The sequence below is a fragment of the Rana temporaria genome, chromosome 12, assembly GCF_905171775.1.
Source record: "Rana temporaria chromosome 12, aRanTem1.1, whole genome shotgun sequence".
NCBI classification, from domain to species: Eukaryota; Metazoa; Chordata; class Amphibia; order Anura; family Ranidae; genus Rana; species Rana temporaria.
The window spans coordinates 6,261,681-6,333,769 of record NC_053500.1 but is presented as its reverse complement, the minus strand read 5'-3'; positions in this window follow the sequence as shown (position 1 = coordinate 6,333,769).

Sequence of the window (72,089 nt, the reverse complement as noted above, 5' to 3'; positions counted from 1 at the left end):
AAATGTTGAATTAGAAATTTAAATGTAAACATTCTCAACGTCATAATGATGTTCATTATGATTTTCAATAATCATAAAAAATAAATAAAAAATAAACAATATTCATAAATAAATTATCAAAATGTTGAATCAGAAATGTAAATGTAAAAATTCTCAAAAATGGGTACATCGTCATTATAATGATGTTAATTATGATTTTCAATAATCATAAAAAAAAGAAAAGAAACAATATTCATAAAAAAATTATCAAAATGTTGAATTAGAAATTTAAATGTAAACATTCTCAAAAATAGGTACATCATCATCATAATGATGTTAATTATGATTTTTAATAATCATAAAAATCTCAAAATGTTAAATTAGAAATTTAAATTAAAAAAATCTCAAAAATGGGTAGATCATTAGATGGTACTGTACTGTATATGATACTTTTTTAATTTTTTTTGCGCTAAAAGTATAATTTTCGGGACTCCACGTCCTAGGTCCAACCAGTACTAGCGCACAAAGGTTTGCTAAAACAGATCTGCAATTGAAATTAATTTTAACTTTTTAAATTTAACATTTTTTAAATAAACCTGTGTATATGAATATTGCTTGAACCTGTGAGTAGGGGTAGATCCCTCAGAACTTACACTGTAAAAAAAAATAACTGTTAGAGTAAATTTAAAAAAAAATTATAACTTTTGTGAAAAAAATAATTATAACTTAAAAAATTTCTGGATAGTTCCTCACAATTTTGCACTTTAAAAAATATAACATTCCTAGTTTCAGGCCATAAGGACTATTCGCACTTACTCTCTTCTTTAAAAGAAAATATAAGTTTCCAGTTCTCTCTATTTTTCCCCGACCTGTGAGAAGGTTAAAGTATTTAAATTGCTGGAAGCCATTTTTGAGTTGTCAGTAAAGTCTTTTCCTCGAGTTTCAGGCTAACACTTTAAAGACGGCATTGATTGTAATCTATTAGGCTTGGAGAGGATTTAAAAAAAAAAAAATGAATTTAACAAACATGTAAACACAATGGGAGTGCCAACACTATTCCACAGTTCAAACAGAGGCTATGATTTCACACCTTTACTTTTTTTGCTCTAGGATAAGATTTGATCACAAGTGTTTAGAACACTTAGCTCCGATTTTGTCTTGCCTTTAGCTAGCAATAAATATACAAAGCTCTCTGGAAATGCAATCTGACATATAAAAATAAAAAAAATGAATTAAACTTTATTTTTAAATTAAAAATAAAAAGATTAGTTAACATTTTTATTATAACGTTTAGAAAATAAATGGTTATTTCTCTTTGGATCAATTTTTTTTATTTTTGTAATATTTTATTTTAATTATTTTATTGTTAAAACGTAAAGAAAAAAAATATCATAAAAATATCAAGTACGTGTATGACTTTCACCCCATTTTTTTTTTTTTTTCAAATAACAAATTTTATTGTTTTTTTTTTTTCAATAGGCAAGCGAAAAAACGATAAGGAGACAGGCACTGGGGCAGATCCACGTACCTTTGCGCCGGGCGCAGCGTATCTAAGATACACTACGCCAGCGTAACTTATCTTTTTTTTTTTTAATCCACAATGAATTTGCGCCGTAAGTTACGGTGGCGTAGTGTATCTCTGGTGGCGTAAGGGCGCCTAATTCAAATCGATGTAATGGGGGCATGTTTTATGTAAATACATTGTGACCCGACGTAAACAACATTTTTTTTTAACTGCGCATGCGCCGTCCGTGGGGGTATCCCAGTGCGCATGCTCGAAATTAAACCGGAACCAGCCAATGCTTACGACGGTGACGTCATTCTACGCAAATCCCTATTCCCGAACGACTTACGCAAACGACGTAAAAATTTCAAATTTATACACGGGAAGGACGGCCATACTTAACATTGAGTACGCCTCATAACAGCAGCTTTAACTATACGCCGGAAAAAGCCAAACGCAAATGACGTAAAAAAATGCGCCGGGCCGACGTACGTTCGTGGATCGCCGTAACTAGCTAATTTGCATACTTGACGCGGATTTCGACGGGAACGCCACCTAGCGGCCGCCGAAAAATTGCAGCTTAGATCCGACGGCGTACTAAGACGTACGCCTGTCGGATCAAGCCGAGATGCCGTCGTATCTTGTTTTGTGGATACAAAACCAAGATACGACGCGCAAAATTTTTAATTTACGCGGCGTATCAAGAGATACGCCGGCGTAATTCGTTTGTGGATCTGGCCCACTATGTTTATGTCAAACAGAGCACTCATAGTGCAGCAAGGACATTTTGAGAAAGCTATAACAATAATTGCTATAATACAGAAAGATCAGGAATCTCATAGACAACTTAAGCAGCGAGATCACCCCATTTTTTATTTTTTTTATCAAATTATTTGATTTTAATTATAAACTATCTCTATTAGGAAGGAAAATAGTAGCAGAACGGGTAGAAAAAAAAAAGAAAGTAAGAAAGCAGAAGAGAGATCACCCCATTAATTTTTTTTTTATAATTAACAAAAATCAAATGGTTGTATTTTTGTTCACTTTTTTTTTTTAATTAAAACATTTAAACGGTACAAAAATACAAAACATTTCACATGGTCATATTTTTAAACTTCACGACTTTATCACCTACTTTAATAAATATATTTTCCCCATAATAAAAATGTACTTTAAAGAAAAAAAAATAATACATATTCTAATAAGTTAAACATGTTGATTTTTATTTATTTTTTTATAGGTGGTTTAACTGTTAAAATTGAAAATTTGTAGCATATCTTTATAGTTCTACATAAAAAAAAAAAATACTGTATATTAGATCATTATATTCATAAAAAAAATCATAAAATTACCCTAAATTACATAAATACATGACTGTGATTTATCCTTCTAATTTATGAAGCTTTTATCTACAATGATATATACATAAATACATTTGTTGACACAATTATATAATCACATGTAATCATGTACTTCTTTTTCTTTTTTTTTTTTTTTTACAATGTTGGCACACCTTGCTTCATTTTATTATGACTACATTTAATAGTTTTAAGGCTGGGTGGTTCCTTAATGACTATAGATTGGGAAACAGGCCTGTTTGTCAACAGTTCCATCAATGCAGGTAGCCACACGTTGTGAATGTTTGGAGTCGCTTGGATTTTTTTTTTTTTCAAAGCTTTTTTCTATTCAATGTCAGGGCAATGCAGCATTCATTGATTTACTGTAGAGGACAGCAATGGGCAGTAACCACCACGAATGGTTATGTAGCGTAGTTCCACCCAACTTATCCCCGAGCAATACAAAATAAACAAAAACCTTGTGTAGAGACCTATAGGCCTTACTGTTACTCCGTAGTCATAACCTGAGAGGCAATTTTTTTGAGAAACAGTGGTTTCCAAAACAATTAATTATTTCATTTTTTTTTTAATATACATTTTTTCAATTTTATAAAATAAAATTTGCCTAAGAGGCGATTTTCTTCTTGAGAAACCGTGGTTTCCAAAACAATTAATTCTTTAGAATTGTTTTTATTTATTTAATTTTATAAAATAAAATTTGGCTAAGTCCTAACCAAAGAGGCAATTTTTCTTCCTGAGAAACCATGGTTTCCAAAACTTTTAATTTTTTTTTTTTTTTTTATTTTTTATTTTTAATTATTTGATTTAAATTATTATTATATTATTATTTTATTGTTAAAATGTAAATAAAAAAAAAATATCATAAAAATGTCAAGTATGACTTTATCACCCCATTTGTTTTTTGTTTTTTCAAATAACAATTTTTATAGATTTTTTTTATAAGCATGAGAAAAAAAAAGATAAGGATATTATTTAATTTTGTTATTTTAAACAGAGAGCACTCATAGGACATTTTGAGAAAGCTATAACAATAATGGCTACAATACAGAAAGATCAAGAATCTCAAAGACAACTTAAGCAGCGAGATCACCCCATTTTTTTTTAAATCAAATTATTTGATTTTAATTATAAACTATCTCTTTTAAAAAGGAAGTAATAAAGCAGAAGAGAGATCACCCAGTATTTTTTTTAATCTAATTATTTGATTTCAATTATAAGCTATCTCTATTAAAAAGGAAGTAATAAAGCAAAAGAGAGATCACCACATTTTTTTTCTCAAATTATTTGATTTTAATTATAAAATATCTCTAATAAAAAGAAAAATGGTAGCACATAGAGAGGTGCACAAGGAGAGCTAGAAAAAAAAGGAAATTAAGTAAGAAAGGAGAAGAGAGATCACCCATTTTTTTTTTTAAATCTAATTATTTGATTTTAATTATAAACTATCTCTATTAAAAAAAATAATAAAGCAAAATAGAGATCACCCCATTTTTTTTAAACTAATTATTTGATTTTAATTGTAAACTATCTCTATTAAAAAATAAATCATAAAGCAGAAGAGAGATCACCCCATTTTTTTTAAATCGAATTATTTGATTTTAATTATAAACTATCTTTATTAAAAAATAAATAATAAAGCAGAAGAGAGATCACCCCATTTTTTTTTAATCTAATTATTTTAATTATAAAATATCTCTAATAAAAAGGAAAATGGTAGCACATAGAGAGGTGCACAAAGAGAACTAGAGAAAAAGAAAAGGGAGTAAGAAAGATCACCCCCATTTTTTTTTATTTATCAAATTATTTGATTTTAATTATAAACTATCTCTATTAAAAAGCAAAATAGTAGCACATAGAGAGGTGCACACGGAAAGCTAGATTTTTTTCTTATAAAATGAAGTAAGAAAGCAGAAGAGAGATCACCCCATTTTTTTTATATTTATCAAATGATATTTGATTTTAATAATGTTATTGTTAAAAAGTAAAGATAAAAAATATCATAAAACTGTCAAGTACTTGTATCACTTTATCACCCCATTTTTTTTTCTGGTTCTAAATATGCTCATCCTAAAACTGTCATTGTGTCAATAAATATAATTGCACAATTACTTAAAATGTTTAATTAAAAATATTACAATTAAACATACAGAGAGGTAAATGAAATTAAAGCAATTATTCTATAAAGTACCATCATTCTATTTTGTTCTATAATTGTTCTGTGGGTATTACTATATATATAGGACCAGATCCACAGATAATTAGATGGGCGCAGCGTATCAGAGATTTGCTACGCCGCCGTACCTTACCTGGCGGATCTTCGAATCCTCAAAGAATTCGCACCTTAAGGTACCGCGGCGTAGTGTATTTCTGGCGGCGGAATTCAAATCGGCGGGTAGGGGACGTGATTCATTTAAATGAAGCGCGTCCCCGACGGCCATACTTAACATGGCAAGTCTATGGCAAGTCTATCTATATGCCGCAAAATACCAGCTTTAACTATACGCCGGAAAAAGCAGACTACAGACGACGTTAGAAAATGCGCCGGCCGCGCGTACGTTCGTGGATCGTCGTAAAATGCTAATTTGCATACCCGACGCAGAAAACGACGCAAACTCCACCCAGCGGACGCCGAAGTATTGCATCTAAGATCTGAAGGCGTACGATGCCGTCATATCTTGGTTTGAGGATTCAAACTAAAAATACGACGCGGAAATTTGAAAGTACGGTGGCGTATCAGTAGATACGCCGGCGTACTTGCTCTGTGGATCTGCCCCATAGTAATATATAAAAGTTACAAAACAAAATGAAATTCCTGTTATATGTACCCTGGTATTTGTCTGAATGAAAAGTTATTTGACCTAAATTCCAGTAGTTACATAGTCAGGTTGAAAAAAAAAGAAAAAAAAATAATCCCAATAAGTTACATAGTTAGTCTGGCTGAATCACACTTTTATTATTTTGTTTGATCTTATTTTTTATTGCTTGTTACAATGCAATGCTGATTTAATGAGTATACAATTATGGCTGTGTTATACAAATAAGAAATATATTTTGCATCCATTTTTAAAAACTGCTTTATTGTAAGTAAACAAAATATGTATCTTTTTGCTTGTAAAAATAAGAAATCTATTTTATATCCTTTTTTTAAAAACTGCTATCTGTTTGCTTATAAAAATAAGAAATCTATTTTATATCCATTTAAAAAAAAAAAAAGGTTCAATTGCAAGTAAAAATGTTTAATGTATATTTTTGCTTATAAAGATAAGAAATCTATTTTAGATCCATTTTTAAAAAGTGCCCAATTGCGAAGTAAAAACAGTTTATGTATATTTTGGCTTATAAAAATAAGATTTTTTTTATATCCATTTTTAAAAACTGCTTTATTGCAAGTAAATCAATTCATGTATCTTTCTTTTTTACCTTTAGAAATAAGACATTTATTTTATATCCATTTTTAAAAACGACTTAATTGTAAGTAAAAAAAAATTATGTATATTTTTGCTTATAAAAATAAGAAATGTATTTTATATCCATTTAAAAAAAGGCTTAATTGCAATTAAAAATGTTTAATTTATATTTTTTGCTTATAAAAATAAGAAATCAATTTTATATCCTTTTTTTTCCTCGAAAAAAAAACGGCTTTATTGTAAGTAAAAACATTTTATGTATATTTTTTGCTTATACAAATAAGAAATCAATTTTATAGTCATGTTTAAAAAGCAGCTTTATTGCAAGTAAAAATGTTTAATTTATATTTTTTGCCTATAAAAATAAGAAATCAATTTTATATCCTTTTTTTTAAAAAAAACTGCTTTATTGTAAGTAAAAACATTTTATGTATATTTTTTGCTTATACAAATAAGAAATCAATTTTATAGTCATTTTTAAAAACAGCTATTTTTGCTTATTAATATAAGAAATGTATTTTATATCCATTTAAAAAAAAGGCTCAATTGCAAGTACAAATGTTTAATTTATATTCTTTGCTTATAAAAATAAGAAATACATTTTTATATCCTTTTTTTTTTTAAAAAAACTGCTTCATTGCAAGTAAAAACATTTTATGTATATTTTTTGCTTATAAAAATAAGAAATCAATTTTATAGTCATTTTTAAAAACAGCTTTATTGCAAGTAAAAATGTTTAATTTATATTTTTTTGCCTATAAAAATAAGAAATCAATTTTATATCCTTTTTTTAAAAAAAAAAAACAGCTTTATTGTAAGTAAAAACATTTTATGTATATTTTTTGCTTATACAAATAAGACATCAATTTTATAGTCATTTTTAAAAACAGCTATTTTTGCTTATAAAAATAAGAAATGTATTTTATATCCATTTAAAAAAAAGGCTCAATTGCAAGTACAAATGTTTAATTTATATTCTTTGCTTATAAAAATAAGAAAAACATTTTTATATCCTTTTTTTTTTTTTTAAACTGCTTTATTGTAAGTGAAAACATTTTATGTATATTTTTTGCTTATAAAAATAAGAAATCAATTTTATAGTCATTTTTAAAAACAGCTATTTTTGCTTATAAAAATAAGAAATGTATTTTATATCCATTTAAAAAAAAAGGCTTAAAGGCAAGTACAAATGTTTAATTTATATTTTTTGCTTATAAAAATAAGAAATCAATTTTATAGTCATTTTTAAAAACAGCTTTATTGTAAGTAAAAACAAATGTATATTTTTGCTTATAAAAATAAGAAATGTATTTTATATCCATTTTTTAAAAACTACTTAATTGCAAGTAAAAAAAAAAAATGATGTATCTTTTTAAGAATTTATAGCTTAATTTAGAGCAATCTGATTTGGACGCTGTACCTGCTTTTGCCTTCTTAATCCTTTCAAAGCTGCCAAAATATTGAAACTAAAATACCATGAAAGGATTTTTTTTTTTGCGGTGCATTACCTCTGGAAAGCCAGTCTTGCTACTTAGTGTTTTTTTTTTTTTTTTTATTTGAAAAGAACAGGTAGGGGAAAAACAAAACAATACATTTATATGTTAATGAAGGTTCTCTTTGAGGTGGCCCATCATTTACATGCCAATATCCAGGAGTTCTTTTATGTGATTAATCTGCTGATACCTGTCTAAACTAAAATTACTTGTGACAACAAAGCCAAAACCATTGTCTGCTGACAAAGGTGAACCGTGACAGCCCTTCATGATGGCCATCCCAGGTGAATTAGCCCCGAAGATAATTGACGAAATGGAATGCGTGCTTTCAACGCTGAGTGTCCAGGTTTTTTCTTTTTTTTTTTTGTACTGTAAAAAATACAATGCTACCAGCAACCAATAATTTCACACAACAATCCACCCTAATGAGTTTGTGGCTTGTGCTAAACACAAAAAAAAAAGGAACAACGGACACAACAGAAACCATTTGCATGAAATGTTCCAAAACAAAAAAAAAAAAGATTTAAAATAAAAAATAAAATTTGTGTACCATGATATAATAATATGTACATTACATATTATTACATAAAGTACATAAAGTGCTGTGCAAATTGTTGGCGCTATATAAATCCTGTATAATAATAATAATAATAATAATAATAATAATAATACATTGTTTTATAATGATATCCTAAGTTCTATTTTTATGTAATGATTCTATTCTAATGAAAAAACTTAAATCATAAAAATAAAATAAAAAAAAATAGTTTGAAAAATGTTGTTACTTTAAACCACTTCAGCTCCGGAAGGTTTTTATCGCTACTTCGTGACCAGGCTATTTTATTTTTTTATTTTTTAACTTTTTTTTTTTTTTTTTATTCTATATATTTAAACTTTCAACATAGTATTAGCATGACATGTGTCAAGTAACAACACAAAAAAAAGAAAGAAAAAACACAAGACGTAAAAGTCATACACCCAACTGGTCCAAATCATTTGGTGGAGGAGGGGGATTATGGTGTAGGGTAGTTTTTCAGGGGTTGGGTTTGGCCCCTTAGTTCCAGTGAAGGGAACTCTTGAGGCGTGACTGGTCAAGTTCCTCCACCCCAAACTCGCTCATCCATGTCCTTATGTGCACTGGTGGTGGGCAGTCAGGTTGGAACAGGAAGGGGCCGTCCCCAAACTGTTCCCACAAAGTTGGGAGCATGAAATTATCCAAAATGTGTTGGTATGCTGGCACCTTAAGTGTTCCCTTGACTGGAACTAAGGGGCCAAGCCCAACCCCTGAAAAACAACCCCACGCCATAATCTCCCACCAAGGGGTAAGGCTTGGCCCCTTAGTTCTAGTGAAGGGAACTCTTTAGGCATTACCAGTCAGGTTCCTCCACCCCAAACTCGCTCATCCATGTCTTTATGGACCTTGCTTTGTGCACTGGTCCAAATCATTTGGTGGAGGGGGGATTATGGTGTGGGGTTGATTTTCAGGGGTTGGTCCCTTAGTTCCAGTGAAGGGAACTCTTAAGGCGCCAGCATGTCAAGACATTTTGGACAATTTCATGCTCCCAACTTTGTGGGAACAGTTTGGGGACGGCCCCTTCCTGTTCCAACATGACTGCGCACCAATGCACAAAGCAAGGTCCATAAAGACATGGATGCAGGGCCATCTTACTGAGCGGGCATGACTGGGCACAGACCGGGGGCCCCACATTCACCTGGGGCCCCAGAGCCAAGAATGCGGATGAGGGAGCAGGCGGCTCTGCCGCTCTGCGGCGGCTCCGTGGATGAGAGAGCGGGCGGCTCGTGGGTGAGTAGACAGCTGGCCAATCAGGGAGCCGGCAGGTGGGGGAGCAGAGAGATGACATAATCTCTCACCGCTCGGGGCCCGCCCTGCATCCTTGCAGTGCAGTTCTGCCCTTACTGTGCAGGCAGCCATGAAGTAGAGAGATGACATCATCTCTCTGCTCCCTGGCTAGTTATCTGCAGCCTGACTTGCAAGAGACCACCTTAGCAGCAAGTGACAATCCGCAACATGTGGCAAGTGACAATCCACAACGTGTGGCAGGTGACAATCCACAACGTGTGGCAAGTGACAATCCACAACGTGTGGCAAGTGACGTGGCAAGTGACAATCCGCAATGTGTGGCAAGTGACAATCAGCAACATGTGGCAGGTGACTCGGCAAGTGACAATCTGCATCTGGTGACAGGCGACATGGCAAATGACACGCTAAATCTGGTGACAGGACGGGTGGCAAGTGACAGGCTGAATCTGGTGACAGGGGACGGGTGGAAAGTGACACGCTGAATCTGGAGGCAGGGGACAGTAGCAAGTGACACGCTGTAAAGTAGAAATATTGTACTTTCATTCTTGAGAGTAGGTGTGTAAATTGGGGCAGGCTCTGGGCCCCTTAGCATTACTTTGCTGAGGGGCCCATGATGCAATTAAGATAGCCCTGCATGGATGAGCGAGTTTGGGGTGGAGGAACGTGACTGGCCATGCCTTAAGAGTTCCCTTCATTGGAACTAAGGGGCAAAGCCCAACCCCTGTGCAATGCGCTGCGCCCTGAGCCCACCCCTTTTTTGAAGCCTATAAGAGCATCTGGCTCTGATCAGGTGCTTCAAAAAAACACTCCCCCCTATTGGAATTCATAGTCAAGCGCCCTGATATGTAGATCGGGGGGCCGGACACATGGATGGGGAGGCGCCGCCCGTGCGCCCTCTTTGGATGGGCCACCAATGCGTACCTATTCATGACCATAGCAGTCACTGTTCCAGTTGCTATGGTGTAATGACATTATGTCGGGAAATTAGCAAACTGTTGAAAGTTGGCTCCATTGGAGAGATCCACCAACTGGCCAGTAGGATGTAGGAAAAGCTCCCACATCCAGGAGTCTTGGCTTCCATCCATCAATATTTCACCTCCAATGTTCAGGGAAAAGACGATTTGCTCCTCAAACCATAGCAGTTTAAAGATAACTTCAAACAGGGTTATTTTGACGACTGGATTTTGAGGACTTCCAGAAGGTCTGTATGGCCAATACTTCCAATATTTGTTGCATCACCAACTTCTTGTCAAGTTGTGAACAAAATCTTAACTTTTTCCTGCTACAATCTTATAGAGCAAGGCTTGCATCGCTGTTCATTGGTCAAGCAATGCAATCGGATTTACTAAAACTAAAGCACAAAGAATCTGGTGTAGCTGTGCAAAGTAACCAATCAGCTTCTAGGTTTTATTGGTCAATGCTTAATTGAAAAAGCTGAAGTTGGAAGCTTCATACATGCATACATGGATTTAAGTCAATGTTCCCCACACGACATGCATTGATCTTCATCTTACCTATACATGCTAACAATTTCTTAATAAACACAATAAAATATTGCTGCAAAACCATTACTATGGGACCTCCAAATCCATAGTCTGGTAACCTTTCAACTGTTAAAGTATGCGGTCCAAAACTAGGTCCACCGGGGCTTAACCCAGAACATCTAGCCTGGAGGACCATAATTTGTCAAGTTTCTACCTCTGTCTTGGTAAATGAGCTTCTCGAGTCGAAATGGTATGGCCCATTTGAGTAGACTTCCAGTGCCTCAGAATTCATTTTTGGGCCTGAAAGAGAGCTCTGGCAATAGCCTGTCTAGGAATGTCCTCCACTAGGAGGGTTTTTTCTCAACCCTGTCCTCAAGTACCCCCAACAGGCCATGTTTTGGGAATTTCTCATCCAAAATAAAGGCAAAATACCAAGATAAAGGAAAACCATGGGGTTACTTGAGGACAGGGTTGAGAACCACTGAACTAGGATACATAATAGGCAATGTTTAGGGTTCCTCTGGAATCTGAATCTGGAAGACCCGGGTTAAAGTGGTTGTAAACCCATTTTAATAACTTTATGCTACAGGTAAGCCTATAATAAGGCTTGCCTGTAGCTACCCTAGATATCTCCTAAACATGCACGGTTTAAGAAATATCCCCCTGTGTCTGCATGTGCCGAAGTTATCGGCACATGTGCACTGAAGCTGAAGCTCTTTACCAAGTGATTAGCCATGTCCAATCACGGCTGATCACGATGTAAACAGGAAGAGCTGTTGATCGGTTTTTCCTCACTCGCGTCTGACAGACGTGAGAAGAGGAGACGGGGGGTCTGTGCTGATTTTTTATCAGCGCATCCCCCCCTCGGATTCCCGCCAAGGACCACCAGGGATGGCCATCACACTGGACCATCATGTATGACACCCTAGACCACCAGGGAAATGACAATCAGTGCCCAGGCAGCTATCAATCAGTTGCCATCCCCAATGCCTGCCAATGCCAGTGCCATCAGTGATGCCTATCAGTGCCATCTATCAGTGCCGCATACCAGTGCCACGTATCAGTGCCCAGCAGTGCCGCCTATAAGTGCCACTCATAAGTACAAATCAGTGTCACCTTTCTGTACCCATCAGTGTTGCCTATCAGTGCTCACCAGTGCCACCCATAAGTGCCCATCAGTGCCGCCTATGATCGCCTTGAGGCGATTTTGTTTGCGTTTGTAGCGCTATACAAGTTACTCATTCTTTCATCTCCCATCAGTGCTGCATATCGGTGCCACCCATCAGTGCCGCCTATCAGTGCCACCTCATTGGTGCCACCTCATCGGTGCCGCCTTATCAGTGAAGGAGAAAACGTACTTATTTACAACATTTTATAACAGAAACAAAAGAAAAACATATTTTTTTTCTCAAAATTTTCGGTCTTTTTTTATTTGTTTAGCAAAAAATAAAAACCTGCAGAGGTGATCAAATACCACCAAAAGAAAATTCTGTTTAGGTACAGTGTAGCACGACAGCGCAATTGTCATTTAAACCGTGACAGCGCTGAAAGCTGAAAAAATTGGCCTGGGCAGGAAGTGGGTTGTAAGTGCCCCCCCCCCCCCCGGGTATTGAAGTGGTTAAACTGGGGGGGGGGGGTGGAATAACATCATTTTATTAACCTCTTGACGACCGAGGACGTCCCTGGGACATCCTCGGCTTTGTGCAGTGATATCTGAGTGAGGGGGGCAGCTACAGGCATCATTCAGAGGTCGCCTTCTTCAGCCGCCGATTCTGTGCACCATAAGAATGATCAAAGCGGTGGTTCCACCGCTTGATCATTCTTAGAGGCAGCGGGAGGGGACGTCCCCCCCTCCCGCCGCCATCCGTGGCTTCTCCTGGCTCTCCCGTGCCGGGAGCCGGAAAGCGAATTGGTCGGCGTTGCCTGGAAAGCATAGAGATGACTGGTGACCAGATGGTCACCAGTCATCTCTTTGACCGTCAGAGGCCCAGGCGCGACGTTATGACGTCACACCTGTTACCCGGAAGTAAACAAGGCCACAATCGCGGCTGTCGGCACGTGATGGGTGATTTTTTTTTTCACCGATTTCATGCTTGTAAGCCTGGAGGAGAGATGTGGGGTCTTATTGACCCCACATCTCTCCATAAAGAGGACCTGTCATAGTGATTCATATTACAAGGGATGTTTACATTCCTTGTAATCGGAATAAAAGTGATAAAAAAAAAATGTAAAAAAAAGTGTAAAAATAAAAAAAATTAAGTAAAAAAAAAAACAACATTTTTCAAAAAGCCCCTGTCCCTGTTATCTCGCGCAAAGTAGCGAACACGCATGCAGGCCCCGCCCACATATGTAAACGCTGTTAAAACCCCACATGTGAGGTATCGCCGCGTGCGTTAGAGCGTGTGCAACAATTCTAGCACTAGACCTCCTCTGTAACTAGAAAATAGTAACCTGTAAAAAATGTTAAAGCGTCACCTATGGAGATTTTTAAGTACTGAAGTTTGGCGCCATTCCACGAGTGTGTGCAATGTTAAAGCGTGACATGTTTGGTATCTATTTACTCGGCGTAACATCAACTTTCACATTATACAAAAAAATTGGGCTAACTTTACTGTTGTGTTATTTTTTAATTCATGAAACCGTTTTTTTCCCCCAAAAAAAGGCGTTTGAAAAATTATTGCGCAAATACAGTGCGAGAAAAAAAGTTGCAATGACCGCCATTTTATTCCCTAGGGTGTCTGCTAAAAAATATATATATATATATAATGTTTGGGGGTTCTGATTAATTTTCTAGCAAGAATATTGTGATTTTTACATGAAGGAGAGAAGTGCCAAAATTGGCCCGGTGGACAAGTGGTTAAAAACCAAAATGTTCTGATTTCAAAGACCTTTATGTCTTCCATCATCGTACTTTGCAGCTCCTGGAGATTTTTACCTATCAAACCTCAAAGCAGTAGACCCCATAGACCCCATAGACCCCGTAGACCCCATAGACCCCGTAGACCGGTGACGCCCGACGTCGCCCCTTTTGAGAAGTATCACTGTATTAATCAAAGGTGGAAAAGATACAATTTTTTTTGACTATTCCTAAAGCTGTGATTTATGAATAGGTTTAAATTAAGTCTCAAAGTATGCGAAGATTGGTCAGTAGAACTTCACTTGATGTATGGAATCGTTGTCTAAACACGCATGTGAATGGAAAAAAGAAAAAAAAAAAAAAAGATAATGTGATTTATTGCTGCCAGTTAATAGCAGCTGAAAAGTTGCAGAAGGAGCCACCTGAAGTTTTTTTTTATTTTTTTTATATCTGACCTCTGAGAGCCCAGCATTTTCTAAGGGCCCCTGACACTGCAGGGTTAATCTTCTAAATTGAAGAGGTCAGGAGGAAGGTCAGCAGGACAAACCTTTCCCTCAGGGAAAACTCCATTATAACTTATCATATGTATCTTGTCTTTACAGGTGTTGGGACTCCATCAGCTGCCGTTGTAGTAGTAGCTTTTTTTTTTGTTTTGTTTGTTTTTACTTTTTTTTTTAGATTATTAATTTTAAATTGCGCAGCAGATATCTATTTTAGTTTACAATAGAAAAAAAGAAAAGTTACGGGTAAGGTGCCAGAAACAGGGGGGGTGCTTGGTTCACCTAAAAAAAAATAAAGCAGCGAAGCGCTCCCAAATGCCCGAGGCAAGAAAGAGAGTGTAATGAGCCATAAGGCTGGAGACACGCAAGTGCTCAGCGAAGCATTGAAGTCCTGTCCCTGTTTTGCTACATTAGGATACTTTGTAGGCTGCGGCATCTGCCGGAGTTTGAGGTTGTAGGCCCAGTTCATTGGAATTGTTCCCACCAGTTTCCCTTCTCCCCGACTAAGGAGTATACTCAATCCCCAAGAGGAGCCCATGCAGGAGGCACTAGAGCCCTGCTGCACAACCACCAGTCCCTTGGTACTTAAGCCCGCGATGATACATGGGTCGAATTTCGAAAATAATTTCGAAAAGAGGGCCACATATAGGGTTACCACCTTTTCTCCAAGCCATATTGTCTTCTACAGAATTTCCCCGGCCAACAATGAAGCATCTTCACACTCTCTGACCCTCATTTCCTCTATCAGGACTGGTTCACATCTAGGTATAGGTTGTAGTTTGCATATTCCAGGTGCATTTTTCAATACACATTTTGGAACCATTGAAGTCTATGGAACCAAAAACCAGAAAAAAAGTCCCCTGGCCCTTTCCATAAAATGTACAGATGTGAACTACATCCACTAGAACACCTTTGGGAGGAATTAGAGCGGAGACTGTGAGCCAGGCCTTCTTGGCCAACATCAGTACCTGACTTCACAAATGCTCTTCTGGAAGAATGGTCAAACATTCCTATAGACACACTCCTAAACCTTGTGGACGGCCTTCCCAGAAGAGTTGAAGCTGTTATAGCTGCAAAGGGTGAGGCCAACTCAATATTGAACCCTACGGACTAAGACTGGGATGCCATCAAAGTTCATGTGCGTGTAAAGGCAGGCGTCCCAATACTTTTGTTGTTATAGTGTATGTTGAAACTCCCAATTGTAGTCTTCCCGTCCAACATCAGTGCCTGACCTCACATAAGCTCTTCTGGAAGAATGGTCAAACATTCCCATAGACACCCTCCTAAACCTTGTGGACGGCCTTCCCAGAAGAGTTGAAGCTGTTATAGCTGCAAAGGGCGGGGCCAACTCAACATTGAACCCTACGGACTAAGACTGGGATGCCATTAAAGTTCATGTGCGTGTAAAGGCAGGTGTCCCAATACTTTTGGTAGTATAGTTGTCACCCTATACCAGAAAGTTCCAGAACAAGGAGGGATCATCAGGGATTCCTTAAAAAAAATGGTCAAACATTCCCATAGACACACTCCTAAACCTTGTGGATGCCCTTCCCAGAAGAGTTGAAGCTGTTATAGCTGAAAAGGGCGGGGCCAACTCAATATTGAACCCTACGGACTAAGACTGGGATGCCATTAAAGTTCATGTGCGTGTAAAGGCAGGTGTCCCAATACTTTTGGTAGTATAGTTGTCACCCTATACCAGAAAGTTCCAGAACAAGGAGGGATCATCAGGGATTCCTTAAAAAAATGGTCAAACATTCCCATAGACACACTCCTAAACCTTGTGGATGCCCTTCCCAGAAGAGTTGAAGCTGTTATAGCTGAAAAGGGTGTGGCCAACTCAATATTGAACCCTACGGACATAGGGGTAGATTCACGTAGAATGGCATTTCTTTGTGCGGGCGTAACGTATCCTATTTACGTTACGCCTCCGCAACTTTTACAGGCAAGTGCCGGATTCTTAAAAGAAAGTTGCGCCAGCGTAGCGTAAATAGGCCGGCGTAAGCCTGCCTAATTCAAATTGTGAAGAGCTGGGCGTGTGTTATGTAAATCAACCCTGACCTGACGTGATTGATGTTTTTCACGAACGGCGTATGCGCCGTCCGTGGAATTTCCCAGTGTGCATTGATCCAAAGTACGCCGCAAGGACGTATTGGTTTCGATGTGAACGTAAATGACGTCCAGCCCCATTCACGGACGACTTACGCAAACAACGTAAATTTTTCAAATTTCGCCGCGGGAACGACGGCCATAATTAACATTGGTTCGCCGCATATACGCCTCATATAGCAGGGGTAACTTTATGCCGGGAAAAGCCTAACGTAAACAGCGTAACTGTACTGCGTCGGCCGGGCGTACGTTCGTGAATTTGCGTATCTAGCTGATTTACATATTCTAGTCGTAAATCAGCGTACACGCCCCTAGCGGCCAGCGTAAATATGCAGTTAAGATCCGACGGCGTAAGAGACTTACGCCGGTCGGATCTAATAGAAATCTATGTGTAACTGATTCTAATGCCCCGTACACACCATCACTTTATGTGATGAAAAAAAACGATTTTTTTTGTGAAGTAAAAAACGACGTTTTTGAAACTTCAATTTTCAAAGACGAAGTTGCCTACACACCATCGTTTTTCTCACAATGTTCTAGCAAAGCGAGGTTACGTTCCACCACGTTTTTCCATTGAAGCTCGCTTCATAAGTAGCTTCTGGGCATGCGCGGATGAAAAAACGTTGTTTTAAACTACGTTTTTGCTACACACGGTCAATTTCTGTGAAGTAAAAGTTGACGTTTTGAAAAACGACACATAAAATTGAAGCATGCTTCAATTTTTTTTGGTCGTTTTTTAGAAGACATAAAACGACGTTTTCCCCCACACACGGTCAATTAAAGTGACGTTTTTAAAAACGTCATTTTTTTTCATCACATAAAGTGATGGTGTGTACGGGGCATAAGAATCAGGCGCATAGATACGACCGGGCAGACTCAGAGATCCGACGGCGTATCTGGAGATTTTTTGTTCTGGCTGGAGTAGGGAATAGTTAAAACTCCCATCCCGTTTTTTTTATTCTGCTGTCTGTGGCCCTGGAGAGAGTGAGGCCTCGTACACACAACCGAGTTTCTCGGCAAAAACCAGCAAGAAACTTGCTGGGAGATATTTTTTTGCCGAGGAAACCGGTCGTGTGTACATTTTCCTCGAGGAAACGGTTGAGAAACTCGACGAGCCAAAAAGAAAGCATGTTCTCTATTTCCTTGACGGGAATGGAGAAAATTGGCTTGTCGAGTTTCTCGACGGCTTCACAAGGAACTCGACGAGCAAAACGATGTGTTTCGCCCGTCGAGTTTCTCGGTCGTGTGTACGAGGCCTTACTTTCTACTTACCGTCTTATCGACAAAACAGAAAGTAAGCGTTAATCTCAACAAAATAAGAGAAATCTCCTCTTAGACGTTCGTTACTGGTACAAGTGTCCTCATGGAAAGATTTTCCCCTCTATCCTTGTTGCAATCCCAAACCAAAATTTTGGAATTACTCTCACTTGACAATAGTCACCAATGGCCACCAGGACAAAAAAAAAAGGGTTACTTTCCCCAGTGGGGACGTATTATAGACCCAACAGAGTTTCTAAACTTTTCCTGCCACAGGAGGTGGTGAGATCTCCCTACGATCTTCTCCGGCATGCATTCAATTAAACTTCCCTTTCCCTTTTCGCCCCCGTAGAAGAGGTAGTAATTGCAATTCATGTGCCTGCCTGAGAGACAGGATGACCCCATAGTATCTCTACATGAGATCACAAGCACTTCTAATGCTCAGAAGAGCGAGTTTATCCACGATGATCTCTGTAAGACCCAACCGCTCATATGTGTCTCACGGACTTGATTTTATCACGTTGGTACATTAGTTCCCGGAGCCAGGATGACAGCGCTGTAGTTAGAGGAAGACAGAAAACTCTTCCTAATTAGTGAACTATTCCTACCGCAATTTCGTAAAATTGTAGACAAATGTTTGCTTTAATTGTGTCTCTAGTCCTGGAACCGTCCTGCCGATGGGTTTGGAATGTTGCCAAACCCATTTCTGGTCACATGAAGTAAACTTTGTATCCGTCTATATCCCGGTATGTGGGACCCTCAGACCTATTTATTGGAAATTATGGAGGACTGGACCTTTTTTCTCCCTCTTTAGCTCCTTTTTTTTCTCCCCTTTAGCTTGTTGTGTGATCGCATTCTGATTATACAGTGGAACCTCGGATTACGAGCATAATCCGTTCCAGGAGAATTCTCGTAATCCAAAGAACTCGCATATCAAAGAGTTTCCCCATTGAAGTTAATGGAAACGGAAATAATTTGTTCCGCATTGACTTCAATGGCATGCAATACCGCATGCGGCCTGAGGCGGGGGGGCGCATCATACCCCTGATGGTTGGCAGAAGCCATGAAACGTGTCGGGTTGTCAACTAATGATGCTCAACTTAGCCCGTTTCAATCATTAATTTTATTAATACCATTATCCATCTGCTTTGATCATGTGATTTTTTGATTCTTTTCCTATTTATCTGTATTAATGGCATCCCAGTCTTAGCCCGTAGGGTTCAATATTGAGTTGGCCCCCGCCCTTTGCAGCTATAACAGCTTCAACTCTTCTGGGAAGACTGTCCACAAGGTTTAGGAGTGTGTCTAGCCTCATCAAATGTGTTCTATGTTTAATTTTGTCTTCTGCAGCATATCCCCAGCCAACAATAGTCACCAATGGCCACAAGGACAAAAAGAGAGGGTTACTTTCCCCAGTGGGGATGTAATATAAACCAACACTCTCTGACTCTCATTTCCTCTATGAGGTCTGCAGGCCACACATAATTAAATATTATGTGTGGCCCTTCAGTGATGTCAGGGGATGCATTTGAGGCACCTTTAGTGCATACATTGACAACCACTGCATTAACATACACTATGTTTCCACAAGAGTATCGAAACGCCTGCCTTTTCAGGCACATGAACTTTAATGGCATCCCCAGTCTTAGTCCGTAGGGTTCAATATTGAGTTGGCCCTGCCCTTTGCAGCTATAACAGCTTCAACTCTTCTGGGAAGGCTGTCCACAAGGTTTAGGAGTGTATCTATGGGAATATTTGACCATTCTTCCAGAAGCGCATTTGTGAGGTCAGGCACTGATGTTGGCCGAAAAGGCCCGGCTCGCAGTCTCCGCTCTAATTCATCCGAAAGGGGTTCTATCAGGTTGAGGTCAAGACTCTGTGCAGGCCGGTCAAGTTCCTCCACCACAAACTTACTCTTCCATGTCTTTATGGACCTTGCTTTGTCCAAAAATACAAGATTTGAATAATTATGTATTTTCCGGCGTCTCCAGTCCTGTCACATGATCCCGTCTCCAGTGCCGTCACATGATCCCGTCTCCAGTGCCGTCACATGATCCCGTCTCCAGTCCCATCGCATGATCCCGTCTCCAGTCTCATCACATGATCCCGTCTCCAGTCCCATCACATGATCCCGTCTCCAGTCCCGTCACATGATCCCGTCTCCAGCCCCGTCACATGATCCCGTCTCCAGCCCCGTCACATGATCCCCTCTCCAGCCCCGTCACATGATCCTGTCTCCAGTCCCATCACATGATCCCGTCTCCAGCCCTGTCACATGATCCCGTCTCCAGCCCTGTCACATGATCCCGTCTCCAGCCCCGTCACATGATCCCGTCTCCAGCCCCGTCACATGATCCTGTCTCCAGTCCCGTCACATGATCCCTGTCTCCAGCCCCGTCACATGATCTGTCTCCAGTCCCGTCACATGATCCAGTCCCATCACATGATCTCGTCTCCAGCCCCGTCACATGATCCTGTCTCCAGACCCATCACATGATCCCCGTCTCCAGTCCCATCACATGATCCCGTCACATGATCCCGTCTCCAGCCCTGTCACATGATCTCTTTTCCAGCCCCGTCACATGATCCCGTCTCCAGCCCCGTCACATGATCCCGTCTCCAGCCCCGTCACATGATCCTGTCTCCAGTCCGTCCCATGATCCTGTCACATGATCCCGTCTCCAGTCCCGTCACATGATCTCGTCTCCATTCCCATCACATGATCAGACCAGACCAGCCTGGAAAGGAATACATCTTACACAGGTTAGTCTGAATAGGTGTTAGGAGGGGGGGAAGGAGTCTTTTTAAGAGTAGTTGGGGCTTACCAAAATTCTACTTTAATCTTGACCACCAAAACCATGACCCCCCAACAATAAACTAACCTAACCTCTGCCTAATCCCTGACAGTACAGTAATCACTGGATCCAGTTACAACCAGTAGCTTTATGGCCTATGCTGCCACAGGAAGGGTGGATCTCGATGAATGATTCATGCTTCATAAGTAGTCACCGGTTTTACTATATTCATACCCGTGATTGATGTGGGTGAACAATTTCACTTGTACAGTGATTACCACTGTCAGTGTTAGGTAACTGGTTCCAAACTGGTAGCTCCCAGTGTTGGATATTTAAAAGGACACAAGGATGAAGAACCATCATTAATAAATTCCACTACCTGCAGATATTTTGTATCGATGTTGTAAGGAATTTGTGACGTAGAACCGGATTTATTAGTAAACTTTGTTGCGTTTCCAGCAGAGTACACATACGACACAAGAGCTTCTTCCTGAACACCTACAGCACCACGGCTCCTAGAATAGGTTCCTGGGGAGGTGCCGGGTTGTAGGCTCCTATGGGCAGGTTGCGGGCTCCTATGTCCTCTCTGCATCCCGGTGGCTTCTGCCATTCGGCTCCTCCCTCCTCCTAGGTGTCCAGTAGGATCGCCTGTCCTTTCAGCCAATCGGGTGACTGGTGTCAAAACCCGCTTCCTGATTGGCCGGGAGGAGAATCAGTGTTACAACAGCAAATATTGATTCGCTGTTGTAACACACCTGGGTGGGCTCGGAGCGCACTCTCTGCGACCCGGGCCCACCCTATCTTGAAGCCTCGATTAGAGCCTCTGGCTCTAATCGGTGCTTCAATAAAACATCCCCTCCACATTGGAATCGCTGGTGTCCTTATAGGGCCAGAAGCATGGATAGGAGAGCTTCAAGATAGACCGGGGGGGTGCCCTTAATGGATAGCCACCCCCGATGGAAGGAATAGTGCCCCATTGTTGGCATCAATGGAAAATATAGGAAACCAATGATGGTGTCAAAAAGGGGAATGGTGCCCCATCATTAGTGTCTATTGGTGGAATAGTGCCCCAAGGGCCAGATAAAGGCAAGGAAGGGGCCACGTCCGAGCCCCGGGCCACAGTTTGAAGACCACTGTTGTAGTGGATTCTAAAATGTAGTGGTTTGGAAGAATCCAGCCCTGGGCCTGAATATTCATGTGGTCCCAGCCAATCCTTGGGGGGTGGGTGAGCATGTCCAGGCTGAGGAGTGTATAAATATTCTGGGGCCTGGAGCAGCAGGGGTTCTTGTCCAGAAGGAGAAGACCCCAGCATGATAGGCTGCTGCCCTTCTGAGCATTGTAACTAAAGTATGCAGCAGTTTGAGGTCCCAGCTCAGTGGGGGGTTGGGGTGCCTACTTTCTAAAAGGAGCCAGAGTCGAATCAAAGTTCACGGGAGAAGTCTCTGGCCTGATATTGGACGGAGGCATCCAAGCATATGGATGACAGTGTGATGACAGACCTGAGTGTAGGGTCTTTGTAACTGTTCGTTATTCTAGCCCTTTGGGCATCTGCTCCAGTGTTGCTCAATTAGGTCTTTCCCTGTTTTTGGAGCTTTGGAGTCCACCTGTGTGTAATTTAATCTCAGTGTAAATACACGAAAAATCACCGAAATTCGGAAGAAAATGCATTGGGGCCGATAACGAATGCAGTAAAAATAAAGCCCACCTGTAATCCCCCAGGTATTGGTATCTTAGTTGGGTGTGTTGGAAAATTGAACACAATTGGGCCAGATTCTCAAAGAGTTACGCCGGCGTATCAGCAGATACGCCGACGTAACTCTGAATCTAAGCCCGTCGTATGTCCAAATGTATTCTCAAACTGAGATATACTTAAACATGCCTAAGATACGACGGCCTGCGCCGTCGTATCTTAGGGTGCAATATTTACGCTGGCCGCTAGGTGACGCTTCCATTGCGGTCGGCGTAGAATATGCAAATGAGTCGTTACGCCGATTCACGAACGTACGCTTGCCCGTCGCAGTAAATTTACGCCTTTTTCTGTAAGAGATACGCGGCGTAAAGATAAACATGCCCCCTAGGTGGCGTATCCAATGTTAAGTATGGCCGTCGTTCCCGCGTCGAAATTTGAAAATTTTACGTAGTTTGCGTAACTCGTCCGTGAATGGGGCTGGACGCCATTTACGTTAACGTAGAAACCAATGACATCCGTGCGACGTCATTTAGCGCTATGCACGTCGGTAAATTTTAGGGACGGCGCATGCGCAGTACGATCGGCGCGGGAACGTGCCTAATTTAAATGATCCACGCCCCTACCTGGATCATTTGAATTAGGCGGGCATGCGCCAGAGGATTTACGCTACGCCGCCGCAACTTTACAGGCAAGTGCTTTGTGAATCAAGCACTTGCCCGTAAAACTTGCGGGCGCGTAGCGTAAACGAGATACGTTACGCCCGCACAGTTTTACTCCAATCTACGAGAATCTGGCCCAATTGTCTATTGCTCTTTTCTGATAGAGCAGAGTTGAGCCCCAACACACCGGCTCAGCCTATGGTGATCTCACACTGAAGAGCAGTTCTGCATGTCCGGTGGTAAAAAAATAAAAAAACTCTTTAGGGTCGTAGAAGGCCAACTGAACGCCCCTTGTATTGATATGCTAACCGAGTAACGAAATAGACCACTTTGAACTAAGTAACGTTTCTGGGAATTCCAGGTAATCTTCTATTGTATAATGATTACGATGGAGATAATGTTGCCATTTCAGCCAGGGATTATTATGGGTAATTGCACTTCAATCATAGAAACCGTAGGCTGCGATTTCTTCTTTTATTTTCTCCTTCGGGATGGTGACAACACATTCAGTGTACAAATCTCAGTCATAATGGAGGTACTTCTGGGCTCTTTCACTCACCTGCCCCGAGCCGGACAATAAAAGTGTAATTCGGGGTGTAGCAGAAAAGGCTAAAAGTCTACGTTAGAACTGGACGGACGAGAAAAGCTGCTTGACAACGGAGCAAAATGGCGCCCAAAGGCAAAGTGTGGATTGTATAAGGCTGGGCAGGTGCATCTTCTTTGTGTTTATACATAACATGATGCCGAAAAGTGAGTGTATAGACACTACTTTATTTTTTGTTGTTGTTTTGAATAGAGTGGGAAGGGTTAAAAACTCCTGTTGGTTTATTTTCTTGTTGGGGAGATTTCCTTTTCTTCCTGTCCAGGAGGCACAACTGAAAATTGGAGGAAATCTATACAAAGCGAGGGGAGTTCCCATCTTAGTAGACACGTGCACTGCCAAAAAAATGTGTTTGTTTTTGTTTCATTCGGGGGTTTTTTCGGGTCATTCGTTGTGATCGCAATTCGTAAATTTGTACATTCGTAAATTCGTACGTGCGTACATTCGTAAATTCGTACATTCATAAATTCGTACATTCGTAAATTCCTAAATTGGTAAATTCGTACATTCATAAATTCGTACATTCATAAATTCGTACATTCATAAATTCGTACATTCGTAAATTCATAAATTCATAAATTCGTAAATTCGTACATTCGTAAATTCGTAAATTCATGCATTCATAAATTCAGACATTCGTAAATTCATACATTCATAAATTCGTAAATTCATACATTCAGAAATTCGTACATTCTTATATTCGTACAATCATAAATTCCTACATTCATAAATTTGTATATTTGTAAATTCATACATTCATAAATTCGTAGATTTGTAAATTCGTAGATTTGTAAATTCGTAGATTTGTAAATTCGTAGATTTGTAAATTCGTAGATTTGTAAATTCGTACATTCATAATTTTGTATATTCGTAAATTCATACATTCATAAATTCGGATATTCGTACATTCGTAAATTCCTACATTCATAAATTCGTACATTCATAAATTCGTACATTCGTAAATTCATACTTTCATAAATTCATACTTTCATAAATTCGTACATTCATAAATTCGTACATTCGTAAATTCGTACATTCGTAAATTCATACATTCATAAATTCGTAAATTCATACATTCAGAAATTCGTACATTCTTATATTCGTACAATCGTAAATTCCTACATTCATAAATTTGTATATTTGTAAATTCATACATTCATAAATTCGTAGATTTGTAAATTCGTAGATTTGTAAATTCGTAGATTTGTAAATTTGTAGATTTGTAAATTCGTAGATTTGTAAATTCGTAGATTTGTAAATTCGTAGATTTGTAAATTCGTACATTCATAATTTTGTATATTCGTAAATTCATACATTCATAAATTCGGATATTCGTACATTCGTAAATTCCTACATTCATAAATTCGTACATTCATAAATTTGTACATTCGTAAATTCATACTTTCATAAATTCGTACATTCATAAATTCGTACATTCATAAATTCGTACATTTGTAAATTCGTACATTTATAAATTCGTACATTTGTAAATTCGTACATTCATAAATTCGTACATTCATAAATTCGTACATTCGTAAATTCATACTTTCATAAATTCGTACATTCGTAAACTCGTACATTTGTAAATTCGTACATTCATAAATTCGTACATTCATAAATTCGTAAATTCGTACAGTCGTAAATTCATACTTTCGTAAATTCATACATTCATAAATTCGTACATTCGTAAATTCATACTTTCGTAAATTCGTACATTCATAAATTCGTACATTCGTAAATTCCTACATTCGTATATTCGTACATTCGTATATTCGTACATTCGTATATTCGTACATTCGTAAATTCCTACATTCGTATATTCGTACATTCGTAGATTAGAAAATCATAGCAGAGGATGGGAAGAGAGGACTGGAGAAGACATCGAGGAGCGTAGAGGACACCGCCGCCGTGACCTGCTGCCCCACCAAGACAAGGTAAGTGCCGGGCGGGTGGGTGATGCACACTGGCAACATTTGATGGGCACAGTAGCAGCAATTGATGAGCACACTGGCAGCAACTGATGGGCACAATAGCAGCAATTGATGGGCACACTGGCACCAATTGATGGGCACAGTAGCGGCGATTGATGGGCACAGTAGCGGCAATTGATGGGCACACTGGCAGCAATTGATGGGCACAGTAGCGGCAATTGATGGGCACACTGGCAGCAATTGATGGGCACAATGGTAGCAATTGATGAGCATACTGGCAACAATTGATGGCCACAGTAGTGGCAATTGATGGGCACACTGGCAGCAATTGATGGGTACAGTAGCGGCAATTGATGGGCACACTGGCAGCAATTGATTGACAAACTGGCAGCAATTGATGGGTACAGTAGCGGCAATTGATGGGCACAATGGCAGCAATTGATTGACACACTGGCAGCAATTGATGGGCATACTGGCAGCAATTGATTGACACACTGGCTGCATTTTATGGCACAGTGGCGGCAATTTATGGGCACAGGGGCTGTGTTTGATGGAATCAATGTTTTTTTTTTTTTTCAGTTTGTTTGCCCCCCAAAAAAATTTAAGCACCAGTCGCCACAACCCCCCCCCCCCCCCCCAAAAAAATGCCTCTCCTAGCACAAATTCCCTCCCCCCTCTACTATATCAGCTCTTCTAGCACAAACCTCCCCAAATCCATCCTCTTAGCATGAATCCTCTTCCCCCATCCCAACACAAATATCCCCCAAAATCACCACTCCTTACACCCCCCTCCCCCCACTTGAACAATTCTTACCCCCTCTGCCACCCCCCAAATCCCCCCTTCCAATACAAATCTCCTGGCGGCCCCCCCCCCCACTTCACAAGATACCATGGTGCCCTGGGCAGCCACCCCTTGCCCCCCGGCCCCTGCTGTCCATCAATGGTTGTGATTGCCTATAAACCATTTGACCAGGTTTTTGCTTCCTCAGTTTAGTATTTGATGGGAAGTGGGCGCTCCTTCCTGGTTCATGCGGGTGCAAGATTCAAAGTTTTGGATTCACTGAAGAGGGCCTTTCCAAAACATTAAAGAAAGTTCGAGGATTTCAGGATAAAAGGCTCTGGAAACAAGCTAAGACTGTTTTGCCCAGGTTAAAAATGGCGGCACGTTTAGAACAGAACCTCTGTGTAGCCGTCTTTTGTGAGTCGCCCCTTTGTAACACCCGGTCTGCAATGTTTAGGATTCCTTCCCAGAGTCCTTTGCTGAGGTCTGTTGCCATAGAGAACATTTATTTTGATCCCTTGAAGCACGCAAGGAGGTGACAGTCGGCCATTTTATGATTTACTTCAGGCCATAAATACCACACATTGCGATGCGTCTCGCTCATAACTTCCACTAGATAGACGGTGAGATTAGAGCGGGTCCGGCACTTACTGGAAATTTATTTTTTGCAGAAACTGTAAATTGTGAGGGAATTTCAGCCGTCACTTGGACTAATGACTGCGTTACACTCGGTATATATCATGTGCACTGTGACAGTTGCAGGGACTGGCGTCTTGTGCGGGGAATGGAGGGAAATATTTGGTGAAATGGGAAAGAAGGGGTAGAGTATCGGCGAGCCACACAAATAATACCTGCCGTCTCTTGTAGCCCTGGTTCTGGTAGAGTCCCGTTATTGGGAGGCCAGAGATAGGATTCCCTACAGCACTGATTCTTGGTCAAGTCATGTACCACCACTACACGTAACCCATTCTACTAATAAGTTTACACTTGGAACAGTGGACACCAAACTGTGTCCCATGGGTCAGGTGCATCCCTTGTTTGTATCTAAGCCTTGGGATGCCATTCCTCCCACTGATACCAGGCACGATTCTCCTGACTGATACCAAAAATGAAGCACCATTCCTTCCACTGACACCAACAATGAAGCACCATTCCTTCCACTGACACCAACAATGAAGCACCACTTCCTCCCACTGATACCAACAACGGAGCACCATTCCTTCCACTGACACCAACAATGAAACACCATTGCTTCCACTGATACCAACAATGAAGCACCATTCCTTCCACTGATACCAACAATGAAGCACCACTTCCTCCCACTGATACCAAGCTAGGGTGACCACATTTCCAAACTGCCATTCAGGGACACCCCCCCCCTTTTTTTTGTCACCCCATAGATTTCACTGGTTCATCCTAGGACCTGTAGTTCTTCACTCGTTGGGGGGGCACATCTTCAGCTCTGATGGGTTCATGGTGGGACCTGTAGTCCTTCAGTTTTGGGGGTCACATCCCCCCAAAAGTGAAGGAATACAAGTCTCAGCATGAACTAATATCTAAAGATGTGACCCCCGCCAAATTTGAAGGGCTACAACACCCAGCATGAAACCCTGAGATCTAAGGGTGTGATCCCATAGATTTCACAGGTTTATGTTGGGACCTGTAGTTCTTCACTATTTGGGGCGCGGGGGGGTCTCACATCTTCAGCTCTGGGGGGGTCACGCTGGGACCTGTAGTCCTTAACTTTGGGGAGGTCACCCCCCCCCCCAAAGTAAAGGACTACCAGTCTCAGCATGAACTCCTGATATTTAAAGATGTCACCCCCCCAAATTTGAAACTCCCAGCATGAACCCATGAGATCTAAGGGTGTGATCCCATAGATTTTACAGATCTATGCTGGGACCTGTAGATCTTCACTATTTGGGGGGGTGTCACATCTTAAGCTCGGAGGGGTTCATGCTGGGACCTGTGTCAGTTTCATTCCGGGACACTGTCTTGTCCCAGAGTGAAGGTGCCCGGGACAGACCTGCAAAATGTGGGACTGTCCCGGGCAATCCGGGACACGTGGTCACCCTATACCAGGCACGATTCTCCTGACTGATACCAACAATGAAGCATAATTCCTTCCATTGGCACCAACAATGAAGCAGGTGATAGGCTTCTGAGCATGCGTCGACTTGATTCTGATCATGCGCTGTTCTTTTTTCTCCGTCGGAGTTGCACACAGACCATAGGAATTTCTTATCGTTTTTTTTTCTCCATCGGGAAAAAAATAAAACATGTTCTATTTTTAAACACCGACGGAAAAAAAGTCTGATGGGGTCCCACACACAGAGGCGGCTTTTTAATTAGGCAAATTAAGCAGTCGCCTAAGACCTCACACTTACAGGGGCCTCGCAGCTGCCTAACTTACCCAATGCATTACACCAGTTTTGAGGGGCAGGGGACCTTAACGCTCCTGTGATCAGGCAGCGTTAAGAGCCCTGACTCAGGAGCGGGGGCCACCAGCGTCCCTAACAACCAGTGAATATTGGTGACACCACCCCTTGTTACGTCAATGACGCATGCCCTCAGTCAATGACATCACAAGGGGGCAGGGTCACTAGGTGACATCACGGGATGGCCCCTGCTCCTTAGTTATTAAAGAGCAGGATCTGGGGGGATCTTGTTAAAGGGGGCTTCCAGATTCCAATAAGCCCCCTGCCTGCAGACCCCCAGAACCACCGGCCAGGGTTGTGGGGAAGAGGCTCTTGTCCTTGAATAATTTTTCCCATCATGGGGTGTGAGTGGGGCCCCATGTCAAGTTTTGCCTAAGGCCTCACAAAGCCTAGATCCGCCTCTGCCCACACACGATCGGAATTTCCGATGAAAAAAGTCCATCTGACTTTTTTCATCGGAAATTGCGATCGTGTGTACGCGGCATAAGGTTGCGTTTGTGTGCGCTCTGTGCATTGTGAAACTTCCAGACATCCAGGGAATGGCTCTTTTTTTATTTTTTTTATCAATAAGGGCCCATCGCTGAGAAATGACTGTTCTTACCTTCCAGAACACAGGCGTTTATTGCGTTTGTCATAAAACACACACCTTGACAGCTGAGATGGTTGTAGAACCGGTGTGTGGTTAATTAGAACTGATAATAAAAATAGCTTTGCCTGGAGCCTGGTAAGAAAAAAATCGCACCTGGGAGAGAGCAAAATTACCCTAAAATTCATGCCCCGCCGCGGAGGAGGTGAGGCGAAGACTGTAGCTGTGGGAGGATGTGTCATTAGCGGAGGTGGGGGGGGGGGGGGTTGGGGAGAGAGGCGAGGATAAGGACAGCTAAGGCGAAAGGTCTACTTAAAGTCGATTTAAATCCAAGAACAAAATTGCAGATTACCATTGCTTAGATGTGGCAGCTGCATTCCTTTTCTTTCTTTTTTTTTTCATCTGGTTATTCCGCCAGACTTGCTATCCAAGGGTGACAACCAGTGGCAGCTGGTAGGTCCTTCTTTGGGGGGGCGGGGCAGCAAACAAACAACACCTCCCCCCGACGGTGTGAAACAGCACCCCCCCAAGCGGAAGGTCTTGCCCGGTTGTGTGGCGGGGCTGTGGTGCCCTCTCTTGGAGTGCGGGCAACGGCCTCTGCGGCTCCAGTGTTCCGGCGTGTGTCTTCGGCCAAAGCGCTAGGCAAGTGTTCTGCTCCCCCAGCTTTCTTCCGCCGCGTGTCTTCAGCCAAAGCGCTAGGCATCCAATAGGATCGCCTGCCGCTTTGGCCGATCGGGTAACAGGTCTCACAGACCTGCCTCCAGATTGGCGGGGAGGAACTTCAGTGTGATAATAGCAAAAATTCATTAGCTATGGTCACACGACTGGGTGGGCTCGGAGCGCAATGTGCCGAGACATTTTTTTTAAGCCTATTAGAGCCTCTGGATCTAATCGTATAGTGGCAGGTTAGGGTAGTATAGTGGAGGTAGAGTGGCAATGGTAGGGTAGTATACTGGCAGGTTTGGGTAGTATAGTGATGGTGTAGTGGCAAGTTTGGGTAGTATAGTGGTGGTATAGAGGCAGGTTAGGGTAGTATAGTGGCAGGTTAGGGTAGCATAGTGGTGGTGTACTAGCAGGTTAGGGCAGTATAGGGTGGTACAGTGGCAGGTTTGGGTAGAATAGGGTGGTATAGTGGCAAGTTGGGGTAGTATAGGGTGTTATAGTGGCAGCTGGCAGGTTTTGATAGTATAGGGCAGTATAATGGCAGCTTTGGGTAGCTTTGGGTGGTATAGTGGCAGCTTTGGGTAGTATAGGATGGTATAGTGGGAGGTTTGGGTGGTATAGTGGCAGGTTTGGGTAGTATAGTGACAGGTTTGGGTAGTATAGGGCAGTATAGTAGCAGGTTTGGGTAGTATAGTGACAGGTCTGGGTAGTATAGGGCAGTATAGTAGCAGGTTTGGGTAGTATAGGATGGTATATTGGTAGGTTTGGGTAGTATAGGGCAGTATAGTAGCAGGTTTGGGTAGTATAGGATGGTATAGTGGGAGGTTTGGGTGGTATAGTGGCAGGTTTTGGTAGTATAGTGACAGGTCTGGGTAGTATAGGGCAGTATAGTAGCAGGTTTGGGTAGTATAGGATGGTATATTGGTAGGTTTGGGTAGTATAGGGCAGTATAGTAGCAGGTTTGGGTAGTATAGGATGGTATATTGGTAGGTTTGGGTACTATAGGGCAGTATATTGGCAGGTTTGGGTGGTATATTGGCAGGTTTGAATAGTATAGGGCCGTATAGTGGTAGGTTTGGGTAGTACAAGGTGGTATAGTGGTGGTTTAGTGGCAGGTTAGGGTAATACAGTGTCAAGTTTGGATAGTATAGGGTGGTACAGTGGCAGGTTTGGGTGGTACAGGGTGGTATAGTGTCAGGTTTGGATAGTATAGGGTGAAATAGTGGCAGGTTAGGGCTGTATGCCGTGACAAGAACACCCAGTCTTTGGGAGGAGGCAGCCACACCCCTGGCTCCGCCCACCAACTCCAGCTGCCTTCGAGAGATATTGAAGATCCCAGAGAGACAGCCCAACCTGGTACCCTCCCCCTCACCACTGAGCCACCCGCTGACCCGACCAACTTGGCCAAGATGCAAGGGGGCGGGGAGAGTGCAGGGGGCCCCACTTGTTAGGATAGCCCTGTGCGACGAACCCCCCCCATCTAATTTCTTACCCCTTCTGTACATCTTCCTTGGTCAAAGTAGAAGAGCAATTGGTGTTAAAGCAGCCCCAAATACCGTTTACAAAGCCTATGTGTTGCCCCCTTACCTCCTCCATTACATCCCACCGACTGAAAGCAAAGCACAGCAGAGAAAGTTCCTGTCGGATCACGGGATCTACGTTTCTTTTTTCCACTTGTTTAGACTTGTTTGGCTATAACCTGCTAAATGAATAACCACATACGAAAAAAACTCAAGCTTCGGGTCGGGTAGCTGGCAGAGGCCCAGGGATCTCATAAAAAAATGTTACACGTTGTAGTTTTTGTAAAACTTTAATAGGATGATGTTAGTTGGTCATGGTAAGAGGGAACTAAAGTGGAACCTCGGATTACGAGGATAATCCGTTCCAGGGGAACGCTTGTAATCCAAAGCACTCGCATATCAAAGCGAGTTTCCCCATAGAAGTCAATGGAAATGAAAATAATTTGTTCCGCATTGACTTCAATGGCATGCAATACCGCATATGACCAGAGGTGGGGGGGGGCGTCGGAGAGCCTCAGAAACACCCGGAAAGGCCAGAGGACAGCTCGGCTGAACTCTGAAAACCTCAGAAAGGTTCAGGAACAGAGTATTTCTGAGGTTTTCTGAGCATTTCCGAACAGCTCAGCTCAGTCCTGGTGTACTTTGGATGTTCAGACTTGAGTACTGCATGTTGATAGAAGGTCAAATGTTCCCCCCATAACTGCAAGCACCAGATATATTATAAGGGCTCGAAAAAAGCATAGTTACCACTTCAGCCCCAGCAGAATTGGCTGCCCAATGACCTGGCCCCACCCCCATCTAAATTTGTCCCACCCCTTCCTGTTTAACGTCCACCCCTTCACCTGTAAACTCCACCTCTTCCTATTAGAGCTCCACCTCAGGAGTTGTTCAGAGACTGCAGACATGATACAGGAGATGGTTAGAGACTGCAGACAGGATACAGGAGATGGTTAGAGACTGCAGACAGGATACAGGAGATGGTTAGAGACTGCAGACATGATACAGGAGATGGTTAGAGACTGCAGACATGATACAGGTGATGGGTAAAGCCCACAGACAGGATACAGGAGATGGTTAGAGACTGTGGACATGATACAGGAGATGGTTAGAGACTGCAGACATGATACAGGTGATGGGTAAAGCCCACAGACAGGATACAGGAGATGGTCAGAGACTGTGGACAGGATACAGGAGATGGATAGAGACTGCGGACAGGATACAGGAGATGGTGAGAGACTGCGGACAGGATACAGGAGATGGATAGAGACTGCAGACAGGATACAGGAGATGGATAGAGACTGCGGACAGGATACAGGAGATGGATAGAGACTGCGGACAGGATACAGGAGATGGATAGAGACTGCAGACAAGATACAGGAGATGGATAGAGACTGCAGACAAGATACAGGAGATAGATAGAGACTGCGGACAGGATACAGGAGATGGATAGAGACTACGGACAGGAAACAGGATATGGATAGAGACTGCGGACAGGATACAGGAGATGGATAGAGACTGCGGACAGGATACAGGAGATGGATAGAGACTGCGGACAGGATACAGGAGATGGATAGAGACTGCGGACAGGATACAGGAGATGGATAGAGACTGCAGACAGGATACAGGAGATGGATAGAGACTGCGGACAGGATACAGAAGATGGTTAGGGACTGTGGACATGACTCCCCAGTAGTGATCATTCATGGTCATCATAGGGAATAGAAAAGTCTCTTGTAATGCTTTCCATGTGATCAACTCTCTGTATAGTAGATGATTTAATGGAGGTCACACATCACAATGGATTCCAAGGACAACAGTACCCCGCCCCGAGCCTCCGGTGCTGATGGGTAGCACTCCCGCCTCCCCAGCCAGTCCTGGCTGTTGCTGTGATTCATAAAAGGCTCCATCCGGCACCATTACAGCACTGTGGGCACGCCTGAGCCCAGCCCAGATGAGACCACCCCCCCCGAGAAGACCCGATACAGTCCGCCACTGGCAGGGGGGAAAGAAATAACCTGAGAGGGGGCAATGTCCCCCCTTGCCCCCCTGTAGTGACGCCACTGGTCCCTTCTTCCTTAAAAATGCCACACAAGGCAAACATCTTATTTGCCTCTCGGTAGATATGCCCCTGTGCAAGACCAGCGATTCATCTCAGAACCAGTGGGAAGAACCTGCAGGAGCAAACAATAAGTTAAGTATTACTCTGCATTACAACCCATGTAGACTAAATGAGCAGTCATTCATAAATATATAGGAGAAGTCTATATGTGACCCCAGTGACTTTTTTTTAATACTTGACCAGAGTTCACCTTTAAGTGAGTTGGCAGTGGGTTGATCAGAGTCTCTTTAAGTAGTATAGTTTGGTAGGAAACCATTTACCAAAGAGTCCCTGCAACTCACAAAACTTGTTGGTCCTGCCCTTCGGGACTTTCCTTGGTCTAGCTTCTGCTTTGGTAACCTAAGTAAACTAATTAGCAGAAAGGTCAAGAGACCCAAACAGGAGGCTTTTCCTGTAGCTTCAAGCATACAGTAGTGGGATAGATTAATTTACCACTTCACGACTGCCCTATAGCCGTTTTACCAGGGGCGGCCCATCCATTAGAGGCACCTGGGCGCCGCCCCCTCTCTCCAGGCTAACCCCTATATGCAATGGATAGATTCATGCATAGCCCCTTTTGCCCCCCTGTAGTGATGACACTGGTCCCTTCTGCCTGGGGGCAGCGATGCCCATGGCCGCCGCGGCCGCCCCCTATTCATGCGTCTGGTCCCTTTCAAGGCACCGGGTGCTTGAATTACAGTGGCATGTTTTTTTTTTTTTAAGTGCCTGATTAGGCTTTAAAATAGGGTGGGCAGAGAGTGTGACCGGAGCCCACCCAGGTGTGTTACAACAGCGAATGAACATTCGCTGTTGTTTCACTGATCCTCAATCTGGCCAATCAGAAGCGGGTCAGGCCCGGTCAGGAAGTAGAGTAATTCTGGAGCTGGTGTTTTTAGGCAAATAGGTGAACATATTCGCCAGCACACCACGGATCACATAAATAGGTGCAAAGTTTCGGAGCCGCGTAGGGCCCCTTCGTCAGGCCGTGCCTGACGAAGAAAAGAGGCCAATAGAAGGAGCCTGCCGACTTTCACCATCCCCCTCTGTGGAGTCTTCCCCCGGAAGTATTGTCCCGTGACGTTCCACGCCGGTTCCAGCCTCTTCCTGGTGGCCAGAGGATGTGCTCCAGACCGAGCTACAGCCCCACATCAACACAGCTGCGCACAGGAACCGAATCCGGGGCCCAAGGACCTCCCCCCAGGACTCCAATTTACACAGATGAGCCATTTATTTTCTTCTCTCCTGTAAGTGTGTTTACATACCTTGCCAATAAATACCGTTTTAATACTGCGCTTCCTTTCTCTACCTTAATGCCTGATGAAGGGGCCGTGCGTGGCTCCGAAACGTTGCACCTATTTCTGTGATGTGGTCTTTCTCAATAAAAGAAACCTTTTGGATGGGAAGTGTTGATCCAAGGTGTGCTGGTGGTGAATATGTTCTCTTGCTTGATGTTTCCATCACCCAACTGGTAATCGCTACGGCACCCGCCATTTTTCGAATATTGACGGCATACAGACTGTTCACATTGCACCCTGCAAAGGGAATTTTCTCTTGAGCTTAGTAAATGATAAGAAGCTCTGCCGACTCTTCCATCATCCAATCCAAACATTTTTCGGTGAGGCTGGTTCCACCCAGGTGTAGAAGTCATTTTTCGCACCTTGACGTTTCTGTTTTTAATTTAGTGTCTTTTGAAGATAATCTCATTGTTTCTTCTACCCCCGCTCTTCCAAAAAATGAAACTGGTCAAGTATTCGAAGAATTAGGCACTTCAGACACACAGTGAATATATCAAATAATTACCTGTCACCGGGTTTGACGTGTGGAACAAAATGTGCTCTTCTGTAGGTGGTTTGGTATGAAGGTTAATGATTTTCGGCGTGTTCCTTGGACTGAAAGTCAGCATTGCTGCTCAACCTCATTCCCCTCTGACATCTGTGCGCCCCCCCACCCCCACAATCTCCACACCTGATCTGTGATGGAGAATCCACAGAAGGTTGGAATTCGTGTTCTCGCTCGTCAACTGCAACTTCAACCAAGTGACTTCAACCACTGACCGGTTTGTCTTCCCTTGGCTCATGTTCACGATGCGGCTTCAAAACATTGGTGGGGTTGATTTAGGCCCCTTTCACGCTTGTACGACTTGTCCCACGATTTTGGGACTGCAAAGTAGTACGACTTCAAGTCGTTTCCGGCTTCAAAGGAGTCTCCATGCCCTACTTTGGCTTGATTTTGATGCCAATTACACAGGCATTCCTTGAAATCACGGCCGCGAATCGCGGTAAAAGCACGCGACTTTGGAGTCGCACAAGTATGAAAGGGGGACTTACTAAAACTTGAAAGTGCACAATCTGGTGCACCTCTTCAAAGAAACCAATCAGCTTCCAGGTTTTTTTGTCAAAGCTTAATTGAACAAGCCTGACGTTAGAAGGTGATTGGCAAACCATACGGTGCTGCACCAGATTTTGCACTCGTCTCCAGTTTTAGTAAATCAACACCCAATGTTCTTCCACTGTTGCTGGAGTTTCACGAGAACTGTGCCGCAAAAACCAACATCTTTAATAGTTTTTAAAGTGGGACGCCGGCCTTTACACACACATGAACTTTAATGGTATCCCCAGTCTTAGTCCGTAGGGTTCAATATTGAGTTTGCCCCGCCCTTTGCAGATATAACAGCTTCAACTCTTCTGGGAAGGCTGTCCAACATATCCCCAGCCAACAATGAAGCATCTCCACACTCTCTGACCCTCATTTCCTCTATTAGGTCTTTCGGTGATGTCAGGGGATGCATTTAAGGGCCCCTTTAACCCATAAGTTGACAACCACTGCATTAACATACACTATATTTCCAAAAGTATTGGGATGCCTGCCTTTACATACACATGAACTTTAATGGCCTCCCAGTCTTATGCCTTGTACACACGACTGTTTTTCTCGTCGCGAAAACCACTCGTGTGTATGCTTTTCTGAGGGGACAAAAACGCACATGCTCAGAAATTAGCAAAAGCGTCCCAAAGGGTGGCAACATTCGAATGGAACTTCCCCCTTTTTTTCATGAACGTGTGTATGCAAGGCAGGCTTGAGAGGAATCACGACGAATCACGTCGAGAAAAACGTTGTTTTTTTGCATGACAAGAAAAACGGTTGTGTGTACGCGGCATTAGTCCGTAGGGTTCAATATTGAGTTGGCCCACCCTTTGGAGCTATAACAGTTTCAACTCTTCTGGGAAGGCCGTCCACAAGGTTTAGGAGTGTGTCTTGTAATGCGGCCAACAGTGGGTGTAGGCCAGATTGCTCTTGCTGACATCATCGCCCCACTCTTCAGTGATGACAGACAGCCGCCTGGACGGCAACTGATTTGTGTGTGACTATCTCGGTTACTTGGGGGGCCCACAGCCCGGTCTAGATAATGTATCTGGGTTTCAGGTGGGCTGAAACTCAGACACATGATTTAAAACCCCGACTGTCCAGGTGAATCCTGGACAGGTGGCAACCTTATTTTCCAGTGGACTTCAGAGGACGAATTCTGAGCAAGAGTGGGGCAGAGTTCAGTGGAGATAATTATTATTATTTTTTTTTTTTCTTAAAGTGTATTTTGTGCGTGTACTCGAGAGAGGAGCCGGACTGCAGGAGTTGGGAGTAGGCAGACCTCCCCCAGAGGCAATCTGCCACCTTTCTCCATGTCCCGGGTGGCAATGGCGGGTGTGAGGGGGTCCTCCCACACAGCCCGCCCTACCTGCTCCGCTTTGAAGCCCAACGGGGCAGAGGGACTCCCTATGAGGGAGTGAGAGGATCTAGCCCGCTCAACCAGCCCCGTTACTCCTTCGCCTCTCTTTTTAGAGACCGCGTGGTCAAAGTGCGTGCATGTTAACCCAATTTCGAGTGCGTGTAAGTGTGGTGTGGTGGTTTTTGTGGGAGGGGGGTGGGCGTACTAAGCGCAGGCTTACCTCGCATAGCACACCGACCGGGAGCCGGGCTGAGACCACCAAACACAATTCACATGTAGCCGAGACCGGGATCCGAACCCCTAGCTGCAGAGGTGAATGGCTTGTCAGCGCAGTGCCAATCGCGTTGAGCAGTGGAGATAATTATTAAAATGTTTACAGGTATAGATGTTTCTTCAAAATGTTTTCTCAGGGTCTCTTCAAGAATGAGAACAGTGGGTTCTGGTATGGGTGAAACAGCACCACAGATCACAGATGTGAACGATCTGGGCATTGCTTTAAGAAAGGTTGGGCATGATGCAGCGTCTTTGGTGTGTTGCGGGCCATTCAAATGAATGGACTTCTTAGCACAATGCCCTATCCATGCAACAAGTCTATTGTTTCTTGGATCCTGAAGAAGGGGGAGTTCAAATCCCCTAAAACATTGGCTGTATTCCTTTTACCAATTAGAAATAAAGTCTGAAAGCCAATTGTTTTGCATATTGCTCATTGTTTGGGACACTCTCCTACACACACACACAGACGTCTAGTCTGAGGAACCAGCGTCCTGCTGGGTATCCCCCCAGGAGATGAGCAGCCCAGAGCTCTCATAAGGCCTCATCTGCTGTCTATGAAGGAAACCCCAAACGAGTTCACCAGAGCTTCACAGGTGGCCACTGGAGTCCTCTTCCACTCCTCCATGACGACATCACAAGACCTTGCGCTCCTCCAACTTCCGTTTGAGGATGCCCCACAGATGATCAATAGGGTTTAGGTCTGGAGACATGCTTGGCCAGTCCATCACCTTTACCCTCAGCTTCTTTAGCAAGGCAGTGGTGGTCTTGGAGGTGTGTTTGGGGTCGTTATCATGTTGGAATACTACCCTGCGGCCCAGTCTCTGAAGGGAGGGGATCATGCTCTGCTTCAGTATGTCACAGTACATGTTGGCATTCATGGTTCCCTCAATGATTTGTAGCCCTCCAGTGCCGGCAGCACTCATGCAGCCCCAGACCATGACACTCCCACCACCATGCCTGACTGTAGACAAGACACACTTGTCTTTGTCCGCCTCACCTGGTTGCCGCCACACACACCTGACACCATCTGATACCAAATAAGTTTATATTGGTCTCATCCGACCACAGGACATGATTCCAGTAATCCATGTCCTTAGTCTGTTTGTCTTCAGCAAACTGTTTGCGGTCTTTCTTGTGCATCATCTTTAGAAGAGGCTTCCTTCTGGGACGACAGCCTTGCAGACCAATTTGGTGCAGTGTGCGGCGTATGGTCTGAGCACTGACAGGCTGACCCCTCCCCCACCCCTTCGACCTCTGCAGCAATGCTGGCAGCATTCGTACGTCTATTTCCCAAAGACAACCTCTGGATATGACGCTGAGCACGTGACCTCAACTTCTTTGGTGGACCATGGCGAGGCGGGGGAGGGGAACCCGTCCTGTTATACCGCTGTATGGTCTTGGCCATCGTGCTGCAGATCAGTTTCAGGGTCTTGGCAATCTTCTTATAGCCTCGGCCATCTTTATGTAGAGCAACAATTCTTTTTTTTTCAGCTCCCCAGAGAGTTCTTTGCCATGAGGTGCCATGTTGTACTTCCAGTGACCAGTATGAGAGAGTGAGAGCGATAACACCAAATTTAACACACCTGCTCCCAATTCACACCTGAGACCTTGTAACACTAGCGAGTCACCTGTCACCGGGGGGGGGGGTGGCTAATTGGGCCCCAATTTGGAGATTTTCACTTAGGGGTGTACTCACCTTTGTTGCCAGCAGTTTAGACATTAATGGCTGTGTGTTGAGTTATTTTGAGGGGACAGCAAATATGGAATATGTTAAAATAAAACATTATGCAAAAAAAAAAGAAAGAAAAAAGAACAATATGTCGATAATATATAAGGCCAGCATATTCCACACCCTGAAGGGCTCTTAGAAAGGGCAGGGTGTATCCTGACATAACGTACATTGCAGACCATTAAGGAGGAAATTCACGTCTAAAGGCCACAAGAGCAGAAGAAAGTTGACACAATTTCAGCCTCCTCGGGCAAATTAAAGGTTCACGGTGGAATTTTTTGCATATACAGCAAATATCTCTTTCCATTACTTACAGCAGAAATATAGATAAAATACACCAGTAAAATACTTTTTTGTTTTACCTGCCAACATACTGTGTTTGAAATTTAGGTCATACATTCTTGAGGTTCACACACTTCTGCCTAGATAGCATAGCCTGGTCCCTAACTGCATTTTTCTGCACAGCAGTTAAAGCAATATAGCTTGGTCAGAGACCTGCCCCAGCCCGTGATTGGATAGTAATGGATCAGCAGTACACCCATGAAGTTCTCCGCTCTCTCCAGCCATGTTAAGGAATTACAATACTGACTTTGACCACCCGATCCTCATCAATTTCTAGCAGATTTTTTTCTCCAATTATTTTTCTTAAAGATTTTTCAACAAGGGTACGTTGACGATATACAACAAAGCTCACATATCTCTTGCTGATTTTTTCAACAAGGGTACGTTGACGATATACAACAAAGCTCACATATCTCTTGCTGATTTTTTTTTTTGTTTGTTTTTTTTCTTTTAAAGTGTATTTTGTGCGTGTACTCGAGAGAGGAGCCGGACTGCAGGAGTTGGGAGTAGGCAGGCCTCCCCCAGAGGCAATTTGCCACCTTTCTCCATGCCCTGGGTGGCAATGGTGGGTGTGTGAGGGGGTCCTCCCACACAGCCCGCCCTACCTGCTCCGCTTTGAAGCCCAACGTGGCAGAGGGACTCCCTATAAGGGAGTGAGAGGATCTAGCCCGCTCAACCAGCCCCGTTAGTCCTTCGCCTCTCTTTTTAGAGACCGCGTGATCTCTTGCTGATTTTTTTCAACAAGGGTACATTGACCATATACAACAAAGCTCACATATCTCTTGCTGATTTTTTTCAACAAGGGTACATTGACGATATACAACAAAGCTCACATATCTCTTGCTGATTTTTTTCAACAAGGGTACGTTGACGATATACAACAAAGCTCACATATCTCTAGCTGATTTTTATTTTATTTTTTTAAATAAATGTTCTACCAACAAGTAATATCTGCAGTCCCATGATCTTCCATTTTTGCAAGTTCTGATTGTGAAGACCGATCCATCGAAGCGGCTCCTGTGCACCCGTCATCGACCGGTCTCGTCAAATTTAGGTGGCAGGACCAGCATACACGTCTGAAATATTTTTTTATTATTATTAAAGGGCCCAGAGGTCCCCAGGGCCCCCAGATGGCAACCCCCCCCTTTTTTTATAAAAAAATTACATTTATATATATATATATTTTTTTTTTTATTAAAGGGCCCCATGTGGCAACCCCCCCCCCCCCTTTTTTTATTTTTATAAATGTTTATTTTTTATTTTTATTTTTTATTTTTATTTTTTATTTTTATTTTTTATTAAAAGGCCCAGAGGTCCCCAGGGCCCCGGATGGCAACCCCCCCCTTTTTATGTATTTCTTATACATGTTTATTTTTATATATATATATATATATATATATATATATATATATATATATATATATATATATATATATATATATATATATATATTTTATTATTATTAAAGGGTCCAGAGGTTTCTTTTTTCTTTTTATTAAAGGGCCCAGAGGTCCCCAGGGCCCCGGATGGCTTCCCCCCTTTTTTTATAATTTATTTTATATATATATATATATATATATATATATATATATATATATATATATATATATATATATATATATATATATATATATATATTTCTCTTTATTTCTTCTTTTTTTTGTAAACCCCCCCCCCCCCCCGCTTCTCAATTTCAGGCGGCAGGACCCCCCACCCCCCAGTTCTCTGCTCCAGGGGGCCCATTCCTGAAGCTGTGTAAGGGGCCCCAAAACTCTTGATGGCGGCCCTGGGTGTGAATAGTTATGCTCACTTTTTCTGTTATTTTGTCCTATTTGTTGTTTGCTTTACAATAATAAAAAAAAAAAATCTTTAAAGTTGTGGGTGTGTTCTGTAAATTAAATGATGCAAATCCTCAAACAATCCATGTTAATTCCAGGTTGTGAGGCAGCAAAACACGGAAAATGCCAAGGGGGGGGGGGGGTTTGAATACTTTTGCAAGGTACTGTATGTAATTTTTTTTACTCCCCATGATACTGGCATTTAGGCCCCCCTAAAGTCTGAAGGACAGTAGACTGGCCCTTTGTTTAGAAAGTATGGAGACCCCTGGTCTAGGGCATCCTATGCAACATGTAGCTCCAAGTATAAAGGAAACCTTTAGTAAGAAAATATGAAGGAAACCATTGCTGAACGTTTCTCGTTACAATGCCGGTTGTCTGGCTCCTGGATGTTCCAGCGGCTTCAGTACTTTGAGGCTCTGACCCCAGAACAAGGGTGCGAACTTTTGAGCTTTAGAAGATTCCATCATTATTGCTGACTTTGGCCCGAATTCTTAAAGCACTTACTCCGACGTATCTACTGATACGCCGCGTAAGTGCACGGATGCGCCGTTGTATCTATGCGCCTGAGTCTCAATGCAAGATACGCCTGAAATGTGGCTTCATCCGACCGACGTAAGTCTCCTACACCGTCGGAGCCTGGGCGCATATTTACGCTGGCCGCAAGGGGCGCTTCCATTGATTTACGAGTCGACTATGCAAATGACCGAGATACGCCGATTCACGAACGTACTTGCGCCCGTCGCATGAGTATACGCCGTTTACGTAAGGCGTACTTCCGGCGTAAAGTTAGAACACCTATAGGGAGGCGCAACCCATGCAAAGGTATGGACGACGGAACAGCCGTTGGATTTTACGTCGTTTACGTAGGACTACGTGAATAGGGCTGGGCGTAGGTTACGTTCAGTGATTCAACGTATCTTAGGCGTTCGATCCAACGTGATTCTGAGCATGCGCACTGGGAAGCGTCCAGGGGACGGCGCATGCGGCGTTCGTTCGGCCCTTCATTTGCATGGGGTCACGGTTAATTTAAATGTATCACGCCCACTACCTTCCTACTTTAAAATTAGGCGGGCTAACGCCGGCCAATTTACGTTACACTGGCGCAACGTAGGGAGCGAGTGCTTTGTGAATACTGCTCTTGCCTCTCATAATTACGTCGGCGTAGCGCATATGAGATGCGCTACGCCGGCACAAAGATGCGCCGATCTACCTTAATCCGGGCCTTTGTCTTTTTCTTCGCAGAAAAGGAAAATAAAAGAAATTTCGTGCAAGTCCGGCGATGTAACATTGACCGAAATGGAGTGGAGATTGGAGTCTTCATTTTGGCGAGTTGTCTCCCAGCTTGGCGACTCGGGCTGTTTATCAGTTTGTCTGGGTTTTTTTTTTTTTGGGGACAGTGCATAATTAAAGTCCAGCCATTATACAATGACCGGCTTAACCTGCTGAGTGCCCTCTCTTTACTGTATACAATAATCTACAACATGTACAAAGGTGTAAACACACAGACCTTTCTACGGGTTGTCTGAGTCTCCGTTCACACAGGAGCCCCTATTCACATCCCAATAAACCCCTTTTATTTCACCAAGGCTGCCTGCTGGGTAACTGCTGTTCTTGCTGGGCCTTTGTGTAGGGCGGCAGTTAATTGTATATTGTCACTCCAAGCATATGGCAGCCAGGATCAGTGTACAATCCCGTGCCAGCGAATAATTCTACAAACTTTTCTTTTTTTAACTTGCTTTTTTAATCTTGTTTGCGTTTCAACGTTTCCAGTCTTTCTTTTGTCTCTGCTTTGTTTTTTTATAATTGCACAAACCTATAAAATACAAAAACAGCACGAAAATACCGTCCTAATTATTAATGATAAGAAAAAACAGTAATAGACATAAATTTCGTTTCGGAAATTCGTCAAATTTTTTCTCTCTGTGTCGAATCTTCATGTCTCTATAATGATGAATCTTTTCTCTCTATGTCGAATCTTCATGTCTCTATAATGCCGAATCTTTTCTCTCTATGTCGAATCTTCATGACTCTATAATGTCGAATCTTTTCTCTCTGTGTCAAATCTTTTCTCTCTATGTCAAATCTTTTCTCTCTATGTCGAATCTTTTCTCTCTATGTCGAATCTTTTCTCTCTATGTTGAATCTTCATGTCTCTATAATGTCAAATCTTTTCTCTCTATGTCGAATCTTTTCTCTCTATGTCGAATCTTCATGTCTCTATAATGTTAAATCTTTTCTCTCTATAATTCCGAATCTTTTCTCTCTATGTCGAATCTTTATGTCTCTATAATGTCAAATCTTTTCTCTCTATGCCGAATCCTTTCTCTCTATGTCGAATCTTCATGTCTCTATAACATGGGTGCTCAACCTGTGGCTCTCCAGCTGTTTCAGAACTACAATTCCCATGAGGCATTGCAAGCTACTGACTGTTACAAGCATGACTCCCAAAGGCAGAGGCATGATGGGACTTGAAGTTCTGCAACAGCTGGAGAGCCACAGGTTGAGCACCCATGCTCTATAATGTCGAATCTTTTCTCTCTATGTCAAATTTTTTCTCTCTATGTTGAAATCTTCATGTCTCTATAATGTCGAATCTTTTCTCTCTATGTCGAATCTTCATGTCTCTATAATGTCGAATATTTTCTCTCTATGTCAAATCTTCATGTCTCTATAATGTCAAATCTTTTCTCTCTATGTCAAATCTTTTCTCTCTATGTCAAATCTTCATGTCTCTATAATGTCAAATCTTTTCTCTCTATGTCGAATCTTTTCTCTCTATGTCAAATCTTCATGTCTCTATAATGTCGAATCTTTTCTCTCTATGTCAAATCTTCATGTCTCTATAATGTCGAATCTTTTCTCTCTGTGTCGAATCTTTTCTCTCTATGTCGAATTTTTTCTCTCTATGTCGAATCTTCATGTCTCTATAATGTCGAATCTTTTCTCTCTATGTCGAATCTTTTCTCTCTATGTCAAATCTTCATGTCTCTATAATGTCGAATCTTTTCTCTCTGTGTCGAATCTTTTCTCTCTATGTCAAATTTTTTCTCTCTATGTCGAATCTTCATGTCTCCATAATGTCGAATCTTTTCTCTCTATGTCGAATCTTCATGTCTCTATAATGTCAAATCTTTTCTCTCTATGCCGAATCTTTTCTCTCTATGTCGAATCTTTATGTCTCTATAATGTCGAATCTTTTCTCTCTATGTAGAATCTTTTCTCTCTGTGTCGAATCTTCATGTCTCTATAATGTTGAATCTTTTCTCTCTATGTCGAATCTTTATGTCTCTATAATGTCGAATCTTTTCTCTCTATGTCGAATCTTTTCTCTCTATGTAGAATCTTTTCTCTCTGTGTCGAATCTTTATGTCTCTATAATGTTGAATCTTTTCTCTCTATGTCGAATTTTTTCTCTCTATGTCGAATCTTCATGTCTCTATAATGTCGAATCTTTTCTCTCTATGTCGAATCTTTTCTCTCTATGTCAAATCTTCATGTCTCTATAATGTCGAATCTTTTCTCTCTGTGTCGAATCTTTTCTCTCTATGTCAAATTTTTTCTCTCTATGTCGAATCTTCATGTCTCCATAATGTCGAATCTTTTCTCTCTATGTCGAATCTTCATGTCTCTATAATGTCAAATCTTTTCTCTCTATGCCGAATCTTTTCTCTCTATGTCGAATCTTTATGTCTCTATAATGTCAAATCTTTTCTCTCTATGTCAAATTTTTTCTCTCTATGTCGAATCTTCATGTTTCTATAATGTTGAATCTTTTCTCTCTATGTCGAATCTTTATGTCTCTATAATGTCAAATCTTTTCTCTCTATGCCGAATCCTTTCTCTCTATGTCGAATCTTCATGTCTCTATAATGTCGAATCTTCATATCTCTATAATGTCGAATCTTTTCTCTCTATGTCAAATCTTTTCTCTCTATGTTGAAATCTTCATGTCTCTATAATGTCGAATCTCTTCTCTCTATGTCGAATCTTCATGTTTCTATAATGTCGAATCTTTTCTCTCTATGTCAAATCTTCATGTCTCTATAATGTCAAATCTTTTCTCTCTATGTCAAATCTTTTCTCTCTATGTCAAATCTTCATGTCTCTATAATGTCGAATCTTTTCTCTCTATGTCGAATCTTTTCTCTCTATGTCAAATCTTCATGTCTCTATAATGTCGAATCTTTTCTCTCTGTGTCGAATCTTTTCTCTCTATGTCGAATTTTTTCTCTCTATGTCGAATCTTCATGTCTCCATAATGTCGAATCTTTTCTCTCTATGTCGAAACTTCATGTCTCCATAATGTCAAATCTTTTCTCTCTATGCCGAATCTTTTCTCTCTGTCGAATCTTCATGTCTCTATAATGTCGAATCTTTTCTCTCTATGTCGAATCTTCATGTCTCTACAATGTCGAATCTTTTCTCTCTATGTCAAATCTTTTCTCTCTATGTCGAATCTTTTCTCTCTGTGTCGAATCTTTTCTCTCTGTGTCGAATCTTCATGTCTCTATAATGTTGAATCTTTTCTCTCTGGCCTCGTACACACGACCGAGAATCTCGTCGTGTAGAGAAACGTTGTTTTCTTCGACGAGAATCTTGTCAAGCTTTCCTTGCATACACACTGTCAAGACAAAATCTCGTCGTTCTCAAACTCGGTGACGTACAACACGTACGATGGCACTATAAAGGGGAAGTTCGATTCCACTGGCGCCACCCTTGGGGCTGCTTTTGCTAATCTCTTGTTACTGCGTGTTAAAGTAAAAGTTTGGTGAGAGACGATTCGCGCTTTTCAGTCTGTTACAGCATAACGAATGTGCTATCTCTACTTTATTCTGAGCACCTGACAAAGTGCTTCAGATTTGGCTTCCTATCTTTAAAAACAATCTTTTCTCAGCCTTCTTTACACTGAGGAACCCTTGAAAAAAGCTTTCTGGTCCCTCGGAACCTCTGATAATAATTACTCTATCTACAACTGCACATTGGTGGGAGGTCAGTGGGAAGATTCCCCCACTTACAGATAGCTAAAAAGATCAATGGTGTCAGTGGGAACTTACCTGAGAGGAAGAAATTGCTTATTGCTCAAGGAACCCTCTAGGAACCTTTGGAGGAACCATAGGGTTCCCCAGATCCCTCATTGAGAAAAGATGCTTAACCGCTTCAGCCCCGGACCATTTGGCTGTCAGCCAATCAGGTGCACCGGGTCTGGTTACCGGTCACCTGATTGGCTGAAGCGACAGGCGCTGTGATTGGACGCCTATCAGGCGTCCAATCATAGCAGAGAGGACATGAAGAAGACGGGAGAAGACGTTGAGGACTCGAAGGAAGCGTGGAGGATGGCGCTGACCCGAGAAAGGTGCCTGGTGGGGGGTAAATTGGCTGCATTTGATGGGAAAAACTGGCGGCTATTGATGGGGCAAACTGGCAGCGTTTGGGGCAAACTGGAGGCATTTTATGGGGCAAACTGGCGGCTATTGATGGGGCAAGCTGGCGGCTATTGATGGGGCAAACTGGCGGCAATTGATGGGCCAAACTGGCAGCAATTGATGGGGCAAACTGGTTGCAATCGATGGGGCAAACTGGCGGCTATTGATGGGGAAAACTGGCGGCGTTTGATGGGGCAAACTGGTGGCAATTGATGGGGCAAACTGGCGGCGTTTGATGGGGAAAACTGGTGGCTATTGATGGGGCAAACTGGTGGCGTTTGATGGGGAAACTGGCGGCTATTGATGGGGCAAACTGGCGGCATTTGATGGGGCAAACTGGCGGCGTTTGATGGGGCAAACTGGTGGCTATTGATGGGGCAAACTGGCGGCGTTTGATGGAGCAAACTGGCGGCGCTTGATGGGGCAAACTGGCAGCATTTGAGGGGGCAAACTGGCAGCATTTGATGGGGCAAACTGGCAGCTATTTATAGGGCAAACTGGCGGCATTTGATGGGGAAAACTGGCGGCATTTAATGGGTTAACTGGCAGTATTTGATGGGGCAAACTGGCGGCAATTGATGAGCAAACTGGCGTCTATGGATGGGGCAAACCGGTGGCATTTGATGGGGCAAACTGGCGGCATTTGATGGGGCAAACTGGCGGCATTTGATGGAGCAAACTGGCGGCATTTGATGGGGCAAACTGGCGGCATTTGATGGGGCAAACTGGCGGCATTTGATGGAGCAAACTGGCGGCATTTGATGGGGCAAACTGGCGGCATTTGATGGGGCAAACTGGCGGCTATTGATGGGCACAGTTAGGCTGCAATTGATGTTTTGTCCCACTGAATAAAAAAAATTAGAAAGCTGATTGGTTTCTATGGAGGGCTGCACCAGATCTCCAGTTTTAGTAAGTCGACCTCCACCCTGACCTGAATAACAGAGAACCTTCTCGAACATCGACTGCAGTCAGGGCTGTCCTAATGGGAGGGCACACCTGGGCACTGCCCAGAGGCCCCAGCTGCATGGGGGGCCCCTGCAATTTCCACCAAGGCAGCTGGTCCTTGAGCCCACGTTGCCCCGAAGATGGGGGCCCCATGATGGCACAGAGAGTGATAGATACACAGGGGAGGCAGTCTGCCTCCTACCTACTTGATGTCTGTTTACCTGTAATCATTGTAGGGGCCCCCAGAGCATAACTTTGCCCAGGGGCCCATGATGCTATTAAGACGGGCCTGACTGCAGTTCTGAGAAAGGGATCCCTACACCACATCCTCACGCCAGAAGCACTGTAAAAAGCCTTCTGAATTTTGTCTGCAGAAGAAACGGTGAACTTTTTTTGATGTGAGAACAGCTGCGGTGTTGCCTGAGAAGCGTCAATTGCTTGCTGATTGATTTTATTTGTTGCCTGGGGTTACCGAAGTATCAGAAAGGAGAGGCTCGGAATCACCCGATGCCCCATTATCCCCCCCCCCCCCCCCCCAAGTGTAATATGGAAGTGATAACAGACAGAAACAAACCCTATTCCAGCCGCTTGTTTAATGTCACAGCCTCCCACACCGGGCTGGTTCAACCACCTTGTCCTGTCTGTCATCCGAGCAAAACAGTCCCGGGGGGGTTTTCTTCAGAACCCGCCGAACAGTCCTGATGTAATTAGTGATATTTGGAATGATTGGAAGCTGCAGCGCTCCGGGGCTCACACTGCGCATTGCTGAGCAAAGCCTTTTCTACTGCCTGCGGAGAGAATCCACCTGAAATCAGAGATCGGCGTGTAATGCTTACATGTTTTTTTTTTTTTTTTGCAGGGTCCAGGGTGACTTTGGCGTACAGCCAGGGCCGTCTTTAATGTTCATGGGCCCCCCCCCCCCCCCCTCCATGCAATTTTGCTCTCCACCTGCTCTGAGACATACAATAAATATCAGCTAGACTTAAATCAGTTTACTGTACCAGATCAGGTAGTAGATGTGATTGGTTGCTAGAGGTTACAGCATATCATTGGTACCACTTACCGACTGGTTGCTAGAGGTTACATCATATCATTACCACTTACTGACTGGTTGCTAGAGGTTACAGCATATCATAACCACTTACTGACTGGTTGCTAGAGGTTACAGCATATCATTACCACTTACCGACTGGTTGCTAGAGGTTACAGCGTATCATTACCACTTACCGACTGGTTGCTAGAGGTTACAGCATATCATTACCACTTACCGACTGGTTGCTAGAGGTTACAGCTAGGGTTGTACCGAATACCGATACTTTTTTTTAAATGTGTCCCCCACATATGCAGCCATGTCCCCCACGAATGCAGCGATGTCCCCCACATATGCAGCCATGTCCCCTACATATGCAGCCATGTCCCCCACATATGCAGCCATGTCCCCCATATATGCAGCCATGTCCCCCACATATGCAGCCATGTCCCCCACATATGCAGCCATGTCCCCCCCATATATGCAGCCATGTCCCCCACATATGCAGCCATGTCCCCCACATATGCAGCCATGTCCCCCCACATATGCAGCCATGTCCCCCCACATATGCAGCCATGTCCCCCACATATCCAGCACTTTGATAGACAGATCACCCATCCAATCCCGAGCAAGGGGGAGTGTCTATACGCGGCGCGGCGGGGGAACAGACAGCTATTCAAATGAAAGCTGTAATGTTCTCCGCACGCTGATTAAATAGGCGGCGGGGGCGTTGCGGTATGCGGCGGCATTGCGGCGACGGCGGCGGCGGGGGGGTTGTATCGGATCTGGCACAAGTACTCCCGCAAATGCTCAGTATCGGTCCCGATACCGATACTGGTATCGGTATCGGGACAACCCTAGTTACATCATATCATTACCACTTACCAGTGATAATGGACAACTGTTGCATTGTATATCAACATTCAGGTGCGACTTTCATGCAACTTTCGAGGGTTAACATTGAAGTCTATGGCCCTCAAGTTGCATGAAAGTTGGACTAAAGCAGCGCATGAACTACTTTGAAGTCGCTCATATAGAACTGTTATCATTGGAAATCATGGGGAACGACTTGTCAATGTCATGCGACTTTGATTTTCAAAAGTGTGAATGGAGCCTTAAGGAAGCAAACTGACCCCTAAACATGGGGGGGGGGGGGGGTCTGTGAAATCCGGTTGTGGGAAATACACAGAACAAGGCGAGGATTTGAACCCATGCCCTCTGCTGCAGCCATTAGTAACTCTCCTTGCAGAGCCACCTGAGATGCTGGATGGCGTCCTATCTGAACCTTCGGATAATCTTGCCTTGTAACTTGTTTCTTATGAACCTTGAACCCTTTGCTCCTCCCATGAACTTCCTATTTAAGCCACGCCTTTGCACTTCCTGTTTGCCAGATTATAGTGCTCTCTTCAGCTGATATCTTGCTCCATTGCGTACCTGCAGCTGTCCTTATCTCCACTACCGCTTGTTACTGACCTTTGGGTTGTTCCTCAACTACGCTTCTGCCTGATCCCAACCGGCAACCACTTGTTACTGACCTTTGGCTTGTTTACTGACTACGCTTCTGTGTGATTCCTACCCGCTCTACATGCTACTGGACCCCGGCTTGTTTACCTCCTGGTGGGGGTATCCTGAGGACTGCGACCTGGTGATAAAACGTTTCCACCTTTTGGAACTCCGGTGAATACTGGTTAGTGCTTAGACCCTGCCCCTTGGGTGAGCCCATGCCATCCATCAAGGTTACCTGTTTGTGTACCTTTGCCCCCCCCCCCCCGAAAATATCACTGACTGCAAGTCTCTCTCTCCCACACCAGTATCATCATCCGATCAGCAGAGCCGAGAGAGAGAGAGACTCTGTGTAATGTCATTGTCATAACGCCGCGGCAGCGCTGGACCAGGGCGGAGGAGGTGGGTGGAGCCACACCGCTGGCTTGACCTATAGTTTTCCCTGCACTCTGGTCGCCAGCGCCTGGGCCGCCCTTGGTGTCTAGTAACATCAGAGCTGGGGTCAATCAGTGTCTGCACCCATGGCCAATCACTGTCTGCATCCAGGACCAATCACTGTCTGCATCCAGGGCCAATCACTGTCTGCATCCAGGGCCAATCACTGTCTGCATCCAGGGCCAATCACTGTCTGCATCCAGGGCCAATCACTGTCTACATCCAGGGCCAATCACTGTCTGCATCCAGGGCCAATCATTCTTTACATTCAGGGCCAATAACTGTCTGCATTCAGGGCCAATCAGTGTCTGCATCCAGGGCCAATCACTGTCTACATCCAGGGCCAATCACTGTCTGCATCCAGGGCCAATCACTGTCTGCATCCAGGGCCAATCACTGTCTGCATCCAGGGCCAATCACTGTCTGCATCCAGGGCCAATCACTGTCTACATCCAGGGCCAATCACTGTCTGCATCCAGGGCCAATCATTCTTTACATTCAGGGCCAATCACTGTCTGCATTCAGGGCCAATCAGTGTCTGCATCCAGGGCCAATCACTGTCTACATTCAGGGCCAATCACTGTCTGCATCCAGGGCCAATCACTGTCTGCATCCAGGGCCAATCACTGTCTGCATCCAGGGCCAATCACTGTCTGCATCCAGGGCCAATCACTGTCTACATCCAGGGCCAATCACTGTCTGCATCCAGGGCCAATCATTCTTTACATTCAGGGCCAATCACTGTCTGCATTCAGGGCCAATCAGTGTCTGCATCCAGGGCCAATCACTGTCTACATCCAGGGCCAATCACTGTCTGCATCCAGGGCCAATCACTGTCTGCATCCAGGGCCAATCACTGTCTGCATCCAGGGCCAATCACTGTCTACATCCAGGGCCAATCGCTGTCTACATCCAGGGCCAATCATTCTTTACATTCAGGGCCAATCACTGTCTGCATCCAGGGCCAATCACTGTCTGCATTCAGGGCCAATCACTGTCTGCATCCAGGGACGATTATTGTCTGCATCCAGGGCCAGTCACTGTCTGCATCCAGGGCCAATCACTGTCTACATCCAGGGCCAATCACTGTCTACATCCAGGGCCAATCAGTGTCTGCATCCAGGGCCAATCACTGTCTGCACCCAGGGCCAATCACTGTCTGCATCCAGGGCCAATTATTGTCTGCATCCAGGGCCAATCACTGTCTACATCCAGGGCCAATCACTGTCTGCATCCAGGGCCAATCGCTCTCTGCACCCAGGGCCAATCACTGTCTGCATCCAGGGCCAATCACTGTCTGCATCCAGATCCAATCAGTGTCTACATCCAGGGCCAATCACTGTCTGCATCAAGGGCCAATCACTGTCTACATCCAGGGCCAATTATTGTCTGCATCCAGGGCCAGTCACTGTCTGCATTTAGGGCCAATCGCTCTCTGAATCCAGGGGCCGATCACTCACATCCAGCATACCGTACCGATCTTCTCATGCTCCTGTTCATTTGATTCAATAATCCGGGTCTAGTGTGTCATTGTGGGAGAGGTAGGAGAAGCGTGTGACTCACCCTTCCACTATGTACCAACAACTGACAGATTTCTAGAGAAGAAAAGATTAATGGTTTCCAGGGGCAGCTGTGAGCAATGATTTTTAGCAAGCGTCAATGTATGCCTGCTTCTGTTCTGGAGATCCAGTGATAACCTGACATTAGTGAAGGGGCCTTCTTCCCTTCTCACATGATCATTCCCAGTCTTGCAATAAGAGACCCCTTGTATCCTGACCAACCTTCTATTAAAGGGGGGACTCAACTCTCCCAATCAACAGGAACTCCCTTTAATCCTTATGCTTCTAACATTAGTAAATAGATAGGAAGGTGTATTATCTCTATATGTTTATGTTTATGTTTATGTTGCTTCCCGGTTTCTAGCCTAGGCCAAAACAATGTCATACATCCCTTCTTCCCTCAGCCAGAACACTGAAGATGGGTCATGGATGGGTCTTCCAACATGTGCTTTGGGGGTTGTTGTTCTGCTAAGGGGACAGGACAACTTCACCGCATCAAATGGACAATAGACGGGGACATGTACTGTCAAATCTTGAGTGAGAACCTTCTTCCCTCAGAACACTGAAGATGGGTCATGGATGGGTCTTCCAGCATGACAATAACCCAAAACGTACCGAGAAGCAGGGGCGTTGCTAGGTCTGCAAAAGATCTGGGGCTAGAGCCCATAGCAGCGGTCACCAACCTTTTTGCAGTAAGAGACTCGGGGCTATAATAGGCTCCAGATTCGGGGCTATACCCCCAATAGCCACCCCCTAGCGATGCCACTGCCCCCAAGGTAACAAAGGAGTGACTCAAGAAGAAGCACATTAGGGTCATGGAGTGGCCTAGTTAGTCTCCAGACCTTAACCCTATAGAACATTTATGTAGGGAGATGAAATTTCGAGTTGCCAAGAAACCTTAAGGATTTAGAGAAGATCTGTAAAGAAGAGTGGAGATCAAAATCCCTCCTGAGATGTGTGGAGACCTGATCACCAACTACAAGAGACGTCTGACCTCTGTGCTTCCCAACAAGGGTTTCCCCACCAACTACTAAGGGGATCAAATACTTATTTTACTCACTGAACTGCAACTCCATTTATAACATTTGTATTGTGTGTTTTTTCAGGATTTTTAGTTGAAATTCTGTCTCTATCATATAAAATACACCTATGATAAAAATGATAGACCCTTAGGCCCGGATTCACATTATTACGGCGGCGTAGCGTATCGTATTTACGCTACGCCGCCGTAAGTCAAAGAGGCAAGTGCTGTATTCACAAAGCACTTGCCTCCTAAGTTACGGCGGCGTATCGTAAATGGGGCCGGTGTAAGCGCGCCTAATTCAAATGAGGATGAGGGGGCGTGTTTTATGTAAATTATCGATGACCAGACGTGATTGACGTTTTTTTTACGAACGGCGCATTCGCCATCCGTGGACGTATCCCAGTGTGGATTGCTCCAAAGTACGCCGCAAGGACGTATTGGTTTCGACGTGAACGTAAATTACGTCCAGCCCCATTCATGGACGACTTACGCAAACGACGTAAAATTTTCAAATTTCGGCGCGGGAACGACGGCCATACTTAACATTGGCTACGCCACCTAGGGGGCACCTTTATCCTTACGCGGCGTATCTCTTACGGAAACGGCATATCTTTACTGCGACGGGCGCACGTACGTTTGTGAATCGGCGTATCTAGTCATTTGCATATTCTGCGCCGAAATCAACGGAAGCGCCACCTAGCGGCCAGCGGAAAAATTGCACCCTAAGATACGATGGCGCAGGCCGTCGTATCTTAGCTAGGTTTAAGTGTATCTCAGTTTGAGCATACACTTAAACTTACGACGGGCTTAGATTCCGAGTTACGTCGGCGTATTTACTGATACCTCTAACTCTTTGTGAATCTGCCCCTTAATTTCTTTGTAAGTGAGCAAACTTACACAATCTGCAGGGGAGCAAATTATTATTTCCCCCACCATATATATATATATATATATATATATATGTATATATGTGTGTATATATATATATATATATATATATATATATATATATATATATATATATATATATATATATATATATATATATATATATATATATATATATATATTTAATTATTACTTTACATAATAATTTCTTTATATATATATATATATATATATATATATATATATATATATATATATATATATATATATATATATATTTCTTTTTTTAAAATAATATTACATAATAATTTCTTCTTATATTTTACATATATATACTGATGTTATTTTTATATTTTTTTATTATATTTTCCTATGTATGTATATATATATATATATATATATATATATATATATATATAAACATTTTATTATAATTACATTACATAATAATTTCTTCTTATTTAATATATATATATACACATTTTTTTTTTCATTTTTTATTATTTTTTTTTTTTATTATTATTATTTTTTTCATTACTTGTGAAAATTCGTTGCAGATCATGATTTGATGGATGGCAACTCTTTGAAATTCTTGCTGTCATTTTTCATTATGTATCACATGACAGGACGCACATACTTACTGCAACTCTGGGTGTCCGGTTTCAGAAAAGGTCCCCAGACTGATACATCTGAAGGTTGAAAAGAAGCCTCAGATTTTGACGGGAAGATCGCAGCTGCCTTTTCGTTCTCACACTTTACAAAAAACATGAACTTAATCCTTCGAAGAAAAAAAAAAAAAGCAACAAATTATAAAATAAATAAAATCTGTCCAGTGTGTTGGGATTTTTGGATAGTTGTCCCGATCTTCCACACACTGTCACCTTTGGTAAACTTATTATTATTATTTTTTTGCAGTTTATTACCAGCTTCTGTTTTGGCAATAAGACGCTCTAGCGCATACTTATGCCCTGTACACAGGGCCGATCCTGGGCAGGCGCACAGGGTGCAGTGCACCCAGGCACCACAGAGGTGGGGGCGCTAATGCGCCAGAGTGCTCCCTTTTCGCCTCCTCTTCTTGTCTGTATCCAGTGGCAGCTCTCTCTGCCGGCAACTGACAAGATTGGATCGGAGGAGGAGAGACTGTGCCGCCGCCGCCACTGTTTCCTGCTCAAGTCCATCCTCCCTCCCTCTGTCAGAGGATGAGAGCGAAGCAGCCGGAGACCATAGTGGCAGTCTCTGACATCTCCTGTATTAGATCTGTAGTCTCTGACCATCTCCTGTTTTAGATCTGCAGTCTCTGAGCATCTCCTGTAGTATGTCTGCAGTCTCTGAGCATCTCCTGTAGTATGTCTGCAGTCTCTGAGCATCTCCTGTAGTATGTCTGCAGTCTCTGACCATCTCCTGTATTAGATCTGTAGTCTCTGACCATCTCCTGTATTATGTCTGCAGTCTCTGAGCATCTCCTGTATTAGATCTGTAGTCTCTGACCATCTCCTGTATTATGTCTGCAGTCTCGGAGCATCTCCTGTAGTATGTCTGTAGTCTCTGAGCATCTCCTGTAGTATGTCTGCAGTCTCAGAGCATCTCCTGTATTAGATCTGTAGTCTCTAAACATCTCCTGTATTAGATCTGCAGTCTCGGAGCATCTCCTGTATTAGATCTGCAGTCTCTGACCATCTCCTGTATTAGATCTGTAGTCTCTGAGCATCTCCTGTAGTATGTCTGCAGTCTCGGAGCATCTCCTGTAGTATGTCTGCAGTCTCTGAGCATCTCCTGTAGTATGTCTGCAGTCTCTGACCATCTCCTGTATTAGATCTGTAGTCTCTGACCATCTCCTGTATTATGTCTGCAGTCTCTGAGCATCTCCTGTATTAGATCTGTAGTCTCTGACCATCTCCTGTATTATGTCTGCAGTCTCGGAGCATCTCCTGTAGTATGTCTGTAGTCTCTGAGCATCTCCTGTAGTATGTCTGCAGTCTCAGAGCATCTCCTGTATTAGATCTGTAGTCTCTAAACATCTCCTGTATTAGATCTGCAGTCTCGGAGCATCTCCTGTATTAGATCTGCAGTCTCTGACCATCTCCTGTATTAGATCTGTAGTCTCTGAGCATCTCCTGTAGTATGTCTGCAGTCTCGGAGCATCTCCTGTATTAGATCTGTAGTCTCTGACCATCTCCTGTATTAGATCTGCAGTCTCTGACCATCTCCTGTAGTATGTCTGCAGTCTCTGACCATGTGGGGGCGCCAGAAATATTTCTGCACCCAGGCGTCTGACTCTAGGATCGGCCCTGCCTGTACACACGATCAGTTCGTCTGATGAAACGGACCCATGGACCATTTTCATCGGACAAACCGATCGTGTGTGGGCCCCATCAGTTTTTTTTCTCATCGGTGAAAAAAAATAGAACTTGTTTTAAATTTTTCGTATGGTTAAAGACCGATAGAAAAAAACGATCGTCTGTGGGGAAATCCATCGGTCAAAAATCCACACATGCTCAGAATCAGGTCGACGCATGCTCTGAAGCATTGAACTTAATTTTTCTCTGGACGTCGTTGTGTTTTACGTCACCGCGTTCTGACACGATCAGATTTTTAACCGATGGTGTGTAGACAAGACTGATGAAAGTCAGCTTCATCGGATATCTGATGAAAAAATCCATCGGTCCGTTTTCATCAGACGAACCGATCGTGTGTACAGGGCATAAATGTTATGTTGGAGCGTCTGCCTTCTGTAATCTCATGATCGCTTTCAGTCCTGGAACATGACACATGGCGGCCCCTCCCTCTGGTATCCATTAAGAATATATGCAGGGTCTTAAGCTGGGCAATTTGGCTGGCTCCACCCACTGCATAAAACTAGAGTAGGGGGCGGAGACAAGACCAGTCACCCTGCACAAGGAGGGAGCAGAGCTGTGGGAGGGGCCCAGCTGGCTCCACCCACTGTATAAAACCAGACGAGAGGGCGGAGACAAGACCAGTCACCCTGAACAAGGAGAGAGCAGAGCTGTGGGAGGGGCCCAGCTGGCTCCACCCATTGCATAAAACTAGAGGAGGGGGCAGAGACAAGACCAGTCACCCTGCACAAGGAGAGAGCAGAGCTGTGGGAGGGGCCCAGCTGGCTCCACCCACTGCATAAAACTAGAGGAGTGGGCGGAGACAAGACTAGTCACCCTGCACAAGGAGGGAGCAGAGCTGTGGGAGGGACCCAGCTGGCTCCACCCATTGCATAAAACTATAGGAGGGGCTGGAGACAAGACCAGTCACCCTGAACAAGGAGAGAGCAAAGCTGTAGGAGTGGCCCAGCTGGCTCCACCCACTGCATAAAACTAGAGGAGGGGGCGGAGACAAGACCAGTCACCCTGCACAAGGAGAGAGCAGAGCTGAGGGAGGGTCCCAGCTGGCTCCACCCACTGCATAAAACTAGAGGAGGGGGCAGAGACAAGACCAGTCACCCTGCACAAGGAGGGAGCAGAGCTGTGGGAGGGGCCCAGCTGGCTCCACCCATTGCATAAAACTAGAGGAGGGGGTGGAGACAAGACCAGTCACCCTGAACAAGGAGAGAGCAAAGCTGTAGGAGTGGCCCAGCTGGCTCCACCCATTGCATAAAACTAGAAGAGTGGGCGGAGACAAGACCAGTCACCCTGCACAAGGAGAGAGAGAGCAGAGCTGAGGGAGGAACCCAGCTGGCTCCACCCACAGCATAAAACTAGAAGAGTGGGCGGAGACAAGACCAGTCACCCTGCACAAGGAGAGAGAGAGCAGAGCTGAGGGAGGGACCCAGCTGGCTCCACCCACTGCATAAAACTAGAGGAGGGGCAGAGACAAGACCAGTTACCCTGCACAAGGAGAGAGCAGAGCTGAGGGAGGGGCCCAGCTGGCTCCTCCCACTGCATAAAAAAATAGAGGAGGGGGCGGAGACAAGACCAGTCACCCTGCACAAGGGGAGAGAGCAGCAGTGGGCGGTCTTTATTACAGGAAGTCTCACACCGGATGACTGCACAGATATGGAAGAAATACACAAAGGACACCGAGATTCAAGAAGAATACACACCATGAATAGATATAGCAATTGTGTAGCAATTTGTAGCGATGTCACCGGATGTTCCCTTATTGTTAACAGAAAAACAAAATCCTCCGGGTGGACGCCATCTTGTCTGTCTTCAGTCCTCGGCTGAGGCAATGCGCTATTTTGAAAGCGGCGGTGTTCGAACAGGGAAGGGAGCGCGCCGGGATCTCCGCCATAACGCAGGTTTGTGCAGTACAGAAGAAAAGAAAAAGGACATTTAAAATTAAAATGAAAACAAGCCCCGACACGGAAGGCATAAATAATGAAAGTTAATATATTCCTGGCACATCGCGCCGTGAGATGGATTTCATCGTCATGATGAACGCTTCTCTGAGAACACCCAGCATCAAAAAAAACAAAACAACGACCTAGATCTGAAATCTATCAGGGACTCGCTAGCTGGGCCCGGACCTGGTGGAGGGTCTGCAGAGTCCCAACAAGTGACAGGAACAGCAAGGTGACCCCCGAATGTCCTTAAACTAGATGTCGGGGGCTGGGAGATCCTCGAGCATGCCCTGAATGTTCGCCCTCCTCTTATGGGGTCTCCCTTCGGGGGAGCCCCACCTAGTACCTGGTACTTGGGTGGGTCTGTCTCGGCAAACCTTGCAAAGAATGGGGTCCGTCTGGTTTTGGCCAGATGGACCAAATGAAGAACCTCAGTCCCTGTCTGGAGCCTAATGCCCCGGGGGGGGGATCAGGGTCATGGTCCCTTTCCTTTGGAGGACTATGTGTACACCCTGTGCACGTTTTATGTCTCACATTTGCACATTTGTGAGCACTTTTTTATAACGGCGTATACCGCGCACCCACAATTTTGGCCTGATTTATAGGGGAAAAAAGTGCGCGGTATACGCCGATAAATACGGTACATATAGGGCCAGATTCACAAAGGACTTACGACGGCGAATGTGAGCCGTCGTATCTATGCGCCTGATTCTTAGAATCAGTTCCGCATAGATTTGGCCAAGATACGAGCGGCGCAAGTCTCCTACGCCGTCGTATCTTGGGTGCATATTTATGCTGGCCGCAAGGGACGGTTCCGTAGATTTGCGCGTTGAATATGTAAATTAGGTAGATACGCCGATTCACGAATGTACTGGCGCCCGCTACGCCCTTTACGTTAGGCTTACGTCTGGTGTAAAGTTACCCCTGCTATATGCAAAGTATGGACGTCGGCAAGCGTATCTTTTTACGTAAGTCGTACGTGAATGGGGCTGTGCGTAGGTTACGTTCACGTCACAGGCATTGGGCCTGGCGTATCTTATGGAGTAAATTCGACGTGATACTGAGCATGCGTTCGTTAGGCGTGTCATTTATGTGGGGTCACGATTCATTTACATACAACACGCCCCTTACCAGCCTATTTTGAATTAGGCGGGCTTACGCCGGCCAATTTACGCTACGCCGCCGCAACTTACGGAGCAAGTGCTTTGTAAATACTGCTCTTGCCTGTCCAAGTTGCGGAGGCGTAGCGTAAATAGGATACGTTACGCCTGCACAAACATACAGCCAGATACGTGAATCCAGCCCATAATGAATACGGAGAACAAAGCTGAGTGGCTTTTGGGGAAAAGGAGATACAAAGTTTCCATAAAGTCATTTTTGCCATTTTGCCCTAAAAAAAAGGTGTTATCTTTTATCCTTTCTTGCTACAATCTTCACCCCCCCCCCCGTCTTCTGTATCCTTTTCGCCTTTGAAAAGCAATCCTATTTCTTTTTTGGGTAGCCGGGGATCAGAAGTAGGCATGAAAAGGACACGGCGGAGATGGCCACTTGTTAATGTGAAAAATTCTGCCCAGCTGGGAAATTAATGAGGTCTAGCCGGCCTCGGGCACGCAAATAGTTTAAAAGATAATCTAATATAGAAGAAGACTGCTTGTAATCTGTTCAAACAGCTTCATCGTGACCCGAGGGCCCAGTGTATGCTAATGAAGTGTTCATGATTCACTCTGACATCAGAATACGGGTTGAGTCTTGGTCAATAGATGCAGCTTGTTATGAGGCTCCATCTACCTTGAGTTCTCTTTAGTAGATTTAGTAGTGGGTGGTAATAATGGCATTAAAGAAATGCAGTGGCGGCTGGTGCTCAAAATTGGGGGGGTGCAAACTGAAAAACGCTCCCACTGTGCCCCAAATGTTGCCACTGTGCCCCAAATGTTGCCACTTAGTCCCAAGTGCTGCCACTTTGCCCCAAGTGCTGCCACTTGGCCCCAAATCTTGCCATTGTTACCCCAAATCTTGCCTCTGTGCCCCAAGTGCTGCCACTGTGCCCCAAATGTTGCCACTGTGCCCCAAATGTTGCCACTTAGTCCCAAGTGCTGCTACTTAGCCCCAAGTGCTGCCACTTAGCCCCAAATCTTGCCATTGTTCCCCAAATCTTGCCTCTGTGCCCCAAGTGCTGCCACTGTGCTCCAAATGTTGCCACTTAGCCCCAAGTGCTGCCACTGTGCCCCAAGTTCTGCCAATGTGCCCCAAATATTGACACTGTGCCCCATGTGCTGCCACTGTGTCCCAAATATTGCTACTGTGCCCCAAATGTTGCCACTGTGCCCCAAGTGCTGCCACTGTTCCCCAAAACTTGCCACTGTGCCCCAAATCTTTCCACTTAGCCCCAAGTTCTGCCACTGTGTCCCACATCTTGCCACTTAGCCCTGTGTGCTGCAACTGTGCCCCAAATGTTTCCACTGTGCCCCATGTGCTGCCACTGTGCCCCAAATCTTTCCACTTACCCCCAAGTGCTGCCACTGTGCCCCAAATCTTGCCACTTAGTCCCATGTGCTGCCACTGTGCCTCAAATGTTTCCACTGTGCCCCATGTGCTGCCACTGTGCCCCAAATCTTCCCACTTAGCCCCAAGTGCTGCCACTGTGCCCCAAATCTTGCCACTTAGTCCCATGTGCTGCCACTGTGCCCCAAATGTTTCCACTGTGCCCCATGTGCTGCCACTTAGCCCCAAATGTTGCCACTGTGCCCCAAGTGCTGCCACTGTGCCCCAAATCTTGCCACTTAATCCCATGTGCTGCCACTATGCCCCAAATGTTTCCACTGTGCCCCAAGTGCTGCCACTGTGCCCCCCGTCATCTGCCCGGCACTTACCTTGTCTCAGGTGGGCAGCGGGTGACGGCGGCAGGCGGCGAGGGGTGTCTGGTGTCCTCCATCTTCATAGGCGTCCAATCACAGCGCCTGTCGCTTCAGCCAATCAGGTGACAGGTAACACAGACCCGGTGCACCTGATTGGCTGAGAGGTGGGTCAATGTTAGGAAAGCGAACTCCTTCGCTTTCCTAACATACAGCTCAGTGAGAAGCGAACGCACAGGGTTGCGTCCGCTTCTCACATTTTCGGGCGCCTATTAGAGCCTATGGCTTTAATCAGGTGCATCCAAAAAACACCCCCACCGCTGTAATTCAGGTGCCCGAAAAAGGGGCCGGACACCTGAATAGGGGGTGTCAGCAGCGACCATAGATAGATCCATGTAATGCATGAATCTATCTATGATAATTAGAGAGTGACAGGAGAGGGGGGGGGGCGACGCTCCTGCGCCCTTTATGCATGCACCGCCGCTGAAGAAACACATTTTTTGAGAAATTTCAAAGAAAATCTGAATCGAAGCTATGGGTGAAATTAAGGGGGCTTCATGATCCACTGTGGCATCGGGGTACCGGCTGACTTCTTGGTCAATGGGTGCTCTTCATTATGAAGCTCTGTCTACCTTGGATCCTCTAGTAGATGTGAAGTGGGTGCTAGTTATGGCCACTAGAGAAATACAGACCCAGATTCTCGCAGGGCGGCGTAAATGTAAGCGGGCGTAGCGTATCGTAGTTACGCTACGCCGCCGCAACTTAGAGAGGCAAGTGCTGTATTCACAAAGCACTTGCGTCCAAAGTTACGTCGGCGTAGCGTAAATGTGCCAGCGTAAGCGCGCCTAAATCAAATGAGGAACAGGGGGGCGTGTTTTATGTAAACTAATCATGACCCCACGTAAATGACGTTTTTTTCGAACGGCGCATGCGCTTGCATGCTCAGTATCACGTCGATTTTTCAAACTAAATTACGCCCGCTCAATGCCTAGTCGACATGAACGTAACTTACGTCCAGCCCCATTCACGGACGACTTACGCAAACGACGTAAAACACAACGCTGTTCGTACATTTCCGACGTCCATACCTAACATGACTTACCCCTGCTTTATGAGGGGTAACTTTACGCCGGCGTATGTCTTACGTAAACGACGTATCTTGATACGCCGGGCGCACGTACGTTCGTGAATCGGCGTATCTAGCTAATTAGCATATTCAACGCGGATATATACGGAAGCGCCACCTAGCGGCCAGCGTAAATATGCACCCTAAGATACGACGGCGTAGGGGACTTACGCCGCTCGTATCTAGGCAACTGTGAGGCGTATCTGGTTCTATGAATCAGGCGTCGAGTTGCGACGGGCCGCACTCAGAGTTACGACGGCGTAACTCCTTTGAGAATCCGGGCCTAAGAGTTTTCTAGAAATTTCTGAGAAAATCAGAAGATTTTGGCTAAGTTGCCTTATTACGGAGAAATGTATTGGAGCCAATGTGAAATGAAGGGGCTTTCATGATTTACTCTGACATCAGAATACGGGTTGACTCCTGGTCAATGGATGCAGTTCGTTATGAGGCTCCATCGACCTTAAATCCTCTAGTAGATTTAAAGCGGGTGATAAAAATGGCAATAGAGAAGTTTCCGATTTTTGAAAAATTTCGGAGAAAAAAAAGGAAAAAAGTGCATTGGAGTCAGGGGGATGGGTGAAATTAAGGGGTTTTCAGAGGCGGCTGGTGCTTCATTGGTCGGGGGGCAGCAGACAGACCTGACCACAGTCACCCACCTCCGTTGCTCCAGCCCCACCACCCCACACTAACCCACCCCCCCCAGTCACCGGCTCGCTTGCTCGCCCTCTGACCCGCTGGGCCCCCCCCCCATCAGCCCTGCACTTACCCTATGCAGGTCAGTGGCTTCCCCCCTCCGAATCTCGGTCGTCGCTTCTCCTCCCGTCCAATCGGGTCCCCAGCCAATCGGGTCTCAGGCCTTTTTTGCCGAGGAAAACGGTCGTGTGTATGCTTTTCATCGAGAAAACTGTTGAGGAAAAAAGAGACGGGAAACTCCTCGACGGGAGTCTCAATCTCCTCGTCGTGTTCCTCGCTGGGCTGGTTTTCGACGAGAAACACGTTCGTGTGTACGCTTAGAAACCCGCACATGCTCAGAATAAAGTATGAGACGGGAGCGCACCTTCGGGTAAAAGTAGCGTTCGTAATGGAGATAGCACATTCGTCACGCTGTAACAGACTGAAAAGTGCAAATCGTCTCTTACCAAACTTTTACTTAACGCGCGGTAACATGAGATTAGCAAAAGCAGCCCCAAGGGTTGTGCCAGTGGAATCGAACTTCCCCCGCCGTCGCATGTGTTGTACGTCACTGCGTTTGAGAACGAGGAGATTTGGTCTTGACCGTGTGTACGCAAAGAAAGCTTGTCGAGTTTCTCGATGTGTCTTTTCCGACGAGTTCCTCGGTCGTGTGTACGAGGCCAGGGCCGGCCTTAGGTGTTCAGGCGCCCTGTGCGAGCTAATCATGTGGCGCCCCCGCATCTTCACCCCTCGCCCCCTGGTCACCTAAACTAACTTACCTTTCGGTGGACGGTGCGGCTTTGCATTTAAAAATGGCGCCGCCCGGCGCTTAGACACCCCTGTGCATGCACCGTCTGCCCGAGAATAGCCAAGCGTTTTCTGGCTTTCCCGTGCAGCGGCGGCACATGCGCAGTGTGCCTGTCGGGGCCGGCAGCACCCATTTTTTTCAGGTGCCGCAACCGATGTGTTGCTCTTCACCCAGTCCCAGTGCAGGGGGACCTGGCAGCGCTCAGGGAGACCTGGCAGCGCCTGCTACTGTGACTCATAGGAGTCGGACTCCTGTGATGATCATGTGAGTAACTGACTGCGACTCACATTCTGCAAGCTGTGATGACTGCATGGCACCCCTGTTGCCCATGGCGCCCTGTGCGGTCGCACAACTCGCACACCCCAAAGGCCGGCCCTGTACGAGGCCCTAGAAACCACTTCCTGATTGCCGGGGAGGAGAAACAGGAAGACATTAGCAAATATTAATTTGATAATGTTAAACAACAGGGTGGGCTCGGGGCACAGTGCTCTGCGCCCCGAGCCCACCCTTTTTTTAAGCCAATTAGAGCCTCTGGCTCTCATCACATGCTTAAAAAAAAAATCCCATTGGAATCCATGTGTCCGGCGCCCTGCATGTAGATCAGGGGGCCAGACGCATTGGATAGGGGGAGACGGGCCGCCGCTGGTCATTGGTTTATAGGAGGCCAGTGAATAGAAGGTTGTATTGGCGCACAATGAAAACATGTGGCTTTCTATAACTAAAAGGCCGGCTTGTTCCACCCTCTGGCTTGTATACAATTTTTGGGCAATTTTTAGGAGCTTTGCCAGGGCCCCCCCATGAAGAAACTTGAAGGCACCCCAGTTGAAAAAGGCTGATCTAGCTAACAGGGTGTCAATTGGAAATGCACTGAAATCGATGCATCTTTCCTGCAAGAGAAAGGACATGGGTGCTAGAGAAAAAAAGTGGGGGGAGGGGGGGGGGGGGGATTGAGGCTGAACATTTCGGAAAGTGAAGGTTCAATGAGATTAGTAAATAAGGTGGAGTTGTGATCAGTCAAACAATCATGTGCTCTTAATATCGTTATTCTTTTCATTTCCCAGCACATGATTCCAAGTAAACACCACCGGTTCTTTTTATTTACTAAGCAGTTACTTTGCCTCTACTACGTCTTTTGTAAATCCAGATCTTTGCTTTTGGATAAAACAGCGTCGCCTCTTTGATGGGTAATATTTTGTGGTGGGACAGGGCAGGGCTGTCTTGATGCACTGGGCACTGCCCAGGGGCCCCAGGTGCATAGGGCAAATTTGAAAAGAAATTTTAATTTAATAATTAGTAATAGTTACGTTATAATTTGTTATTATTTCAAATTTTCAAATTTTCTGATTTTTGAATTTCGAATTTACGAATATTCAAATTTCCGTCAAAATTTGTTAAAAAAAAAAAAGAATTCGTTATGAACAGCATTCGTTTTTTCAGCCAAATTTGAAAGGAAATTTAAATACATATAATTTAAAAGTTAAGTTGCTATTAGTTAGTTATTATTTCAGATTTTCGAATTTTCGAATTTTCGCTTATTCCCCTTATTTCGAATTATTGACCCCACATCTCACTGTAAAGAGGACCTGTAATGTCTTTTCCTATTACAAGGGATGTTTACATTCCTTGTAATAGGAATAAAAGTGATCAAATTATTATTATTTTTTTTTAAAGTGTCAAAGTAAAAAAAAGAAAGTATAATTAACAATAAAAAATAAAAAAAAACTGTCCCCGTGTGCTCGCACGCAGAAGCGAACGCATACGTGAGTAGCGCCCACATATGAAAACGGTGTTCAAACCACACATGTGAGGTGTCGCCGCGATCGTTAGAGCGAGAGCAATAATTCTAGCTCTTGCAATGACCGCCGTTGTATGCGAGATAAAAAATTGCAATGACCGCCGTTGTATTCTCTAGGGTCTCTGCTATAAAAAAACATAGGGCTGGATTCAGGTAGATCTGCGCATTGTTACGGCGGCGCAGCGTATCGTATTTACGCTATGCCGCCGTAAATCAGAGAGACAAGTGCTGTATTCACAAAGCACTTGCCTCCTAAGTTACGGTGGCGTAGCGTAAATGGGGCCGGCGTAAGCGCGCCTAATTCAAATGAGGATGAGCGGGCGTGTTTTATGTTAATTATTGGTGACCCGACGTGATTGACGTTTTTCCCGAACGGCGCATGCGCCGTCCGTGGAATTTCCCAGTGTGCATTGCTCCAAAGTACGCCGCAAATCGTCATTGCTTTCGACGTGAACGTAAATGACGTCCAGCCCTAATCGCGAACGACTTACCCAAACGACGTGAAACGACGTCCATACTTAACATTGCGTACGCCTCATAGAAGCAGGATCAACGTTACGCCGGAAAAGCCTTACGCAAACGACGTAAAAAAATTCCTCCGGGCGCACGTACGTTTGTGAATCGGCGTATCTAGGTCATTTGCATATTCTACGCCGAAAACGACGGAAGCGCCACCTAGCGGCCAGCGTAAATATGCACCCTAAGATACGACGGCGTAAGAGACTTACGCCAGTCGGATCTTAGCCTAATTTCGGCGTATCTTGCTTTCTGAATACAGAAAAAAGATACTCCGGCGCAGCTTTGAATTTACGCGGCGTATCTGTAGATACGCCGGCGTAAATTCTTGCTGAATCCGGCCCATAATGTTTGGGGGTTTTTATGTAATTTTCTAGCAAAAAAATGATGATTTTTACATGTAGGAGCGAAATGTCAAAATTGGCGCCCGGATGCGAAGTGGTTTGTGAATATGTAACAATGTGCAAACAACATTTTGTAATACATTTTCTAAGGTTGCTACATTGTGATGTTTTTTTTTGTTACATAAAATGTAGCGATTCCCTCAAGTATGGTCAGAAAAGTTTTGTAGGACATGAAAGGAGTGGAGAACGTCCATCTCTATAGGCAGCGAGAGTTCCTTTTATAACTCGCACGCTCTGCGAGGGTTTTATTTTTACAATGTGTTGACAGGTGGAGACTTCATTAAAAATGTATAAGGTTATTGTGATAAAAGGTGGCGGGCTGTTGCATTATTTTAAACATAGGGGCCGTCGTATTTAGCACCATCTGTGTGATGCTCCCCAAACACAGAGCCAGGGGCCCGGGGGGCTTTTTAGACTTCTCTACACTCCGCTCTTAAAAGTTTTCTTTCAAAGGTTGTCAACAGTAGCAGCTATTGATCCCTATGGAAGGGTTTGGCAACCCTATGAAAGTAGTTAGCTATTGATCCCTATGGAAGGGTTTGGCATTTACGGGATACTCTTTATTGACTAACTCAAAGATGTAAAAAGATGTGGAAAAAAATAAATAAAAAAAAATAATAAAAAAACTGTATAAAAAGTATTTTTTATATAAGATAAAAAAAAAGTGTAATGTTAACCACTTCAGCCCCCGGACCAGCAAAATGTTTTGCTGGTTTTGCTCTTAAACTTCATGTGCATGGGTGCTAGCCATCGTCTGGTGGATCCACCAAACTGGATGATCTTCATGTCTATGGGTGCTAGCCATCGTCTGGTGGATCCACCAAATTGGATGATCTTCATGGCTATGGGTGCTAGCCATCGTCTGGTGGAATGACCAAGCGGTATGTTCTTCATGTCTATGGGTGCTAGCCATCGTCTGGTGGAATCACCAAACTGGATGATCTTCATGTCTATGGGTGCTAGCCATCGTCTGGTGGAATCACCAAACTGGATGATCTTCATGTCTATGGGTGCTAGCCATCGTCTGGTGGAATCACCAAAATGTATGTTCTTCATGCCTATGGGTGCAGCCATCGTCTGGTGGAATCACCAAAATGTATGTTCTTCATGTCTATGGGTGCAGCCATCGTCTGGTGGAATCACCAAAATGTATGTTCTTCATGTCTATGGGTGCTAGCCATCGTCTGGTGGTGGAATTACCAAACTAGATGATTTTTGTGTCTATGGGTGCTAGCCATCGTCTGATGGAATCACCAAACTGGATGATCTTCATGTCTATGGGTGCTAGCCATCTACTGGTGGTGGAATTACCAAACTAGATGATCTTTGTGTCTATGGGTGCTAGCCATCGTCTGATGGAATTACCAAACTGGATGATCTTCATGGCTATGGGTGCTAGCCTTCGTCTGGTGGTGGAATTACCAAACTGGATGATCTTCGTGTGTATGGGTGCTAGCTATCATCTGATGGAATTACCAAACTGGCAGAGCTTCATGTCTATGGGTGCTAGCCATCGTCTGGTGGAATCACCAAACTGGATGATCTTCATGTCCAAGGGTGCTAGCCATCGTCTGGTGGAATCACCAAATTGGATAATCTTCATGGCTATGGGTGCTAGCCATCGTCTGGTGGTGGAATTACCAAACTGGATGATCTTCGTGCCTATGGGTGCTAGCCATCGTCTGATGGAATTACCAAACTTGTTTGATCTTCGTGTCTATGGGTGCTAGCCATCGTCTGATGGAATTACCAAACTTGTATGATCTTCGTGTCTAAGGGGGACAAACCATCGTCTGCTAGAATCACCAAACTGGATGATTTTCATGTTTATGGGTGCTAGTCATTGTCTGGTGGAATCACCAAACTATATGATCTTCATGTCTATGGGTGCTAGCCATCGTTTGGTGGAATTACCAAACTAGATGATCTTCATGTCTATTGGTGCTAGCCATCGTCTGGTGGAATTACCAAACTGGATGATCTTCTTGTCTATGGGTGCTAGCCATCGTCTGGTGGAATCACCAAAATGGACAATCCTCATGTCTGTGGGTGCTAGCCATCGTCTGGTGGAATTAACAAAAAGAAATCTACCCTGAACACTATCATTTCACAGAACATAAGTGATGCAAGCAGCATTGGCCTACACCGCTTTGCCTCTCCACTCCATACAAGGTTTGAGAGTTTTGAATCTAAACATTCATGTTTGCAGCACAACAGCCTTAAAAAATAATACCTGAGCTTTAGGTATAACTTTGGTGGACTGATCCTACCATAACTAGCAGGACAGTGCAACCATCACCACATCAGACAGGCCTGACTGCTCTACTGGAGATCCCCCCATGCCTTTGTACCGGAAGACGGATGTCACAATGGGCTGTGTGAGGCCTACACTTTAAACTCAGCAGGACACAAAGGGGCCAATGACAGAGAACGTCCCTGAGGGCTATTACACCGTCCCCGATGATGCTGGGAATGGCAGGGGTTAAATGAGATTAACACCCCGGACATGGGCTCATTATGAGCTGCTGAAAAGGCAGTCCATCTTTGAGTCCTCTCCAGGGGGGCCCAGCACAGTAGCTTCTACTTACTCAACATTTGCAATTGAAGGCCTCCGGGGGCTAATGAGGATCAAGTTTATTTTAGCCTACTACTCGAGGACATTCACACATTGTACAAAATGCTAATGAAACAACTTTGAGAAAAACCAACAGCTATTAATGACTTGACAAAGATCCCTCTTTATCATCCGTTAAAGTGCTTTACCAGATAGGTGTCTTCTGAAACTGGTTGAAAGGCGTAAAAAGTCATAAAGGGTCATAAAAGTGACCTATGCATGCAAGAATTGTTCTACAATACTGGCTAGTCAAAATCACCTTGCTGATTGTTCTCTGTTCTCTTAGAAAGCCTGGTTGGCTTTAATTTGCCACTGCTAGATATTCCATGGTTGGGATTACTGGAAACCTTTGTGTAATCTCCGATTGTGTACAATTCAAACAATCCTGCACATAGACATTTGAAGGTGGCCAGCAGGGGTGTCGGGAGGGGGGGCTGGAGCCCCAAATGGGTCCCCGAAAAGCCCAGAGGATCAGACCATTCTGATCCCTAGAGCCGCCAAGTGCTGCTGAGTGTGGCCGAAAGAGGCGAGCGACTTAGCAGGTCCCGCCTTCTGGAGCCTGCAGCGCCTATGAGGGACATCCCACTGGTCCAATGCTGGGACTGCGGGACGTGTGACGTCCATCATAGGCGCTGTGAGCTCCAGAAGGGGGGAATTAGGGGCGGGGCCAGGCCATGGCTCCATGTCTGAATGGACACAGGGAGCTGTGACTCGGCTCGGGTGCAAGCAGCTTGCACTCAACGGGAGGGAGGGGCCAGGAGAGCCGAAGAAGGACCCGAGAAGAGGAGGAACCGGGCTGCTCTGTGCAAATCCACTGCACAGAGCAAGTGAGTATGGCATGATTTTTAACCAAAAAAACTAGATTTTAAGTTCACTTTAAGAGAAGGCCAACCAATTGTTTGTCCAATATGGATTATCCTGGGTGATGACTGTTGCTCACCCAAGAGAAAGCCAACGATAGCTTTTGCTCAACCAAGATAAGGCCAATCAACTGATTTCCCAAATGATGACTTATTGCTCACCCAAGAGACCAATTGATTGTTTCCTATCCTTGGTGATGGCTGTTGCTCATCCGAGAGAAGGCCAACCAACTGATTGTCCAACATGAACATTCCCAGATGATGGCTATGGCTCACCCATGAAAAGGCAAATGTACTGATTGTCCAACATGGATTTTCCAGTATGATGGCTGTTGCTCACCTCAAAAAAAGGCCAAGCAACTGGTTTTCCAACATGGCTTTTCCATTATGATGGCTGTTGCTCACCCAAGAGAAGGCCAACCAACTAATTGTGCAACATGAATTTTCCAAGAAGATGGCTATTACTCACCCAAGAGAAGGCCAACCAAATGATTGTCCAAAATGTTTTTTCCCTAATGATGACTATTGTTTACTTAAGAGAAGGGCAACCAATTGATTGTTCAATATGGATTATCCTGGGTGATGGGTGTTGCTCATCCGAGAGAAGGTCAATCTACTAATTGCCGAACATGGTTTTTCCAGTATTATGGCTGTTGCTCACCCCAAAAAAAAAGGCCAACCAATTGGTTTTCCAACATGACTTTTCCATTATGATGGCTGTTGCTCACCCAAGAGAAGGCCAAACAACTAATTGTGCAACATGAATTTTCCAAGAAGATGGCTATTACTCACCCAAGAGAAGGCCAATCAACTGGTTTTCCAACATGGATTTTTCCAGTATGGTGGCTGTGGTTCACCCGAGAGAAGGCCAACCAACTGATTGTCCAACATGAACTTTCTCAGATGATCCCTGTTGCTCACCCAAGAGAAGGCCAACCAGCTATTTGTCCAACATGACTTTTCCAAGAAGATGGCTATTGCTCACCCAAGAGAAGGCCAACCAGTTGGTTTTCCAACATTAGTTTTCCAAGATGATAGCTATTGCTCAACCAAGATAAGGCCAATCAGCTGATTGTCCAACATAGCTTTTCCCCGAATGATGACTATTGCTCCCTTAAAAGAAGGCCAACCAATTGATTGTTCAATATGGATTATCCTGGCTGATGGCTGTTGCTCATCTAAGAGAAGGTCAACCAACTGATTATCCAACATGAACTATCTTAGATGATGGCTATTGCTCACCCAAGAGAAAGACAATCTTCTCATTATCCAACATGGCTTTTCCAGTATGATGGTGATTGCTCATCTAAAAAGAGGCCAACCAACTGGTTTTCCAACATGGATTTTCCAGTATGATGGCTGTTGCTCATCCAAAAAGAGGCCAACCAACTGGTTTTCCAACATGGATTTTCCAGTATGATGGCTGTTGCTCATCCGAGAGAAGGCCAACCAGCTGGTTTTCCAACATGAGTTTTCCAAGATGATAGCTATTGCTCAACCACGATAAGGCCAATCAACTGATTGTCCAACATAGCTTTTCCCTAAATGATGACTATTGCTCCCTTAAGAGAAGGCCAACCAATTGATTGTTCAATATGGATTATCCTGGGTGATGACTGTTGCTCATCCGAGAGAAGGTCAACCAACTGATTATCCAACATGAACTATCCCAGGTGATGGCTATTGCTCACCCAAGAGAAAGCCAATCTTCTAATTATCCAACATGGATTTTCCAGTATGATGGCTATTGCTCATCCAAAAAGAGGCCAACCAACTGGTTTTCCAACATGGATTTTCCAGTATGATGGCTGTTGCTCATCCGAGAGAAGGCCAACCAACTGGTTATCCAACATGAACTTTCCCAGATGATGGCTATTGCTCACCCAAGAGAAGGCCAATCTTCGAA